General features: G+C 35.3%; 2 protein-coding genes across 2 annotated transcripts; both read left to right on the top strand.

Moving 5' to 3' along the window:
* Window positions 1-21,115: 21,115 nt before the first annotated feature.
* On the top strand, window positions 21,116-49,541 carry LOC139865053 (DNA-directed RNA polymerases II and IV subunit 5A-like). Its single transcript, XM_071853608.1, has 4 exons — window positions 21,116-21,316; window positions 22,132-22,311; window positions 31,400-31,513; window positions 49,416-49,541. The coding sequence occupies exons 1-4, from the start codon at window positions 21,116-21,118 to the stop codon at window positions 49,539-49,541; spliced, it is 621 nt and encodes a 206-aa protein (XP_071709709.1).
* A 1,608-nt stretch (window positions 49,542-51,149) lies between these two features.
* LOC139864959 (uncharacterized) lies at window positions 51,150-53,526 on the top strand. Its single transcript, XM_071853515.1, has 9 exons — window positions 51,150-51,209; window positions 51,340-51,396; window positions 51,917-52,014; window positions 52,131-52,200; window positions 52,295-52,343; window positions 52,473-52,561; window positions 52,651-52,698; window positions 53,205-53,264; window positions 53,346-53,526. Exons 1-9 carry the CDS (start codon window positions 51,150-51,152, stop codon window positions 53,454-53,456), a joined length of 642 nt encoding a protein of 213 aa, XP_071709616.1. The 3' UTR covers window positions 53,457-53,526.
* Window positions 53,527-72,089: the final 18,563 nt, after the last annotated feature.

Genomic DNA, 72,089 nt, shown 5'->3' with positions numbered 1-72,089 from the left:
CGAATACGGGTGCATACGAGTAGAATTGTTGATGAAACTGAACGAGGATGTAATTGTAAGCATTTTTGTTAAGTAGAAGTATTTTGATAAGTGTATTGAAGTCTTTCAAAAGTGTATAAATATATATTAAAACACTACATGTATATACATTCTAACTGAGTCGTTAAGTCATCGTTAGTCGTTACATGTAAGTGTTGTTTTGAAACCTTTAGGTTAACGATCTTGTTAAATGTTGTTAACCCAATGTTTATAATATCAAATGAGATTTTAAATTATTATATTATCATGATATTATCATGTATGAATATCTCTTAATATGATATATATACATTAAATGTCTTTACAACGATAATCGTTACATATATGTCTCGTTTAAAAATCATTAAGTTAGTAGTCTTGTTTTTACATATGCAGTTCATTGTTAATATACTTAATGATATGTTTACTTATCATAGTATCATGTTAACTATATATATATCCATATATATGTCATCATATAGTTTTTACAAGTTTTAACGTTCGTGAATTACCGGTCAACTTGGGTGGTCAATTGTCTATATGAAACATATTTCAATTAATCAAGTCTTAACAAGTTTGATTACTTAACATATTGGAAACATTTAATCATGTAAATATCAATCTCAATTAATATATATAAACATGGAAAAATTCGAGTCACTACATCCCACTTTTCAACAGTTTCTATCTTTGCCGGATCCACCTTAATACCTTCTTTGTTCACTATGTGACTGAGGAATTGAACTTCTTCCAACCAAAATGCACACTTTGAAAACTTAGCGTACAATTCTTCCTTCCTCAATACTTCTAACACCTTTCTCAAATGTTCTCCGTGTTCTTGGTCATTCTTTGAGTAAATAAGTATGTCATCAATGAAAACAATGACAAACTTGTCAAGGTATGGTCCACACACTCGGTTCATAAGGTCCATGAACACAGCTGGTGCATTAGTTAAACCAAATGGCATGACCATAAACTCGTAATAACCGTAACGTGTTCTGAAAGCAGTCTTTGGAATATCATCTTCTTTCACCCGCATTTGATGATACCCGGAATGTAAGTCAATCTTTGAATAAACAGACGAGCCTTGTAGTTGATCAAATAAGTCGTCGATTCTCGGTAGTGGGTAGCGGTTCTTGATGGTAAGTTTGTTCAACTCCCGGTAGTCGATACACAACCTGAATGTACCATCTTTCTTCTTGACAAACAAAACAGGAGCTCCCCACGGTGATGTGCTTGGTCGAATGAAACTACGCTCTAAAAGTTCTTGTAATTGGCTTTGCAGTTCTTTCATGTCGCTGGGTGCGAGTCTGTAAGGAGCACGAGCTATTGGTGCAGCTCCTGGTACAAGATCTATTTGAAATTCAACGGATCGATGTGGGGGTAATCTCGGTAATTCTTTCGGAAATACATCGGGAAATTCTTTTGCGACGGGAACTTTATTGATGCTCTTTTCTTCAGTTTGTACTTTCTCGACGTGTGCTAGAACAGCATAGCAACCTTTTCTTATTAGTTTTTGTGCCTTCAAATTACTAATAAGATGTAGCTTCGTGTTGCCCTTTTCTCCGTACACCATTAAGGGTTTTCCTTTTTCTCGTATAATACGAATTGCATTTTTGTAACAAACGATCTCTGCTTTCACTTCTTTCAACCAATCCATACCGATTATCACATCAAAACTCCCTAACTCTACTTGTATCAAGTCAATCTTAAATGTTTCGCTAACCAGTTTAATTTCTCGATTCCGACATATATTATCTGCTGAAATTAATTTACCATTTGCTAATTCGAGTAAAAATTTACTATCTAAAGGCGTCAATGGACAACTTAATTTAGCACAAAAATCTCTACTCATATAGCTTCCATCCGCACCCGAATCAAATAAAACGTAAGCAGATTTATTGTCAATTTAGCACAATGTGTTGTAACGTCATCAAAAGGATGAAGGTTACGTAATGACCAACAGTCTCGTAATAACCTAAAAACCTCATTTCTTACCCCAATTACCGACTTCGTCACTTGTGGGAACGTTTTGTTTAATAGTTGTAGCCCGATGTTCTTGTTCTCACTTTAGTGAGAAGCGAACATTACTAACCCGTAAGCATAACATGCTTCTTTATGTTGCATGTTAGCCGCTTTTTCTAAATCACGAAGTCCTATATTCGGATATATTGAGTCAAAATAATTTCTTAACCCGTTGCGTAAAATAGCATTTGGGATCCCCGAAATATATGCGTCAAAGTAAACACATCGTAACTTATGGATTTCCCAATGTGATATCCCCCATCTTTCGAACGAAAGCCTTTTATAAATCAAGGCATTCTTGGAACGTTCTTTGAATGTCTTACAAACTGATCTCGCCTTAAATAGTTGTGCCGAGGAATTCTGACCGACTCTAGACAAGATTTTATCAATCATGTCTCCGGGTAGTGTCATAACCCGTCCTTAACCATAAGAACGTGTTAGATAACGTATGATTTCATTGCGAGGTATTGACCTCTATATGCGACATTTTTAAAAGAGAAACTGCATATATTATACATTACAAACCATAACCATTATTTTTGTTACAAGCTTTAGACAATAAAAAGATGATTATCGTTTAGCGATAATCTTCGACTTACAAACTTTACATATAATGATAACAACACGATTTCGAGCATATTTTACAACACGAATCCTTGGGTATGCAGTTTTATTTTTGACACAAATATGCGTACGCAAGATCCTGCTCAAATTCAACATAATGCAGCGGAAGCTTTAGTAATCACCTGAGAATAGACATGTTTTAAAAGGTCAACATAAAGTTGGTGAGATATAGGTTTAATGCCGGCAGCAATATATATATATATAGACCACAAGATTTCGTATATAAACAGTTTAATAAAAATATTCTAAGTGGTTGAGCACTTGGTAACCATACTTAACATTTAATCACGTCGCATATTCCCTTTATTATGAAATCTTACTACACCGTACCAAGTGTAGTCACGAAACGAAGTACTGTGCAACCGTTGAATACTGGTCGTCCAGTCCGGTTGGGGTTGTCAGGCCCGATAGATCTATCAACAGGATTCGCGTTTACAATACCGCTGTAAATAACAGTTACCAAGTTACAGGGAAGTATGCCAGTGGTACAACTCAACGTAGAATATATTTTTCAGTTACTTGTGTCCATAACGTAAAACATAAAATACATGTATTCTCATCCCGAAATATTTAGAGTTTAAAAGTGGGACTATATACTCACTTTCGTCTTGAAGATATATATATAATTTGACTTGGTCTCCGGTTGATATCACGAACCTATCCATATATAATATATCAATACCTTTTCTTTTTAAACAAACGTCACATATATATACTTGTTATACTTTTAATACTTTGAATAATTCCTTAGTCCGTAGTTAGCAGTTCGTTGTTAGTAATTCAATTTTAATGGTTCATTTTTAGATGTTTAATATACCCGCAATGAAATAAATAAAACCCCCAACGAAATAAATAAAACCCCATCGTATATGTATTGGTCGAGATTAATCTTGACCCATGGTACCGGTGTTGTCAAATGACGTGTTGCGTACATAAAGTACCGGTGTTGTCAAATGACGTGTTGCGTACAATCATGGGATCTTATGATTAATCTTCTCGTGTTGTTTACGGGTGATCCTGAACCATATAAAATTGAATTATAAGTACATATATATAAAATATCATGTTAACTTAAAAAGATGTGATTTATTTAATTTTTTCCCAATTATTTTCGTGGCTAAACTAGTCTTGGATATCCGATTTTGTTTCGGTCATAGTTTCTTCGTTACAACTCCGTTTTCGTTGATTCAACTTGCCATCTCCTTGGATCGAGTCCCTCTTTAAGACTATGAACTGTAAATACCTTAGTTTGTATTCAAAATCACACGACATAGGTCAAACTTTAGTGAAACTTATGAAGTTAATCATTTTCCATCATGTAAACAACCTCAAATGATTATTTTTCTAAAAATACTTATACTTTGAGTTAAATCATGAAATTTTTATGTGTTATCATATTCATAGTAAAAATTATTTTTCCAGAAAATAAACCTCCAATTCAAAGTTTAAGATGGTTTTTAATTATCCAACCCAAAACAGCCCCCGGTTGCACTCCGACGTCGTAAATTCAGTTTTTAAGGTGTTCTTTGAAAAACCAAGTTATACCTTGTTAAGTTAGCATATAATTAAGATATGTTACAGGTCTTGAAGTATTTTAAAAGTTAAGTTAGAAGGATCTATTTAGTTTGCGAACAAGTTTGAAATCATTCAAACTATGTTCTAGTTTATAAACTCTTATATATATAGCTTTAAATATATGAATTGAAAAAGAGTTGAAGTAGAGTTTTTACCTCGAGTTTAAAATGTAAAGTTGCTGGAAAGAAGTAGTAAAATAAAAGTTGAGAGAGTTCTTGCAAGTGTGTGTGAAAATTGGAAGTAAAATTTGGAAAATGAATGTGTAAAAATGAGTTAGAAATGGTGCTTATTTATAGGCTTGAAAATTTGGTTTTTAGTGAAAATATCTAAGATAAGTTAAAATTTATTATGTCATGAATGACATATTATTCCAATAATTGAAGATTTCTATTGGTATATACCAATAGTAAATACTTCTAGAAGCTGTGTATAGTACCCTAGATATACGTATAGAATTATTGAGGAAACGGAACGAGAATTCAAATATAACTATCTTTTGTAAATATACTTATATTGTTTTATGTATAAAAGCCCTTTAAAAATGATTAAATACATTACTTATACGATATATGTATAAACATTATAAATCATCAGTATTTATGTCAAATAACGTTACGTAGGTTATTGTTTTGAAAACTTAAGTTAGTAGTTTCAAAATATACTTATGACTTTTTGTTATTAATACAAAATGAGATATTAAAACATCCTTAGATCATGTTAAATATGTATGTATAATTATCATATATTGTATAGTTCGTGATATCATCGGTCAAACTAGACGGTCAAACGTTGTGTAAAACTCTTTTCAAAAACATAAGTCTCAACAATTTGGATTGCTTATCATGTTGGTAAGGTTTAATTTATGTAAATATTAATCTCATAAGTATAGAACGATCGGAAAAGTGCGGGTCGTTACAGTACCTACCCGTTAAATAAATTTCGTCCCGAAATTTTAAAATTGTACCTATTTTGCGTCATCGAGAAACAAGTGTGGATGCTTTTGTTTCATCTGATCCTCTCGTTCCCAAGTAAACTCAGGACCTCTTCGAGCATTCCAATGAACCTTAACGATTGGTATGTTGCTCTGCTTGAGCTGTTTAACTTCACGATCCATGATTTCGATTGGTTCTTCGATGAATTGTAGTTTCTCGTCGACATGGATTTCTTCAAGAGGAATGGTGAGGTCTTCCTTTGCAAGACACTTCTTAAGGTTTGAGACGTGAAAGGTATTATGTACTCCGGCGAGTTGTTGCGGTAACTCGAGTCGATAAGCTACCGGTCCAATGCGTTCGATGATCTTGAACGGGCCTACATATCTTGGGTTCAGTTTACCCCTTTTTCCAAAACGTATCACACCTTTCCAAGGTGACACCTTTAGCATAACCATGTCACCGATCTGAAACTCTAATGGTTTCCTTCGGATATCGGCGTAGCTCTTTTGGCGACTACGGGCTGTTTTCAATCTCTCCTTGATTTGTACTATCTTCTCAGTCGTTTCGTGTATGATCTCGGGACCAGTTAATTGTCGATCTCCTACTTCATTCCAACAGATAGGAGATCTACACTTCCTTCCATACAATGCTTCGAATGGTGCAGCTTTAATGCTTGCATGATAACTATTATTATACGAAAATTCTGCTAACGGTAGATACTTATCCCATCCGTTTCCAAAATCGATCACACATGCCCTGAGCATGTCTTCAAGAGTCTGAATCGTTCTTTCACTCTGCCCGTCAGTTTGCGGATGATATGCGGTACTCATATCTAAACGAGTTCCTAGTGCCTCCTGCAGTGATTGCCAGAACTTTGAGGTAAATCTACTATCACGATCGGATATAATGGAAATAGGTATTCCATGCCTTGAAACAATTTCCTTTATATACAATCGTAATAGTTTCTCCATTCTATCCGTTTCCTTTATAGGCAAGAAATGGGCAGATTTGGTAAGACGATCAACAATCACCCAAATGGTGTCGTATCCCCAGGCAGTCTTTGGTAACTTCGTGATGAAATCCATGGTAATACCATCCCATTTCCATTCTGGGATTTCTGGTTGTTGAAGTAACCCTGATGGTTTCTGGTGTTCTGCCTTGACCTTGGAACAAGTTAAACACTCCCCAACATATGTTGCAACGTCTGTCTTTAAGTTAGGCCACCAATAATGTGTCTTAAGATCTTGATACATCTTTCCAACTCCAGGATGTATCGAGTATCTTGTCTTATGTGCCTCGTTCAATATCAACTTCCTTAATCCACCCAACTTCGGTACCCAAATACGGTTTGCAAAATATCGAATTCCATCTTCCCGTATAACGAGTTGCTTCTCATACTTCTTCATTATTTCATTTCCTATATTTTCTTTAGTAAGTGCTTCTCGTTGAACTTCTTTGATTTGTGAGTTGAGATTCATGCGAATTTTTATGTTCATCGCTCGTACTCGAATTGGTTCTCGTTCCTTTCTGCTTAGTGCGTCAGCCACCACATTCGCTTTCCCGGGATGATAACGAATTTCACAATCATAGTCGTTTATTAACTCGACCCACCTACGTTGCCTCATGTTCAGCTGTTTCTGATCAAAAATATGTTTAAGACTTTTATGATCAGTAAACACAGTGCATTTAACCCCATACAAGTAGTGTCTCCATATCTTCAATGCAAACACGACTGCTCCCAGTTCTAGATCATGCGTCGTATAATTCCGCTCGTGAATCTTCAATTGTCGGGATGCGTATGCAATAACTCTCTTCCGTTGCATAAGAACGCAACCAAAACCTTGTCGTGAAGCGTCACAATATATTTCAAAATCATCGTTCCCTTCAGGTAACGATAAAATAGGCGCCGTAGTTAACTTCTTCTTCAGTAATTGAAATGCGTTCTCCTGCTCCGAGGTCCATTCGTATTTCTTCCCTTTTTGCGTTAATGCTGTCAACGGCTTAGCTATTCGGGAAAAATCTTGAATAAACCTTCTATAATAACCGGCTAAACCCAAAAATTGGCGTATCTGCATTGGTGTTTTAGGAGTCTCCCATTTTTCAATGGCTTCAATTTTTGCTGGATCAACCTGAATTCCTTTGCTACTAACAACGTGGCCAAGAAATTGCACTTCTTTCAACCAGAAAGCACACTTAGAAAATTTAGCGTATAGCTGTTCTTTTCTCAACAACTCTAATATCAACCTTAAATGCTGCTCATGCTCTTGCTCACTCTTGGAATAGATAAGAATGTCATCAATGAAAACGATAACAAACTTATCTAAATACGGACTACAAACTCGATTCATGAGGTCCATGAATACAGCTGGCGCATTCGTCAATCCAAACGGCATGACCAAAAATTCGTAATGACCATAACGTGTCCGAAAAGTAGTTTTCGGAATGTCCTCTTCTTTGACACGTAGTTGATGATAGCCCGATCTTAGGTCAATTTTCGAATAAACACATGATCCCTGGAGTTGATCAAATAAGTCGTCAATTCTCGGTAGTGGATACCGATTCTTGATAGTTAACTTATTTAATTCACGATAATCTATACACATTCGAAAAGATCCGTCTTTCTTCTTGACGAATAAAATTGGAGCTCCCCACGGTGAAGTACTTGGTCGTATGAATCCACGATCCAGTAATTCTTTTAACTGACTCTGAAGTTCTTTTAACTCGGACGGTGCAAGTCTATATGGAGCACGGGCAACCGGTGCAGCTCCTGGTACAAGATCTATTTGAAATTCTACAGATCTAAATGGAGGTAATCCCGGCAACTCTTCCGGAAATACTTCAGGAAAATCTCTTGCCACAGGCACGTCATTGATGCACTTCTCTTTTTCTTTCTTTTCGACTTTATTAACATGTGCTAAGATAGCATAGTACCCTTTCTTCAAGCATTTTTGAGCTTTCAAATAACTAATGAGTTTTAGCTTTGAGTTACCCTTCTCTCCATAAATCATTACTGGCGTTTTATCCTTACGAGGAATGCGAATTGCCTTCTTGGCGCACACAACTTCAGCTCCTATTTTGGACATCCAGTCCATGCCGATTATTACATCAAAACTTCCTAATTCTACGGGTATCAAATCAATCTTAAATGTTTCTCCGGCTAAATTTATTTTACAATCACGGCAAATTTTATCGGCTTTAATTAGTTTACCATTAGCTAACTCAATCATGTACTTAGCATCTAGAGGTAATGATGAACAATTCAATTTAGCGTGAAAGTCTCTACACACGTAACTTCTATCAGCACCAGTATCAAATATAATAGATGCGGATAAGTTATTAATGGTAAACGTACCCGTAACAAGCTCCGGGTCTTCACATGCCTCTCTAGCATTAATAACAAATGCTCTCCCACGTGCAGGTCCGATATTCTTCTCTGGATTCGGGCATTGGCTCTTATAGTGACCTTGTTTTCCACACCCAAAACAAGTAATGGTAGCCAAAGCAGTTCTATTTGCATTGGTGGCAGGAGTCTTGGTACCATTTGTATTTGTAACGAGAGCCCTACAATCTTCAGCAAGATGACCCTGTCGATTACATTTGTTGCATACCACATTACAGTAGCCAGAGTGATGTTTGTGGCATCGGTTACATAAAGGATTTTGTCCTTTGTAACCAAAGCCTGAACCACTACCCGCACCTTGCGTGGTTTCTTGTTTCTTAAAAGATTGTTGTTGATTACCTCGATCATAACTTCCATTCCACTTTCTTTTGTTACCTGATACCTTCACATCAGTATTGGATACTTTCTTATCCATGATGACCTGATCCATTAGCTCGTTTGCCATGGTTAAAGCTTCATGAATTGTCTTAGGTTTCGATGCTGTAACATTTGCCTTGACCTTTTTGGGCAAACCATCTTTGTACATTTCAATCTTTCGTTCTTCGGTTGGAACCAATTCAGGACATAGCAAAACTAATTCCATGAATCGCTGATTGTAGTTGGTGATTTCAGTACCAATAACCTTCAGACTTCGTAACTCATCTTCCAACTTCCTAACCTCGTTCCTTGGACAATATTCGTTGATTAACATTGTTTTGAATTCTTCCCACGGAGTATCATAAGCTACATCTCCTCCTACAGCCTTCACATAATTTTTCCACCACGTGAGTGCACTATCTTGTAAAGTGCACGATGCATACTTGGTCATGTCCTTTTCAACACAACCACTGATTTTAAACACAGTCTCCATCTTTTCTATCCACCGGGTTAAACCGATTGGTCCTTCTGTTCCACTGAATGATGAGGGCTTGCAAGCTTGAAAAGTTTTGTAAGTGCACCCCACACGAGGATTTGGGTTAACTGCAGCACCTCTTGCAGCCTCGACCCATAACATTCTGTCGTTCACTCGTTGATTGATGAGTTCCTGGATTTCTTGTTCCGTCATTCGGTTCAATCGCGCCATATTCTTCTATAAGAATGAAAAGAAAATAATTATTCACATGGAATATTATAGATGTAGTGTATATTTACAGTACATTATAGCTTATTAATAATATGAACCAGGTATTATTATAAAAGCCTTTTCTTCTTATTAGCGTTTTATAATTATATCTAGGGTAGTACCTACCCGTTAATGTCCATACTTAATAGCTTAGTACAGAATCAATTACTACCATCTAAATAATACTTAACCATGGAAAATTATTGCATTTCACACTTCACTATTTTACATATGCTTATCTTATATCGAACATTAAGCAAACCACACTAATAATATTATACAAAACATTATATGATCCCATGGTTTAATACGGCAGCGCATCGTTTGGTCTATTTTCTAGGACGTTTAGGTTCAAGGAATGGCCTAACGCTTATCCTAGCTGTCTGCCTATATTTTGGCTGTGGGGCTGAAGAACTGGATGCCGGGACAGCACGAATAGGAATAGCGGGAATAGGGGTGGTAGTGTCTAGTGGAGTTGGTGCCACATCATCCTTACTAAACTCGGGATTTGAATTTTCTAATTCATTAGCCGTTCGTTTCTTTCCTAGTTCGAACTCGTCTTTTGTAATTTCCTGTATTTCTTCCTCGGGTTCACTTTCCTCCTCGGGTTCACTTTCCTCCTCGGGTTCACTTTCCTCCTCGGGTTCACTTTCCGGGTTCTCTATAGTCGGTTCATCCGGAATTTGTGAGTCTTCCCCAAAGATATTATTTTCGTCATCGGATAGGTTAATGACTGGAACACCATCTGAAGATTCTGGTTCGGAGTCGCTGAATGTGATAACAAGTTTTGAGCCCGACATCTATCATACAACAACTAACCCATTAGTACTACATAATATTTACATATAAATTTTAACCAACAATGATAAGCAATGGTTTTTAAATCAGACCCGGTCAAAGTCCAGACTTACTAATGTATCCTAACGACTTATCGGTTAGACACACTAATGCAAACCTGGTTCGCTAAGACCACCGCTCTGATACCACATGTCATAACCCGTCCTTAACCATAAGAACGTGTTAGATAACGTATGATTTCATTGCGAGGTATTGACCTCTATATGCGACATTTTTAAAAGAGAAACTGCATATATTATACATTACAAACCATAACCATTATTTTTGTTACAAGCTTTAGACAATAAAAAGATGATTATCGTTTAGCGATAATCTTCGACTTACAAACTTTACATATAATGATAACAACACGATTTCGAGCATATTTTACAACACGAATCCTTGGGTATGCAGTTTTATTTTTGACACAAATATGCGTACGCAAGATCCTGCTCAAATTCAACATAATGCAGCGGAAGCTTTAGTAATCACCTGAGAATAGACATGTTTTAAAAGGTCAACATAAAGTTGGTGAGATATAGGTTTAATGCCGGCAGCAATATATATATATATACCACAAGATTTCGTATATAAACAGTTTAATAAAAATATTCTAAGTGGTTGAGCACTTGGTAACCATACTTAACATTTAATCACGTCGCATATTCCCTTTATTATGAAATCTTACTACACCGTACCAAGTGTAGTCACGAAACGAAGTACTGTGCAACCGTTGAATACTGGTCGTCCAGTCCGGTTGGGGTTGTCAGGCCCGATAGATCTATCAACAGGATTCGCGTTTACAATACCGCTGTAAATAACAGTTACCAAGCTACAGGGAAGTATGCCAGTGGTACAACTCAACGTAGAATATATTTTTCAGTTACTTATGTCCATAACGTAAAACATAAAATACATGTATTCTCATCCCGAAATATTTAGAGTTTAAAAGTGGGACTATATACTCACTTTCGTCTTGAAGATATATATATAATTTGACTTGGTCTCCGGTTGATATCACGAACCTATCCATATATAATATATCAATACCTTTTCTTTTTAAACAAACGTCACATATATATACTTGTTATACTTTTAATACTTTGAATAATTCCTTAGTCCGTAGTTAGCAGTTCGTTGTTAGTAATTCAATTTTAATGGTTCATTTTTAGATGTTTAATATACCCGCAATGAAATAAATAAAACCCCCAACGAAATAAATAAAACCCCATCGTATATGTATTGGTCGAGATTAATCTTGACCCATGGTACCGGTGTTGTCAAATGACGTGTTGCGTACATAAAGTACCGGTGTTGTCAAATGACGTGTTGCGTACAATCATGGGATCTTATGATTAATCTTCTCGTGTTGTTTACGGGTGATCCTGAACCATATAAAATTGAATTATAAGTACATATATATAAAATATCATGTTAACTTAAAAAGATGTGATTTATTTAATTTTTTCCCAATTATTTTCGTGGCTAAACTAGTCTTGGATATCCGATTTTGTTTCGGTCATAGTTTCTTCGTTACAACTCCATTTTCGTTGATTCAACTTGCCATCTCCTTGGATCGAGTCCCTCTTTAAGACTATGAACTGTAAATACCTTAGTTTGTATTCAAAATCACACGGCATAGGTCAAACTTTAGTGAAACTTATGAAGTTAATCATTTTCCATCATGTAAACAACCTCAAATGATTATTTTTCTAAAAATACTTATACTTTGAGTTGAATCATGAAATTTTTATGTGTTATCATATTCATAGTAAAAATCATTTTTCCAGAAAATAAACCTCCAATTCAAAGTTTAAGATGGTTTTTAATTATCCAACCCAAAACAGCCCCCGGTTGCACTCCGACGTCGTAAATTCAGTTTTTAAGGTGTTCTTTGAAAAACCAAGTTATACCTTGTTAAGTTAGCATATAATTAAGATATGTTACAGGTCTTGAAGTATTTTAAAAGTTAAGTTAGAAGGATCTATTTAGTTTGCGAACAAGTTTGAAATCATTCAAACTATGTTCTAGTTTATAAACTCTTATATATATAGCTTTAAATATATGAATTGAAAAAGAGTTGAAGTAGAGTTTTTACCTCGAGTTTAAAATGTAAAGTTGCTGGAAAGAAGTAGTAAAATAAAAGTTGAGAGAGTTCTTGCAAGTGTGTGTGAAAATTGGAAGTAAAATTTGGAAAATGAATGTGTAAAAATGAGTTAGAAATGGTGCTTATTTATAGGCTTGAAAATTTGGTTTTTAGTGAAAATATCTAAGATAAGTTAAAATTTATTATGTCATGAATGACATATTATTCCAATAATTGAAGATTTCTATTGGTATATACCAATAGTAAATACTTCTAGAAGCTGTGTATAGTACCCTAGATATACGTATAGAATTATTGAGGAAACGGAACGAGAATTCAAATATAACTATCTTTTGTAAATATACTTATATTGTTTTATGTATAAAAGCCCTTTAAAAATGATTAAATACATTACTTATACGATATATGTATAAACATTATAAATCATCAGTATTTATGTCAAATAACGTTACGTAGGTTATTGTTTTGAAAACTTAAGTTAGTAGTTTCAAAATATACTTATGACTTTTTGTTATTAATACAAAATGAGATATTAAAACATCCTTAGATCATGTTAAATATGTATGTATAATTATCATATATTGTATAGTTCGTGATATCATCGGTCAAACTAGACGGTCAAACGTTGTGTAAAACTCTTTTCAAAAACATAAGTCTCAACAATTTGGATTGCTTATCATGTTGGTAAGGTTTAATTTATGTAAATATTAATCTCATAAGTATAGAACGATCGGAAAAGTGCGGGTCGTTACAGGTAGGTCTCTTAAAATATTGGGTTGTCTATCCATTTTGTGTTTTTATACTGTAAAATAGACAAGAGTTAGATTCATAAAAAAATACTTATTAATACAAGCAATTTTTACATATATCATAAAGCATAAGCACACTATATTACATATATTACACCACACGAATACAACTATCTTATTCCGACTCGCTCGTTTCTTCTTCTTCGGTTTTGGTTCATTTTGCCAAGTTTCTAGGGATATATGATGTTCCCCTAATACGAGCCGTCGTTTTCCACATTGGTTTAGAAAAACCTGGTGGTTTAGAGGTTCCCGGGTTATTGTCACAACTTAAGAAATACGGGTGTTGACGATACATATAAAGTTCATCGGGTTTGGAATCAAATTTCTCTATTTTTATGCCCTTTCCCTTATTGTTCTCTTTTGCCTTATTAAATTGTATTAGGGTAATTTCTATAACATCATCGGAATCCTTGTCGGGATCCAATTCATCGGAGAATTGGTAATCCTCCCAATACTTTGCTTCCTTGGTTGAGGATTTTCTTCTACTTAACCGTTCTATTATTTTCCCCACTGGTTCTATTTCTTCTTCCGGTTCCGATTCTTCTTCCGGTTCCGATTCTTCTTCCGGTTCCGACTCTTCTTCCAGTTCCTCTTCGGGAACTTGTGAATCAGTCCACGAATCGTTCCAATTTACATTTGACTCTTCATTATTATTAGGTGAGTCAATGGGACTTGTTCTAGAGGTAGGCATCTATCACATAATATCAAACGCGTTAAGAGATTAATATATCACATAATATTCACATGTTAAAAATATATAGTTTCCAACAAAATTTGTTAAGCAATCATTTTTCAAGTAAACACGGTCGAAGTCCAGACTCACTAATGCATCCTAACAAACTCGATAAGACACACTAATGCAAAATTCTGGTTCTCTAAGACCAACGCTCTGATACCAACTGAAATGTCCCGTTCTTATTGATTAAAAACGTTCCATATTAATTGATTTCGTTGCGAGATTTTGACCTCTAAATGAGACGTTTTTCAAAGACTGCATTCATTTTAAAACAAACCATAACCTTTATTTCATCAATAAAGGTTTAAAAAGCTTTACGAAGATTATCAAATAATGATAATCTAAAATATCCTGTTTACACACGACTATTACATAATGGTTTACAATACAAATATGTTACAACGAAATAAGTTTCTTGAATGCAGTTTTTACACAATATCATACAAGCATAGACTCCAAATCTTGTCCTTATTTAAGTATGCGACAGCGGAAGCTCTTAATAATCACCTGAGAATAAACATGCTTAAAACGTCAACAAAAATGTTGGTGAGTTATAGGTTTAACCTATATATATCAAATCGTAACAATAGACCACAAGATTTCATATTTCAATATACATCCCATACATAGAGATAAAAATCATTCATATGGTGAACACCTGGTAACCGACATTAACAAGATGCATATATTAGAATATCCCCATCATTCCGGGACACCCTTCGTATATGATATTAATTTCGAAGTACTAAAGCATCCGGTACTTTGGATGGAGTTTGTTAGGCCCAATAGATCTATCTTTAGGATTCGCGTCAATTAGGGTGTCTGTTCCCTAATTCTTAGATTACCAGACTTAATAAAAAGGGGCATATTCGATTTCGATAATTCAACCATAGAATGTAGTTTCACGTACTTGTGTCTATTTTGTAAATCATTTATAAAATCTGCATGTATTCTCATCCCAAAAATATTAGATTTTAAAAGTGGGACTATAACTCACTTTCACAGATTTTTACTTCGTCGGGAAGTAACACTTGGCCACTGGTCGATTCACGAACCTATAACAAATATGTACATATATATCAAAGTATGTTCAAAATATATTTACAACATTTTTAATACGTTTTAATGTTTTAAGTTTATTAAGTCAGATGTCCTCGTTAGTAACCTACAACTAGTTGTCCACAATTAGATGTACAGAAATAAATCGATATATATTATCTTGAATCAATCCACGACCCAGTGTATACACGTCTCAGGCAAGATCACAACTCAAACTATATATATATTTTTGGAATCAACCTCAACCCTGTATAGCTAACTCCGACATTACTGCATATAGAGTGTCTATGGTTGTTCCAAATAATATATATAGATGGGTCGATATGATATGTCAAAAAATTTGCATACGTGTCTATGGTATTCCAAGATTACATAATATATTAGAATACATGTATAATACAATATAAGTTAGCTAGGATATGATTTGTATAGAATTGTTAATATTTCCCGTAGCTACTAAAATAAAAAAATATCCAATCTTGTTTTACCCATAACTTCTTCATTTTAAATCCGTTTTGAGTGAATCAAATTGCTATGGTTTCATATTGAACTCTATTTTATGAATCTAAACAGAAAAAGTATAGGTTTATAGTCGGCAATATAAGTTACAAGTCATTTTTGTAAGAGGTAGTCATTTCAGTCGAAAGAACGACGTCTTGATGACCATTTTGAAAAACATACTTCCACTTTGAGTTGAACCATGATTTTTGGATATAGTTTCATGTTCATAAGAAAAATAATTTTCCCAGAAGAACAAATTTTAAATCAAAGTTTATCATAGTTTTTAATTATCAAACCCAAAACAGCCCGCGGTGTTACTACAACGGCGTATATCCGGTTTTACGGTGTTTTTCGTGTTTTTCGGTTTTAAATCATTAAGTTAGCATATCATATAGATATAGAACATGTGTTTAGTTGATTTTAAAAGTCAAGTTAGAAGGATTAACTTTTGTTTGCGAACAAGTTTAGAATTAACTAAACTATGTTCTAGTGATTTCAAGTTTAAACCTTCGAATAAGATAGCTTTATATGTATGAATCGAATGATGTTATAAACATCATTACTACCTCAAGTTTTCTGGATAAAACTACTGGAAATGAGAAAAATGGATCTAGCTTCAAAGGATCCTTGGATGGCTTGAAAGTTCTTGAAGCAGAATCATGACACGAAAACAAGTTCAAGTAAGATTTCCACTCGAAATAAGATTGTTATAGTTATAGAAATTGAATCAAAGTTTGAATATGAGTATTACCTTGTATTAGAAAGATATCTTACTGTAAATAAGAAAGATTTCTTGAGGTTGGATGATCACTCTACAAGATTAGAAGTAAGCTAGCAAACTTGGAAGTATTCTTGATTTTATGAAACTAGAACTTGTAGAATTTATGAAGAACACTTAGAACTTGAAGATAGAACTTGAGAGAGATCAATTAGATGAATAAAATTGAAGAATGAAAGTGTTTGTAGGTGTTTTTGGTCATTGGTGTATGGATTAGATATAAAGGATATGTAATTTTGTTTTCATGTAAATAAGTCATGAATGATTACTCATATTTTTGTAATTTTATGAGACATTTAATGCTAGTTGCCAAATTATGGTTCCCACATGTGTTAGGTGACTCACATGGGCTGCTAAGAGCTGATCATTGGAGTGTATATACCAATAGTACATATATCTAAAAGCTGTGTATTGTACGAGTACGAATACGGGTGCATACGAGTAGAATTGTTGATGAAACTGAACGAGGATGTAATTGTAAGCATTTTTGTTAAGTAGAAGTATTTTGATAAGTGTCTTGAATTCTTTCAAAAGTGTATGAATACATATTAAAACACTACATGTATATACATTTTAACTGAGTCGTTAAGTCATCGTTAGTCGTTACATGTAAGTGTTGTTTTGAAACCTTTAGGTTAACGATATTGTTAAATGTTGTTAACCCAATGTTTATAATATCAAATGAGATTTTAAATTATTATATTATCATGATATTTTGATGTACGAATATCTCTTAATATGATATATATACATTAAATGTCGTTACAACGATAATCGTTACATATATGTCTCGTTTCAAAATCATTAAGTTAGTAGTCTTGTTTTTACATATGTAGTTCATTGTTAATATACTTAATGATATATTTACTTATCATAATATCATGTTAAATATATATATAACCATATATATGTCATCATATAGTTTTTACAAGTTTTAACGTTCGTGAATCACCGGTCAACTTGGGTGGTCAATTGTCTATATGAAACCTATTTCAATTAATCAAGTCTTAACAAGTTTGATTGCTTAACATGTTGGAAACACTTAATCATAACAATTTCATTTAATATATATATAAACATGGAAAATTTCGGGTCACTACAGCCAATAACCCGGATTGCTTTGTGTAACAACTATATCTCTATTATGATGTATATTCCATTTTCGAACAGCATATATAAGTTCGGCTTTGTTCTGGAACACCATTCCTTTTGAAATAATACCGATCTCCTTATCATAAAAAATCCATGAAGCTTCTTAGTCATCATCGAATGGAAAACTATTACTACCCTCACCTTGATTAACAAACCCGAAACGTGAAACTGGGGCAGGCTCCAGTTGTGGTTCCACTTGCTTGTCTCTACCTTCGTCACCGGAAACATTCTCTTCAACGCTATATTCAGAAACTGTACCGTCGGTTGCAGTAGACATACCATCATCTGGGTCTACTACATTTTGTACTTCATATATTCGTTCTTGTTCATCTTCAACAACTGTTGAATGGTAGTTTGATGTTGATGGACCACCCTCCAAAGTTTGAATAAGATCCATATAACCCGAATCTTGGGTGGTTGAAAAAACTTCCTCAAACTGAATTTCAATTTGAGCCTCGTAATTTGGACCATTCTGAGAATAAAAATATATTGTTTCCAAAGTGTTATCATCAGTAAATTCACTTTTCCATTCATTTCCATTGAAAAGAACCCATAAGAACATTTTTAACGTGTGTGATCTTTGACTCACACCTACATAATTATACGCCATTTGGTTTAACTGCATACAGTTAACCTTGATGTTCAACATAAAACTCCTTCTAATCGTTGTGTTATCACCAGTAAGCCAACCATTTTGGAATGAAATTTGGCACCCCAAAGAAAATGAACCATGAATGGACGAATTATAGACATTTTTGTAATTGTTGATGTATGAAACTGATTAAGATTAGTTTGAATTGTGTTGTTGGTGTTTGAAACTGACTTTAAAATGCTTGAATTGTGTTCTTAGTGATGTTTGTGTTTGAGTCCATGATAATGGTGATATAAATAAATGAAAAAAGATGATAAATCAGATTTTGACATGATAGGTTAGCAGGTTTCAGTCTATAATTGTGACTAGGGATGCAGGTTTCAGTCCATAATTGAGACTGATGATGCATACTGCAAAATCGAAGTTTGAAACTTCGATTTTACTGTTTTTCTGCAAAACCGAAGTTCCAAACTTCGGATTAGGGTTTCTGCTGACAGACCACCCAAAACCGAAGTTTGAAACTTCGGAAGTGGCAAAACCGAAGTTCCAAACTTCGGTTTTACCATTTTTGCAACTAAATTTCCTTTTTTTTTCTATTTTGCAACATGGATAAAAAAAATTACTATTTAAAAAAAAATCATTCCGTTTCGACTATGCCGATGCAGTGATAATAACTCCGCCCCCATCGCTGTCCAGGAGGAAACCTTGAAACTGATCCAAAAACACGACAAAGTAAAACAACCCCTCCCCTTATATCACAACTTATATCAATGCTATGCTATTACATTAAATTACATTACATACATCAATAAAAAGAAAATTAATATAGGCTTATTTAACTTATATCGTTATTAAATATTATAGTTCATAAGAGTTTAATTTAACTTAATTTAGAGTGTGTAAGAAAATTTATCAGATTAACCACACTCATGTTAACCTACACATGTTTAACATGACCGAGACATGCATCATGCTTAACATGATTAAACTTTATAACCATTATTTTAAAAGTAATAAATAATTGTTATTGTTTTGTAATATGAATTAATGTATGTTAACAATATTTCAAAGGTTTCGTTGAAATTTTCTTTTATTTTTTCCCCTTTGTAGTGCAGATCATGATATTTTGAGTTTTCTAGTAATGCAATTCCTAACATTCTCTTTGTTTTTCCTCACCAGATTTTGTTTTTATTTGTCAAATTTGTCAAGACGGGTTTGATGAAACTCATATTGGGCTTTTAATAAATGGGCTGGATTGGTCCAAGCCCATGGATTCCATGGTTTCAAGTTTTACCTGTGGAAGCATCAAACATGATTCACTCTTCCTCAATAATTTGATCCTTGCTGCTAATCGTCGTCATCAATCTATCATCACGATCGTCACTTCATCCCGCGCCTTTTCACAGCCATCTTGGTAACGTTACATTTTCTGTATAATTATAATTATGAGTATTAAACATAAAAACAATTGCACTGTATATATCACATGTACGTACAAAATAATCTATAAAAATTGAATTAATCTACGCCAAATATATGAAATAATTGCACTAGAATTAACACTTTGTGCAGTTTAATTTCTTACAATCGTCTGATAATGTATATGTTTACTAAGATTGATAACTGTTGTAAACCTTAGCTAGTGTATGTTTAAAATTTTTATGTGATCGGTAAGCCGTTAAAATTGGTCTAAGGTAATAGCAATCCGTGCGATTTCATTTGTTATGATCATGTGAATGTGTTTGATCGATTTACCTCTGTTGTAAACCCTAGCTATAGTCAGTGGCGAATCTATGATCAAAATTCAATGGGGTCCCGAATTTTTTTTCCAATACAAATTATATTTCAAGGGTATTTTAGTGGTCATTTACCTTTAAAAATCTATAAATCCTGAATATATATGGGGTCCTATACTTAAATTTAGTGGTGTCCTATACAAATTGGAGAGTAGATTATTAAAAAAAAAAAAATTACACATGTGGGGTCATAGGACCCCATAGCTATACACTTGGGCTCGCCACTGGCTATAGTACACACGTAAAGGTGCTTTTGATAAAAATGAATGATTAAACGTTGAATGATTTATAATCCAATGATTCAAAGGTTCTGAATGAATTTGATCTGAATAAAAATAAACTATTTGAAATTGTTTTGAATAAACGATATGAATGAGAAAAATTTAACATTTTACATGAATAAAAATTTCAATATAGTTGCGTAACAAGTGTTCTGGATATGATTTAAGTAAGAGATAAAAAAAAATTTAGGTGCTTAAGAGATTGTTTCGATTATATATGAATGGCTCTGCGTTGAATGTTGAATCATTCAGCATCATATAAATTAACGCGTTGAATGTTGAATGATTTAACATTAACCATTTCATTAAGAGGTAAACAAACACACCCTAATTCTGATAATACAATGAATTTTCATAATTTACGATGCTTACACGATTTAAATCTTATGTAAACCCTAATCAACTTGAATAAACATATGTATGTATCTGTTTTTGTTTTGCTGGTAGTTTGTACACATAGAAGTACTCCTGTGTAAAGTATGTAATCTTTCTGGTATGAAATACTGTTAGTTGTTTGAATGATTTGTATAGCACGTATACATTTGTTATTTTTTTAACTGATGTTTTTTTATAAAAAAAAAAAAAAAAAAAAAAAAAAAAAAAAAAAATTTATTTGTGTAAAAGCATGATGCATGAGGGTGTGTAATTTTTGTGCCTTCACATAAATATAAGACTGTATTGCGTAAACCATATCTGGAATGGATGAAATTCATTTTGTATACGAGGATTTGGTGATTGTTTGTTTATTTAAACGATAATTTGGTAAATTTGATAACAGACAGTATACGAGGATGACGCTATCGGAGGAAGAAATCAGGCGATTATTTAGGATCCGAAGAACTGTTATGCAAATGTTGAGAGACAGAGGTTATTTGGTTGGAGAGTTTGAGATTAACATGGAAAGAGATGATTTCTTGAGGAAATACGGTGAGAATATGAAAAGAGAAGATCTCATCATCAGCAAGACTAAGGCTAATGATAACTCAGATCAGGTGTGAACTTTGTTCATTGTTGAATCAAATTTAATTTTTCACTATGCAGTTTTAATTTTTGTGGAACTATAAGTTTCACAGTTAAACCACTAGCACTTTAATTAGGATCAAATGCACCTTAATTGGAATTCAAAAGTTGTTATTGAGTAATTGTATTTGGTAAAATTATTTGTTTTAACACAACTTTGAAATTATAATATGTGTTTGAGCAAAGATTGGTTTGGCTAAACTAGGCGAGACTCTGTTAACAAGCATCATTGATTGTGTTGTACAGCCTGGATCTCTAATTTCTTTTTATGTTTTTTTTGCGAAAATAACGAATGCTCATATAGAACTGAGGTTGTTTTCCAGAGGAAAACGCTTTCAATGGGAAATACAAAAGGATAGGGGAAAACGGGGAAGCTTGCATCAAGAAAGCATCATCTAAACAAAAACCATCTATAAAAGAGCCTCCTAACGTCCCGAAAAACCATACAAACGAACTAATTCAAACTAAAACCGAAAAATACACGAAGAAACAAGGAACGATAGCAACCGAAGAAAGCAAGACGGAACACAAACATCAACCTCGAGGACCTGCCCTCTCATTTTTTGTTACTTTTGATTTTTGATCGTTAATAATGTCCGACAATGTATATGAAAGCCACAATTCTTTTGTACTTGGTAAGCTTAGGAAGCCAGAAGAAAAAGTCGTACGTAGTGTAGATATCAACAGTAAATTGACACTCTAAATGATGATACTGTAATTTACTTTCAGTCTGCTGAATGTATATATTTGACTTGTTTGACTCATTTTCTTTTATTCTGCCAACCAGATATATGTCTTCTTCCCTGAGGAACCAAAGGTTGGTGTCAAGACTTTAAAAACTTACACTGAACGCATGAAATCAGAAAATGTTTTCAGAGCCATACTCGTTGTCCGAGAAAATCTGACCCCCTTTGCTCGAACCTGCATGAGTGAGATAGCTACCAAATTTCAATTGGAAGTTTTCCAGGTGATTTACTGCTTTTATTATGTAACATCCCGCGTTTTTCCGTTAAATTTATTTTTAACACCGTCTTTTTCTTTTAAATAATACCTTTCGTTATTTAAATTCGTAGTTTCCGTTGACTAACGTTCATAATAATTCCGTCATTTAATTATAACATCTCTTGTTAACTTGCGTTTTAAAAATATTCGATCGGTTAAATCCCGCACCCGCTTTGAAACTCGAGGGACCGGAGTTGCCAAATGGGCAAACTAGTTGACTAGGTCAACTAGTCAACCCATTTCATCCATTTCCATCATCTCCCTCATCCCTTTTCTCTCCATCTCAAGAACACACACACAAACCCATTCCATTCATTCATCATCTAAATTCAATCTTGGAAGCTCACAACAAATCCGATTACATATTTGGAATCCTCTCTTCATCCTCTACAATTTGATACCAACTTCATCTCGTTTGGGTAACATTTCTAAAACTCTAGATTTCTCTAAATTCGTGTTTTTGATTTGAAATGGTGTTAGTTAGTGTCTATGGCTCGAGTCTAACATGAATATATGTTTGGTTTGCTCGATTTGTTGTTTTTGGAGTAACTAGCATGAACTTGAAATGGGTGTGCTTAATCCTTGATTTTGGATGAGTTAATGTTGTTAGATTGTTAAAGTGCATGTTTTAATTGTGTTACTAGTATCACTAGCTTCGTTTTGATGCGTAGGTTGATTAAGAAAACTTCAAAAACATGAATATTGATTTTGTGATGTTTGACTAGGGTTTGATAGTTCTTGACATGAATTTTTGGATGCTTGAATGCCATGGAATGTTAATTATTAGTGTTTAGTTGTAATGTATGTTTCATTACCTTCAAAACGGCATATTATATGTGTGAATTGGTTTCCCGAAACTCAAATTGCATTTGAAGAACTTGAAACCTTAAAAATGAACGTTTAATGATCACTTGATGAGTTTTCGGCTATTATAAATGATGTTTTTGTTTGGTGAAACATGTTTAGTTGTGTTCCTTGTCAAAAGAGCTTTCCAACGGTATAAGATACGTCTTCTAGTTGTTTACGGTTTGAGTTTTGCGTATGTTTGAAAATTGACCAAGTCTTGAACAAGTGAAACAGGCCTGGGACCAGGCCACGGCCATTGTCGCGGCGCGACAGGCCTGGCCGCGGCGCGGCATAAGCCGTGCCCAGCTTCTGTCCCACTTGTCCATTTTACCAAAAATGTTTGGGATGTTCTAGACCTCCAATTCACTTGCAACTTGTTTTAACATGCTTATATATGAATAACTAGCATAGAAAATTTGTTCGAGACTCGACCCGAACATGTTGACTTTTTCGTTGACTTTGACCCGACCAAGTTTGACTTTTTGTCAAACTTAACCAAATACTTATGCAACCTTTCTAACATGATTATTTACTAGTATCTTGCATGAAACTTGACAATTTGATTCACATGCTAATATAATCGAGTCGTAACGAGCCATAGGACTAATTGAACATCTTTGACCGTTTGTGTTTACCGTTATTGATATAGCCTATATGTTTAGGTCAAGACTAGCTTTGTCTTTGCACGCGTCTACTTGTTGAAGTACTTTATTAACTCTTGCACTCAAGGTGAGATCATAGTCCCACTTTTACTCTTTTTGAACTTATATTGGGATGAGAAAACATAAACGATTCTTTTGAACTAAGTGAACACAAGAACGGGAAAACAAACATTCTACATACGAGTTTAGAACAAAATCCTCAATTCGATTATCATTAGTTACACTTGCCGGGTGTAAGCGAGAACTTATGTTATATGGCCATATGGGTTGACAACCCTCATCTTTGACGGTTCGCTACCGTCTACGGATGAAATATATTTTCGAGAATCAGTGTTTGTTCTAGCACTAAGTGATGGGGTATACAATGGAAGGAATGTTAAGCTTTGATAATTGGGTGCTCGTGAAACAAACTTTTGGAATGTATTACTATTATTTCATTGATGCAAATCTTGTGGTTCACTTGTACTTACTTACTTAAACCTATGATTTCACCAACGTTTTCGTTGACAGATTTCTATGTTTTTCTCAGGTCTTGCACGATATGTGAAACATGCTTCCGCTTACTAATTGATACTTGCATCCGATGTCGAGTATACATGCATTTCATGGAGCGTCTTTTGACTTTACTTTAAACCGTGTCGCCTAGATTTCAATCGTATCTATAACGTTGTAACTTAACTTTTGGTTGAACAATTCTTGTAAACTTTGAAATAATCTTTATTTTGAAATGAAGGCGACATATTTTGGTCAAACGTTATCTTAAAGACTTATAATCAGGTAATGGGACCCACGTAGCCGACGCCGTCACTTGACGATTTGTCGGGGTCGCTACAGGTGGTATCAGAGCCTTGGTTGTAGGGATTTAGAGTTCATTTGTGTTCACCCCGAGTCATAGGGTACATAGGTGAATCTAGACTACAACCGGCATATAGATTGAAGTAGGAATTACTTGACTATTTGTGCATTTATACTCGAACTCTTCTATCATATCTAACTCGTATTCGATCTTGATCTTACGTTGATAAATTTTGTTGACGCGCCATCTTGACTTTATAAAGTAATGTTAAATGCACATGTAAATCAGGGTAATATAATTTCCGGGATTATATTACGGTGATTCACATGGACGTTCCGACATTATGACATAAAGAATTTAAGGCGAGTCAAGGAAAAATTTCCTCTTTATCTTGATTTCCACATCACGATTAGTATTATTGATAATACTAAACAACGGTATTCTTGTGTCATGAAGGAACAATGGCTCACCAAGGTCAACACAATACCCCTCCCGAAACTCTCGAACAAGCTCTTCAACGAATGATAGCCACCGCTGTGGGAGAGGCAGTGGCCGGTCACTTCTCCAACAACAACAACAATCATGGGGTCGGTAATTCAAACGGGGGGTGCTCCTACAAAAACTTCATGAAGTACAATCCTCCCACTTTCAATGGAACCGAAGGACCGGTTGCTCTCACCCGATGGTTCGAACAAACAGAAGCCGTTTTTAGTATAAGCGGTTGTCGGGACCAAGATAAGGTCAAGTTTTCCACCCTCACTCTCACCGGTATTGCTCTCTCATGGTGGAACACGTATGTACAATCGGTGGGTATCGATGAAGCCCTTACACTCTCTTGGACCGAATTAAGAGAAAGAATGACCACCGAATACTTCCCGCGCGAAGAGACTCGAAGGCTCGAACAGGGGCCAAGAAATTTAAAAATAGCCCGAGATGACCTCGAAGCTTATAATCAACGGTTTGCCGAACTAACCTCCATTTGTCCAAACCTCCGGGCTCCCGGGCCCCAAGGAGTTGAGTTTTACATGGATGGCCTCCCTAAGAGCATTCCACACGGGGTAATGCCATTAAGACCCGCCGACCTACAAGAGGCTGTGATGATAGCCCGCCGATTTATAAAAACGGTGGATGAAATTGAAGCGCTGGCACCAACGGCCGAGGCCCAACCAGTTAACAACAAAAGAAAACAGGAAGCCTCTCCATCAAGCAACCACAACCACAACGACTCCACCAAGAAGCCTTTCACCCCCGGCGGCAGGAAAAATTATGCTGGAACACGACCTTTTTGCAACACGTGCCACAAACATCATTATGGAAAATGTGGCGGACCATTTTGCATCAAGTGTCAAAGAAGTGGCCATGTGGCCCATAGTTGTAAGGGTGCCGCCCCCGTCGCTAAAAAGGTGCCCAGTGCACGCAGAAGGGGTGCTTGTTTTGAATGTGGACAACTGGGTCATTTTAAGAATGCATGTCCCAAGAAGAACGCCCACCCTAATGTACGCGAATGAGCTTTCAACCTTAACACATAGGATTCCCGGAACGACAATTAGTTACGGGTACGTTCCTTCTCAACGACTCTTATGTTTCATGTTTATCCGATTCGGATATCGATAAATGTTTTGTATCCAAGGCTTTGGAGCCTACTCTTTGCACTCCACCCCTCCCCCTAGATATTACTTACGCCATTCAAGTGACCAACGGGAAACCATTGCGTATCGATAAATTTTATCGGAGGGAGTACGTTAGACTTATTGGGTAGGTAATTTGAACTTTGATTTGACATCTATAGAACTAGGGAGCCCAAAACCTATACGTTAGGAAGGGAATGTTTTCCCCACATATATGTGATTCTAGTGAACTAAATGATTTCCGTTTAAGAACCGATATCCTCTTTCCCGTATCAACAACCTCTTGAACTGTTACACGGATCTCGCGTATATTCTAAAATCGACCTTCATTCTGGTTATCATCAATTGAGGGTTAAGGGAGAAGATGTCTCCTAAACCGCTTTCCGAACTCGCTACGATAGTTATAAATTTCTTTTAGTGCCGTTCAGTTTAACTAAGGCTCCGCCCGTATTCATAGACCTCCGGAACCGCGTATGCAAACTTATCTAGACAAATCCGTTACCGTACTTATAATTGATGTTTTAAGCTATTCAAGCGGAAAGGAAAAACGGACAACGTCTCCGTCTTACGCTCGAACTCTTGAGAAAAGAGCAACTCTATGCCGAATTCTCCAAGTGAGAATTTTGGTTAAACAAAGTCCAAATTCTAAACCATGTTATTAGTGGTCAAGGTAAAAAAAAAAAAAAAAAAAAAAAAAAAAAAAAAAAAAAATTAATTAATTAATTAATTAATTTTGGAGAAACCCTCACGACTCCGACTTGTATTCGTAAAATTTTGGATCTCGCGATTATTACCAAAGATTAATTTCCAATTTTTCCCGAATCGCTCGTCCTTTAACCTCGTTAACGTACTAAGGGAAAGAATTAAACATTTTTCGTGTCCGGACTTTGAACGTGATTTATTTTTTTTTTTTTCACACCAACCTTACTAGATAAATTCGTGTGGCACAAAATGGAACTCAAATATAGAAATACTTCTACGTGAACGCCTGAAAGGCAACCCCTCTCGACTCGAAATCAAGGAAGCTGAAATTCGTTATTTTACACGGAGAATTTGAATACTTATTTATGGATCCGATCAATCTTCTCGTTATCGCGTACCACGATACATAGCTCTGCTATTTCACCGTTACCGTCTGATATTACTGGAAATTAAGATAACACACAATCCAACGATACTTCACTCTTCTTTGACTTAACGCCCTTGTGTTTCTGATAATCGGTCAACTATTATTCAACCCCGAACTATACAACTACGTGTACTACCTCGTTTCTCTTTCATACTTCAACTTTTGACAACTAGAGGCACGTTATAGCAACCTCGAGATGTAAACTCATCCTATTCTAAGTCCTCATTTCACTACTATCTTTACCGTTCGCATTTCCGTTTAAAGAAACTCCTTGTAACATTTCTCCATGGATAGAGAAACTCCTCATATTACATAAGTATTCGCCACGAGGGTGAATAGTCCTAACGAACATTTCTCGAACCCTAACTAACTTGTTCAAACGTATCTTAAGAGATTCTATTCCAACACGGTGTATCTTTGTCAATTATTCTGTATCGAAATACTCGTTTCACTTCTAGTTTTACAAGAAACCTTGGGAACCCGCTTAGACATGAGTACCGCGTACCACCCACAAACTGACGAACCGAGCAAACGAACGATTTACGTCTTGGAAAGACATCTCACAAACTCGTATTGTCACCTTTAGTAGACCACTCTTACAACAGTAGTTACCACTCGTGTGTTCACGCGCACTTTTCGAAACCTTATATGACCGCTAATGTCATACCCCTGTTCATTTAACCAAAGCATCAACCACCGAAATCTGAACTCCATCAAGAAACAACAATTGAGATCGTTCAAGTCCGAGAAGGGCTCGAGACAACCCATTGTCGCCAGAAGAGTTAAACCAAACTTAGAGGAGAACCTCACAAATCCCAGTGTGTAACCGCGTAGTATTGAGAACCCGCACCTTGGAAGGGTGTAATCCGTTTCGGGAATCAGGGAAAGTTAAACCCGCGACATGTTAACCCTTTTGAAACCTTGGGGCGTATTAGAACCGCTCCCTACCGTTTAGAACTTCCGACTCAATTAAGTTTCCGTTTACCCTACATTTCGTGTAACAAACTTAGAAACGTGTCCTGCGGAACAGGAACGTGCAATCCTGCTGGATACATCAACTATCGATGACAAACTTCTCTTCATAGGAAAACCAGTTGAAACTGGGGATCGTAAAAACCGAACCTTAATGCAACGTAAAACCCTGACTATCCAAATTCATGAGAACCCTCAAGAACGTACTTTCACTTATTCATAGCATTGACAACGTAAAGTCTCGAGTAAGAGATATCGACTACTACTTCCAACTAAATTTCGGGACGAAATTTCTTTTGAGTTGTGGATAATGTAACATCCCGCGTTTTTCCGTTAAATTTATTTTTAACACCGTCTTTTTCTTTTAAATAATACCTTTCGTTATTTAAATTCGTAGTTTCCGTTGACTAACGTTCATAATAATTCCGTCATTTAATTATAACATCTCTTGTTAACTTGCGTTTTAAAAATATTCGATCGGTTAAATCCCGCACCCGCTTTGAAACTCGAGGGACCGGAGTTGCCAAATGGGCAAACTAGTTGACTAGGTCAACTAGTCAACCCATTTCATCCATTTCCATCATCTCCCTCATCCCTTTTCTCTCCATCTCAAGAACACACACACAAACCCATTCCATTCATTCATCATCTAAATTCAATCTTGGAAGCTCACAACAAATCCGATTACATATTTGGAATCCTCTCTTCATCCTCTACAATTTGATACCAACTTCATCTCGTTTGGGTAACATTTCTAAAACTCTAGATTTCTCTAAATTCGTGTTTTTGATTTGAAATGGTGTTAGTTAGTGTCTATGGCTCGAGTCTAACATGAATATATGTTTGGTTTGCTCGATTTGTTGTTTTTGGAGTAACTAGCATGAACTTGAAATGGGTGTGCTTAATCCTTGATTTTGGATGAGTTAATGTTGTTAGATTGTTAAAGTGCATGTTTTAATTGTGTTACTAGTATCACTAGCTTCGTTTTGATGCGTAGGTTGATTAAGAAAACTTCAAAAACATGAATATTGATTTTGTGATGTTTGACTAGGGTTTGATAGTTCTTGACATGAATTTTTGGATGCTTGAATGCCATGGAATGTTAATTATTAGTGTTTAGTTGTAATGTATGTTTCATTACCTTCAAAACGGCATATTATATGTGTGAATTGGTTTCCCGAAACTCAAATTGCATTTGAAGAACTTGAAACCTTAAAAATGAACGTTTAATGATCACTTGATGAGTTTTCGGCTATTATAAATGATGTTTTTGTTTGGTGAAACATGTTTAGTTGTGTTCCTTGTCAAAAGAGCTTTCCAACGGTATAAGATACGTCTTCTAGTTGTTTACGGTTTGAGTTTTGCGTTTGTTTGAAAATTGACCAAGTCTTGAACAAGTGAAACAGGCCTGGGACCAGGCCACGGCCATTGTCGCGGCGCGACAGGCCTGGCCGCGGCGCGGCATAAGCCGTGCCCAGCTTCTGTCCCACTTGTCCATTTTACCAAAAATGTTTGGGATGTTCTAGACCTCCAATTCACTTGCAACTTGTTTTAACATGCTTATATATGAATAACTAGCATAGAAAATTTGTTCGAGACTCGACCCGAACATGTTGACTTTTTCGTTGACTTTGACCCGACCAAGTTTGACTTTTTGTCAAACTTAACCAAATACTTATGCAACCTTTCTAACATGATTATTTACTAGTATCTTGCATGAAACTTGACAATTTGATTCACATGCTAATATAATCGAGTCGTAACGAGCCATAGGACTAATTGAACATCTTTGACCGTTTGTGTTTACCGTTATTGATATAGCCTATATGTTTAGGTCAAGACTAGCTTTGTCTTTGCACGCGTCTACTTGTTGAAGTACTTTATTAACTCTTGCACTCAAGGTGAGATCATAGTCCCACTTTTACTCTTTTTGAACTTATATTGGGATGAGAAAACATAAACGATTCTTTTGAACTAAGTGAACACAAGAACGGGAAAACAAACATTCTACATACGAGTTTAGAACAAAATCCTCAATTCGATTATCATTAGTTACACTTGCCGGGTGTAAGCGAGAACTTATGTTATATGGCCATATGGGTTGACAACCCTCATCTTTGACGGTTCGCTACCGTCTACGGATGAAATATATTTTCGAGAATCAGTGTTTGTTCTAGCACTAAGTGATGGGGTATACAATGGAAGGAATGTTAAGCTTTGATAATTGGGTGCTCGTGAAACAAACTTTTGGAATGTATTACTATTATTTCATTGATGCAAATCTTGTGGTTCACTTGTACTTACTTACTTAAACCTATGATTTCACCAACGTTTTCGTTGACAGATTTCTATGTTTTTCTCAGGTCTTGCACGATATGTGAAACATGCTTCCGCTTACTAATTGATACTTGCATCCGATGTCGAGTATACATGCATTTCATGGAGCGTCTTTTGACTTTACTTTAAACCGTGTCGCCTAGATTTCAATCGTATCTATAACGTTGTAACTTAACTTTTGGTTGAACAATTCTTGTAAACTTTGAAATAATCTTTATTTTGAAATGAAGGCGACATATTTTGGTCAAACGTTATCTTAAAGACTTATAATCAGGTAATGGGACCCACGTAGCCGACGCCGTCACTTGACGATTTGTCGGGGTCGCTACATATTACTAGTTTATCGATTTTTTTAACTGCTACTTAATATATTATAGAGTACAAATTGATCTTGATTTGCTGTTAAGTAGCACCAACAATTATTGAACCCATAACAATATAAGCCGATAAGTTGGTCATACTTTTTGCATCATATCAACTTTCTGAGTAGTATAATTCCTTTCTTCTTCTTCTGTATAATTGCTACTTCTTGCTGATTATATATACCCCTGAATCTGAAATAGGTTTATGACAGTACATAAAATGAACCCTTGTATTTTAAGTGTTATTTTAACTACTAAGTTAATGCGACTGGGTTAATAATCAAGGTATAAATATATATTTTCTGATATTATCATGTACAGGAGGCAGAGCTGTTGGTAAATGTTAAAGATCACGTTTTAGTTCCTGAGCACCAGGTGCTAACTAATGAAGAAAAGAAGACTTTACTGGCACGATATACTGTCAAAGAAACACAGGTCAGTTGCATCAGTTCCCACATACACTGTCAAATATGGTGGCTTGGTAGGTGGATTTGTGGTCAAATACTCACATGTATTATTTGATGGTATATGTGATACAATTAAGACTTTCATGCCATGCAAACTTCACCAACCTCAATCTCATTTACTATAAATAGAGGTATGAGATGGTTCATTTTATTCATCCCAAAATTACAAGATTGTCGAAAAGAAGATTGTAATTATAGCAATGTCTACGAAATTTGAAATTGAAAAGTTCAACGGGAGTAACTTCTCGTTATGGAAACTAAAGATGAAAGCTATCCTGAGAAAGGATAAGTGTTTGGCGGCCATCAGTGGACGTTCCGCTGAAATCACTGATGAAAAATGGGAAGAGATGGACGGTCAGGCTATCGCAAATCTTCATCTGGCACTAGCAGATGGCGTTTTGTCTAGCATTGAAGAAAAGAAGACGGCGAAAGAGATTTGGGATCACCTCGTAAAATTGTACGAGACCAAATCACTCCACAACAAGATATTCCTTAAGAGGAAACTTTATGCGCTACGCATGAATGAATCTACTTCAGTTAATGAGCACAATAATTCTTTGAATACTCTATTTTCTCAACTCGCTTCATTAAGCTGCAATATAGAGCCAAAAGAACGTGCTGAACTTTTACTTCAGAGTCTTCCGGATTCGTATGATCAACTCATTATTAACTTAACCAATAATGTTCTCTCGGAGTATCTAGTCTATGATGAAGTTGCGGCTGCTATTCTAGAAGAAGAAAATCGGCGCAATAACAAGGAGGACAAACTGGCCGGTTCACGACAAGTGGAGGCCTTATTGGTGTCAGGAGGGAGATCAACGGAACGTGGCCCAAGTGGGAGTCACAATCATGGTAAACTGAAGTCTAAAAAGAAGAGGACCTATACATGCTACAATTGTGGCAAGAAAGGTCACCTGAAGAAGGATTGTCGGAGTTTAAATAACTCAAATCCTCAAGGAAATATTGCAAGCACTTCAGATGATGGGACTGTTTTGGTTAGTGAGGCAGTGGTAGCAAATGAAGGCAGAAAGACATTTGTTGATGTCTGGTTATTTGACTCGGGAGCTACTTTTCACATGACCCCTAGAAGAGAATGGTTCAAACAATATGAACGTATCTCAGGAGGATCTGTATACAGTTGTAATGATCATAAACTAAAGATCATTGGAATTGAAGATATCATTTTGAAGATGCATGATGGTACAGTTCGTACTATTCAAGGTGTGCGACACGTGGAGGGTTTGAAGAAGAACTTATTGTCTTTAGGACAATTGGATGATCTTGGTTGTAAGATGGTGATACATGAGAAGATCATGATAATCAAGAAAGGCGCGGTTGTACTTATGAAAGGAGAAAATGTGGGTGCTAATTTATACATTCTGAAAGGCGAGACGGTACAGGAATTGGAAGCATCTGTTGCTTCGAATAGTTCAAGTGATAAAGTTGCTATGACATGGCATCAAAAGCTTGGACACATGTCTGAACAAGGTATGAAGATTCTTGTGGAAAGAAATCTTATTCCTGGTCTTACAAAGGTATCGCTACCTTTCTGTGAGCATTGTGTAATCAACAAGCAGCATCGCCTGAAGTTTAACACATCAAATTCTAGAAGTAAATTGATTCTAGAATTGGTTCACTCTGATGTGTGGCAAGCACCAGTTCAATCCCTAGGAGGAGCAAAGTATTTTGTATCATTTATTGATGATTACACTAGGAGATGTTGGGTGTACCCAATCAAGAGAAAGGCGGATGTGTTTGAAGTATTTGAAGTTTACAAAGCGCGGGTTGAACTTGAATCTGGTAAAAAGATCAAGTGTTTGAGGACAGATAATGGAGGAGAATACACTGGTGATGAATTTGATAAGTTTTGCAAACAAGAAGGTATCAAAAGGCAGTTCACAACAGCATACACTCCTCAACAAAACGGAGTGGCAGAGCGGATGAAGAGAACCTTGTTAGATAGAACAAGGGCGATGTTGGCAACTGCAAGCTTGGGAAAATCATTCTGGGCAGAAGCAGTAAGTACTGCCTGTTACGTGATAAATCGGTCACCATCAACTGCAATTGAGTTGCAATCGCCGATGGAAAAGTGGACTGGAAAACCAGTTAATTATTCTGACCTTCATGTATTTGGAAGCCCTGTGTACGCAATGTACAATTCTCAAGAAACGACAAAGTTGGATCCGAAGTCCAGAAAGTGTTTGTTCTTGGGGTATGCTGATGGAGTTAACGGGTATCGCTTGTGGGACCCCACTGCCCACAAAGTAGTCATCAGCAGAGATGTTGTCTTTACAGAAGACAAATATCTTGAAGATGTTAGCACTTCAAAAGAAACTATACCGATACAGGTGGGTAATGAATTTCATAAAGATTCTTCTGAAGCAGTACCAGAGCACGATGAAAATCAAGTAGTCGTTGATGAAGCTCCAGCGACTCGTATTTCTAATCGGGAAAGGAAACGTCCAGGGTGGCACTCAGATTATATTATGGAAAGCAATGTTGCATATTGTCTTCTAACAGAGGAAGGAGAGCCAACAACTCTTCGCGAGGCATTAAATCATTCAGATGTATCTCAGTGGATGACGGCTATGCAGGAAGAAATTGAAGCTCTTCATAAAAATAAAACATGGGAACTTGTGCCATTGCCGAAAGGTAGAAAACCTATTGGAAATAAATGGGTGTATAAGATCAAGCGAAATGGCGATGATCAAGTGGAGCGGTTGTAGTGACCCGAACTTTTCCATGTTTATATATATTAATTGAGATTTATATTTACATGATTAAATGTTTCTAACATGTTAAGCAATCAAACTTGTTAAGACTTGATTAATTGAAATAGGTTTCATATAGACAATTGACCACCCAAGTTGACCGGTGATTCACGAACGTTAAAACTTGTAAAAACAATATGATGACATATATATGGTTATATATATAGTTAACATGATATTATGATAAGTAAACATATCATTAAGTATATTAACAATGAACTACATATGTAAAAACAAGACTACTAACTTAATGATTTTGAAACGAGACATATATGTAACGATTATCGTTGTAACGACATTTAATGTATATATATCATATTAAGAGATATTCGTACATCATAATATCATGATAATATAATAATTTAAAATCTCTTTTGATATTATAAACATTGGGTTAACAATATTTAACAAGATCGTTAACCTAAAGGTTTCAAAACAACATTTACATGTAACGACTAACGATGACTTAACGACTCAGTTAAAATGTATATACATGTAGTATTTTAATATGTATTCATACACTTTTAAAAGACTTCAAGACACTTATCAAAATACTTCTACTTAACAAAAATGCTTACAATTACATCCTCGTTCAGTTTCATCAACAATTCTACTCGTATGCACCCGTATTCGTACTCGTACAATACACAGCTTTTAGATGTATGTACTATTGGTATATACACTCCAATGATCAGCTCTTAGCAGCCCATGTGAGTCACCTAACACATGTGGGAACCATCATTTGGCAACTAGCATGAAATATCTCATAAAATTAGAAAAATATGAGTAATCATTCATGACTTATTTACATGAAAACAAAATTACATATCCTTTATATCTAATCCATACACCAACGACCAAAAACACCTACAAACACTTTCATTCTTCAATTTTATTCATCTAATTGATCTCTCTAAAGTTCTATCTTCAAGTTCTAAGTGTTCTTCATAAATTCCAAAAGTTCTAGTTTCATAAAATCAAGAATACTTTCAAGTTTGCTAGCTCACTTCCAATCTTGTAAGGTGATCATCCAACCTCAAGAAATCTTTGTTTCTTACAGTAGGTTATCATTCTAATACAAGGTAATAATCATATTCAAACTTTGGTTCAATTTCTATAACTATAACAATCTTATTTCAAGTGATGATCTTACTTGAACTTGTTTTCGTGTCATGATTCTGCTTCAAGAACTTCGAGCCATCCAAGGATCCATTGAAGCTAGATCCATTTTTCTCTTTTCCAGTAGGTTTATCCAAGGAACTTAAGGTAGTAATGATGTTCATAACATCATTCGATTCATACATATAAAGCTATCTTATTCGAAGGTTTAAACTTGTAATCACTAGAACATAGTTTAGTTAATTCTAAACTTGTTCGCAAACAAAAGTTAATCCTTCTAACTTGACTTTTAAAATCAACTAAACACATGTTCTATATCTATATGATATGCTAACTTAATGATTTAAAACCTGGAAACACGAAAAACACCGTAAAACCGGATTTACGCCGTCGTAGTAACACCGCGGGCTGTTTTGGGTTAGTTAATTAAAAACTATGATAAACTTTGATTTAAAAGTTGTTATTATGAGAAAATGATTTTTATTATAAACATGAAACTATATCCAAAAATTATGGTTAAACTCAAAGTGGAAGTATGTTTTCTAAAATGGTCATCTAGACGTCGTTCTTTCGACTGAAATGACTACCTTTACAAAAACGACTTGTAACTTATTTTTCCGACTATAAACCTATACTTTTTCTGTTTAGATTCATAAAATAGAGTTCAATATGAAAACATAGCAATTTGATTCACTCAAAACGGATTTAAAATGAAGAAGTTATGGGTAAAACAAGATTGGATAATTTTTCTCATTTTAGCTACGTGAAAATTGGTAACAAATCTATTCCAACCATAACTTAATCAACTTGTATTGTATATTATGTAATCTTGAGATACCATAGACACGTATACAATGTTTCGACCTATCATGTCGACACATCTATATATATTTCGGAACAACCATAGACACTCTATATGTGAATGTTGGAGTTAGCTATACAGGGTTGAGGTTGATTCCAAAATATATATAGTTTGAGTTGTGATCAATACTGAGATACGTATACACTGGGTCGTGGATTGATTCAAGATAATATTTATCGATTTATTTCTGTACATCTAACTGTGGACAACTAGTTGTAGGTTACTAACGAGGACAGCTGACTTAATAAACTTAAAACATCAAAATATATTAAAAGTGTTGAAAATATATTTTGAACATACTTTGATATATATGTATATATTGTTATAGGTTCGTGAATCAACCAGTGGCCAAGTCTTACTTCCCGACGAAGTAAAAATCTGTGAAAGTGAGTTATAGTCCCACTTTTAAAATCTAATATTTTTGGGATGAGAATACATGCAGGTTTTATAAATGATTTACAAAATAGACACAAGTACGTGAAACTACATTCTATGGTTGAATTATCGAAATCGAATATGCCCCTTTTTATTAATTCTGGTAATCTAAGAATTAGGGAACAGACACCCTAATTGACGCGAATCCTAAAGATAGATCTATCGGGCCCAACAAGCCCCATCCAAAGTACCGGATGCTTTAGTACTTCGAAATTTATATCATATCCGAAGGGTGTCCCGGAATGATGGGGATATTCTTATATATGCATCTTGTTAATGTCGGTTACCAGGTGTTCACCATATGAATGATTTTTATCTCTATGTATGGGATGTGTATTGAAATATGAAATCTTGTGGTCTATTATTATGATTTGATATATATAGGTTAAACCTATAACTCACCAACATTTTTGTTGACGTTTTAAGCATGTTTATTCTCAGGTGATTATTAAGAGCTTCCGCTGTCGCATAGTTAAATAAAGACGAGATTTGGAGTCCATGCTTGTATGATATTGTGTAAAAACTGCATTCAAGAAACTTATTTTGTTGTAACATATTTGTATTGTAAACCATTATGTAATGGTCGTGTGTAAACAGGATATTTTAGATTATCATTATTTGATAATCTACGTAAAGCTTTTTAAAACCTTTATCTATGAAATAAAGGTTATGGGTTGTTTTAAAAATGAATGCAGTCTTTGAAAAACGTCTCATATAGAGGTCAAAACCTCGCAACGAAATCAATTAATATGGAACGTTTTTAATCAATAAGAACGGGACATTTCAGTTGGTATCAGAGCGTTGGTCTTAGAGAACCAGAATTTTGCATTAGTGTGTCTTATCGAGTTTGTTAGGATGCATTAGTGAGTCTGGACTTCGACCGTGTTTACTTGAAAAATGATTGCTTAACAAATTTTGTTGGAAACTATATATTTTTAACATGTGAATATTATGTGATATATTAATCTCTTAACGCATTTGATATTATGTGATAGATGTCTACCTCTAGAACAAGTCCCATTGACTCACCTAATAATAATGAAGAGTCAAATGTAAATTGAAATGATTCGTGGACTGATTCACAAGTTCCCGAAGAGGAACCGGAAGAAGAGTCGGAACCGGAAGAAGAATCGGAACCGGAAGAAGAATCGGAACCGGATGAAGAAATAGAACCGGTGGGGGAAATAATAAAACGGTTAAGTAAAAGAAAATCCTCAACCAACCGACCAAGGTTAATTATGGTCAATGGTGTTTCCGCCAAGGAAGCAAAATATTGGGAGGATTACCAATTCTCCGATGAATCGGATTCTGACGAGAATTCCGATGATGTTATAGAAATTACCCCAACTGAATTTAAAAAGGAAAAAGAAAATAATAAGGGAAAGGGCATAAAAATAGAGAAATCTAATTCCAACCCCGATGAACTTTATATGTATCGTCAACCCCCGAAGTCCTTAAGTTGTAACAATGACCCGGGAACCTCTAAACCACCAGGTTTTTCTAAACCAATGTGGATAACGACGGCTCGTATTAGGGGAACATCATATATCCCTAGAAACTTGGCAAAACGAACCAAAACCGAAGAAGAAGAAACAAGCGAGTCGGAATAAGATAGTTGTATTCGTGTGGTGTAATATAAGTAATATAGTGTGCTTATGCTTTATGATATATGTAAAAATTGCTTGTATTAATAAGTATTTTTTTTATGAATCTAACTCTTGTCTATTTTACAGTATAAAAACACAAAATGGATAGACAACCCAATATTTTAAGAGACCTACCCGGAGACATGATTGATGAAATCTTGTCTAGAGTCGGTCAGAATTCTTCGGCACAACTATTTAAGGCGAGATCAGTTTGTAAGACATTCGAAGAACGTTCCAAGAATGCCTTGGTTTATAAAAGGCTTTCGTTCAAAAGATGGGGGATATCACATTGGGAAATCCATAAGTTACGATGTGTTTACTTTGACGCATATATTGCGGGGAACCCAAATGCTATTTTACGCAATGGGTTAAGAAATTATTTTGACTCAATATATCCGAATATTGGACTTCGTGATTTAGAAAAAGCGGCTAACATGCAACATAAAGAAGCATGTTATGCTTACGGATTAGTAATGTTCGCTTCTCACCAAAGTGAGAACAAGAACATTAGGCTACAACTATTAAACAAAACGTTCCCACAAGTGACGGAGTCGGTAATTGGGGTAAGAAATGAGGTTTTTAGATTGTTACGGGATTGTTGGACATTACGTAACCCTCGTCCCTTTGACGACGTTACAACACGCTGTCTTATCAACGGCCATAACGATTATGTTCCACAAGACCAAGGATGGGAAGTAATCCTAGTAAAACCAGAATGCATGACTTGTTTCTGGACGTATGAATTACGTGTCTTTATTGCCTTTGCTGAACGACTTGTGTACTAGCTAGAATTATCTTCACAACCATCTTGTATCAAATTTATTGTGTGCTATATTTCATGCTATATGTAAAATAAGCGGTATTGTAAGTTTGTAAAATATTGTGTAAAAGTTTGAACGCGAAATATTATTATAATCAGTTTTTCATATAGAATTGTAGTAGTTGAATTGTATATTAGCTAGTAAGTATGAACTTAACGGGTAGGTACTACCCGAATTTAAACTTATAAAACGCTAATATGAAGAAAAAGCTTTTATAAATGAGTTCATATTATGCTACGAAATACTATTAACTACTCTTAATATTCTGTATGATTAACTTGTTCCATTTGACTATTTTGAAGGAAATGGCACCGACTACTCGACACACCGTGAATATGAATGAAGAGGAATTCCGTACTTTTCTAGCTTCAAACATAGCCGCAGTACAGGCTGCGCTACATACCAACAATAACCTTGGATCTAGCAGTACAGGAAATCGCGTAGGATGCACCTACAAAGAATTCACTGCCTGCAAACCTTTGGAATTTGATGGAACCGAAGGACCGATCGGATTGAAACGGTGGACCGAGAAGGTCGAATCGGTGTTTGCCATAAGTAAGTGTACTGAAGAGGACAAAGTGAAGTACGCTACGCATACCTTCACAGGTTCTGCGTTAACATGGTGGAATACCTATCTAGAGCAAGTGGGACAAGACGATGCATACGCACTACCGTGGTCAGCATTCAAGCACTTGATGAACGAGAAGTACCGTCCCAGAACCGAGGTCAATAAGCTCAAGACAGAACTTAGAGGGTTACGAACCCAAGGATTTGATATTACCACGTACAAAAGACGATTCACAGAATTGTGCCTATTGTGTCCAGGAGCGTTCGAAGATGAGGAAGAGAAGATCGACGTGTTTGTGAAAGGATTACCGGAAAGAATCCAAGAAGATATAAGTTCACACGAGCCCGCCTCCATACAACAGGCATGTAGAATGGCTCACAAACTAGTGAACCAGATTAAAGAAAGAATTAAAGAACAGACTGCTGAAGAGGCCAATGTGAAGCAAGTCAAAAGAAAGTGGGAGGAAAACGGTGATAAGAATCACCAATACAACAACAACAGCAATTACAACAATAATCGCAACAATTATCCCAACAATCGCAACATCAATCACAACTACAACAAACGGCCCAACAACAACAACAACAACAACAACAACAGCAACTACAACAATCATCCCAACAACAATAATAACCGCAACAACAACAACAATCAGAAGCAGCTATGCCAAAGGTGTGAAAAGTATCACTCGGGGTTCTGCACCAAATTTTGCAACAAGTGTAAAAGAAATGGTCATAGCGCGGCGAAGTGTGAGGTTTACGGACCAGGGTTTAACAGAACGAAAGGAACAAATGGTGTCGGAACGAGTAATGGCGGAGCAAGTAGTGTCGGAGCAAGTTATGCCAATGTAGTTTGTTATAAATGTGGAAAACCGGGCCACATTATTAGAAATTGCCCGAACCAGGAGAACACGAATGGACAAGTCCGCGGAAGAGTTTTCAATATTAATGCGACAGAGGCACAGGAAGACCCGGAGCTTGTTACGGGTACGTTTCTTATTGACAATAAATCTGCTTACGTTTTATTTGATTCGGGTGCGGATAGAAGCTATATGAGTAGAGATTTTTGTGCTAAATTAAGTTGTCCATTGACGCCTTTGGATAGTAAATTTTTACTCGAATTAGCAAATGGTAAATTAATTTCAGCAGATAATATATGTCGGAATCGAGAAATTAAACTGGTTAGCGAAACATTTAAGATTGATTTGATACCAGTAGAGTTAGGGAGTTTTGATGTGATAATCGGTATGGACTGGTTGAAAGAAGTGAAAGCAGAGATCGTTTGTTACAAAAATGCAATTCGCATTATACGAGAAAAAGGAAAACCCTTAATGGTGTACGGAGAAAAGGGCAACACGAAGCTACATCTTATTAGTAATTTGAAGGCACAAAAACTAATAAGAAAAGGTTGCTATGCTGTTCTAGCACACGTCGAGAAAGTACAAACTGAAGAAAAGAGCATCAATGATGTTCCCATTGCAAAAGAATTTCCCGATGTATTTCCGAAAGAATTACCGGGATTACCCCCACATCGATCCGTTGAATTTCAAATAGATCTTGTACCAGGAGCTGCACCAATAGCTCGTGCTCCTTACAGACTCGCACCCAGCGAGATGAAAGAACTGCAAAGCCAATTACAAGAACTTTTAGAGCATGGTTTTATTCGACCAAGCACATCACCGTGGGGAGCTCCTGTTTTGTTTGTCAAGAAGAAAGATGGTACATTCAGGTTATGTATCGACTACCGAGAGTTGAACAAACTTACCATCAAGAACCGCTACCCACTACCGAGAATCGACGACTTATTTGATCAACTACAAGGCTCGTCTGTTTATTCAAAGATTGACTTACGTTCCGGGTATCATCAAATGCGGGTGAAAAAAAGATGATATTCCAAAGACTGCTTTCCGAACACGTTACGGTCATTACGAGTTTATGGTCATGCCGTTTGGTTTAACTAATGCACCAGCTGTGTTCATGGACCTTATGAACCGAGTGTGTGGACCATACCTTGACAAGTTTGTCATTGTTTTCATTGATGACATACTTATTTACTCAAAGAATGACCAAGAACATGGTGAACATTTGAGAAAGGTGTTAGAAGTATTGAGGAAGGAAGAATTGTACGCTAAGTTTTCAAAGTGTGCATTTTAGTTGGAAGAAGTTCAATTCCTCGGTCACATAGTGAACAAAGAAGGTATTAAGGTGGATCCGGCAAATATAAAAACTGTTGAAAAGTGGGAAACCCCGAAAACTCCGAAACACATACGCCAGTTTTTAGGACTAGCTGGTTACTACAGAAGGTTCATCCAAGACTTTTCCAGAATAGCAAAACCCTTGACTGCATTAACGTATAAAGGGAAGAAATTTGAATGGAATGATGAACAAGAGAAAGCGTTTCAGTTATTGAAGAAAAAGCTAACTACGGCACCTATATTATCATTGCCTGAAGGGAATGATGATTTTGTGATTTATTGTGACGCATCAAAGCAAGGACTCGGTTGTGTATTAATGCAACGAACGAAGGTGATTGCTTATGCGTCTAGACAATTGAAGATTCACGAACAAAATTATACGACGCATGATTTGGAATTAGGCGCGGTTGTTTTTGCATTAAAGACTTGGAGGCACTACTTATATGGGGTTAAAAGTATTATATATACCGACCACAAAAGTCTTCAACACATATTTAATCAGAAACAACTGAATATGAGGCAGCGTAGGTGGATTGAATTATTGAATGATTACGACTTTGAGATTCGTTACCACCCGGGGAAGGCAAATGTGGTAGCCGATGCCTTGAGCAGGAAGGACAGAGAACCCATTCGAGTAAAATCTATGAATATAATGATTCATAATAACCTTACTACTCAAATAAAGGAGGCGCAACAAGGAGTTTTAAAAGAGGGAAATTTAAAGGATGAAATACCCAAAGGATCGGAGAAGCATCTTAATATTCGGGAAGACGGAACCCGGTATAGGGCTGAAAGGATTTGGGTACCAAAATTTGGAGATATGAGAGAAATGGTACTTAGAGAAGCTCATAAAACCAGATACTCAATACATCCTGGAACGGGGAAGATGTACAAGGATCTCAAGAAACATTTTTGGTGGCCGGGTATGAAAGCCGATGTTGCTAAATACGTAGGAGAATGTTTGACGTGTTCTAAGGTCAAAGCTGAGCATCAGAAACCATCAGGTCTACTTCAACAACCCGAAATTCCGGAATGGAAATGGGAAAACATTACCATGGATTTCATCACTAAATTGCCAAGGACTGCAAGTGGTTTTGATACTATTTGGGTAATAGTTGATCGTCTCACCAAATCAGCACACTTCCTGCCAATAAGAGAAGATGACAAGATGGAGAAGTTAGCACGACTGTATTTGAAGGAGGTCATCTCCAGACATGGAATACCAATCTCTATTATCTCTGATAGGGATGGCAGATTTATTTCAAGATTCTGGCAGACATTACAGCAAGCATTAGGAACTCGTCTAGACATGAGTACTGCCTATCATCCACAAACTGATGGGCAGAGCGAAAGGACGATACAAACGCTTGAAGACATGCTACGAGCATGTGTTATTGATTTCGGAAACAGTTGGGATCGACATCTACCGTTAGCAGAATTTTCCTACAACAACAGCTACCATTCAAGCATTGAGATGGCGCCGTTTGAAGCACTTTATGGTAGAAAGTGCAGGTCTCCGATTTGTTGGAGTGAAGTGGGGGATAGACAGATTACGGGTCCAGAGATTATACAAGAAACTACCGAGAAGATCATCCAAATTCAACAACGGTTGAAAACCGCCCAAAGTCGACAAAAGAGCTACGCTGACATTAAAAGAAAAGATATAGAATTTGAAATTGGAGAGATGGTCATGCTTAAAGTTGCACCTTGGAAAGGCGTTGTTCGATTTGGTAAACGAGGGAAATTAAATCCAAGGTATATTGGACCATTCAAGATTATTGATCGTGTCGGACCAGTAGCTTACCGACTTGAGTTACCTCAACAACTCGCGACTGTACATAACACTTTCCACGTCTCGAATTTGAAGAAATGTTTTGCTAAAGAAGATCTCACTATTCCGTTAGATGAAATCCAAATCAACAAAAAACTTCAATTCATCGAAGAACCCGTCGAAATAATGGATCGTGAGGTTAAACGACTTAAGCAAAACAAGATACCAATTGTCAAGGTTCGATGGAATGCTCGTAGAGGACCCGAGTTCACCTGGGAGCGTGAAGATCAGATGAAGACGAAATACCCGCATCTATTTCCAGAAGATTCGTCAACACCTTCAACAGCTTAAAATTTCGGGACGAAATTTATTTAACGGGTAGGTACTGTAGTGACCCGAAATTTTCCATGTTTATATATATTAATTGAGATTGATATTTACATGATTAAATGTTTCCAACATGTTAAGCAATCAAACTTGTTAAGACTTGATTAATTGAAATAGGTTTCATATAGACAATTGACCACCCAAGTTGACCGGTGATTCACGAACGTTAAAACTTGTAAAAACTATATGATGACATATATATGGTTATATATATAGTTAACATGATATTATGATAAGTAAATATATCATTAAGTATATTAACAATGAACTACATATGTAAAAACAAGACTACTAACTTAATGATTTTGAAACGAGACATATATGTAACGATTATCGTTGTAACGACATTTAATGTATATATATATCATATTAAGAGATATTCGTACATCATAATATCATGATAATATAATAATTTAAAATCTCTTTTGATATTATAAACATTGGGTTAACAATATTTAACAAGATCGTTAACCTAAAGGTTTCAAAACAACATTTACATGTAACGACTAACGATGACTTAACGACTCAGTTAAAATGTATATACATGTAGTATTTTAATATGTATTCATACACTTTTAAAAGACTTCAAGACACTTATCAAAATAATTCTACTTAACAAAAATGCTTACAATTACATCCTCGTTCAGTTTCATCAACAATTCTACTCGTATGCACCCGTATTCGTACTCGTACAATACACAGCTTTTAGATGTATGTACTATTGGTATATACACTCCAATGATCAGCTCTTAGTAGCCCATGTGAGTCACCTAACACATGTGGGAACCATCATTTGGAAACTAGCATGAAATATCTCATAAAATTACAAAAATATGAGTAATCATTCATGACTTATTTACATGAAAACAAAATTACATATCCTTTATATCTAATCCATACACCAACGACCAAAAACACCTACAAACACTTTCATTCTTCAATTTTATTCATCTAATTGATCTCTCTCAAGTTCTATCTTCAAGTTCTAAGTGTTCTTCATAAATTCCAAAAGTTCTAGTTTCATAAAATCAAGAATACTTTCAAGTTTGCTAGCTCACTTCCAATCTTGTAAGGTGATCATCCAACCTCAAGAAATCTTTGTTTCTTACAGTAGGTTATCATTCTAATACAAGGTAATAATCATATTCAAACTTTGGTTCAATTTCTATAACTATAACAATCTTATTTCAAGTGATGATCTTACTTGAACTTGTTTTCGTGTCATGATTCTGCTTCAAGAACTTCGAGCCATCCAAGGATCCATTGAAGCTAGATCCATTTTTCTCTTTTCCAGTAGGTTTATCCAAGGAACTTAAGGTAGTAATGATGTTCATAACATCATTCGATTCATACATATAAAGCTATCTTATTCGAAGGTTTAAACTTGTAATCACTAGAACATAGTTTAGTTAATTCTAAACTTGTTCGCAAACAAAAGTTAATCCTTCTAACTTGACTTTTAAAATCAACTAAACACATGTTCTATATCTATATGATATGCTAACTTAATGATTTAAAACCTGGAAACACGAAAAACACCGTAAAACCGGATTTACGCCGTCGTAGTAACACCGCGGGCTGTTTTGGGTTAGTTAATTAAAAACTATGATAAACTTTGATTTAAAAGTTGTTATTATGAGAAAATGATTTTTATTATGAACATGAAACTATATCCAAAAATTATGGTTAAACTCAAAGTGGAAGTATGTTTTCTAAAATGGTCATCTAGACGTCGTTCTTTCGACTGAAATGACTACCTTTACAAAAACGACCTGTAACTTATTTTTCCAACTATAAACCTATACTTTTTCTGTTTAGATTCATAAAATAGAGTTCAATATGAAAACATAGCAATTTGATTCACTCAAAACGGATTTAAAATGAAGAAGTTATGGGTAAAACAAGATTGGATAATTTTTCTCATTTTAGCTACGTGAAAATTGGTAACAAATCTATTCCAACCATAACTTAATCAACTTGTATTGTATATTATGTAATCTTGAGATACCATAGACACGTATACAATGTTTCGACCTATCATGTTGACACATCTATATATATTTCGGAACAACCATAGACACTCTATATGTGAATGTTGGAGTTAGCTATACAGGGTTGAGGTTGATTCCAAAATATATATAGTTTGAGTTGTGATCAATACTGAGATACGTATACACTGGGTCGTGGATTGATTCAAGATAATATTTATCGATTTATTTCTGTACATCTAACTGTGGACAACTAGTTGTAGGTTACTAACGAGGACAGCTGACTTAATAAACTTAAAACATCAAAATATATTAAAAGTGTTGTAAATATATTTTGAACATACTTTGATATATATGTATATATTGTTATAGGTTCGTGAATCAACCAGTGGCCAAGTCTTACTTCCCGACGAAGTAAAAATCTGTGAAAGTGAGTTATAGTCCCACTTTTAAAATCTAATATTTTTGGGATGAGAATACATGCAGGTTTTATAAATGATTTACAAAATAGACACAAGTACGTGAAACTACATTCTATGGTTGAATTATCGAAATCGAATATGCCCCTTTTTGTTAAGTCTGGTAATCTAAGAATTAGGGAACAGACACCCTAATTGACGCGAATCCTAAAGATAGATCTATCGGGCCCAGCAAGCCCCATCCAAAGTACCGGATGCTTTAGTACTTCGAAATTTATATCATATCCGAAGGGTGTCCCGGAATGATGGGGATATTCTTATATATGCATCTTGTTAATGTCGGTTACCAGGTGTTCACCATATGAATGATTTTTATCTCTATGTATGGGATGTGTATTGAAATATGAAATCTTGTGGTCTATTATTATGATTTGATATATATAGGTTAAACCTATAACTCACTAACATTTTTGTTGACGTTTTAAGCATGTTTATTCTCAGGTGATTATTAAGAGCTTCCGCTGTCGCATAGTTAAATAAGGACGAGATTTGGAGTCCATGCTTGTATGATATTGTGTAAAAACTGCATTCAAGAAACTTATTTTGTTGTAACATATTTGTATTGTAAACCATTATGTAATGGTCGTGTGTAAACAGGATATTTTAGATTATCATTATTTGATAATCTACGTAAAGCTTTTTAAAACCTTTATCTATGAAATAAAGGTTATGGGTTGTTTTAAAAATGAATGCAGTCTTTGAAAAACGTCTCATATAGAGGTCAAAACCTCGCAACGAAATCAATTAATATGGAACGTTTTAATCAATAAGAACGGGACATTTCAGGGGTATCGTGCAAGACTGGTGGTTAAAGGATATGCTCAGAAAGAAGGTACGGACTTTAATGAAATATTTTCTCCTGTGGTTCGACTTACAACAATTCGAGTAGTTCTAGCGATGTGTGCTACATTTGATTTGCATCTAGAGCAGCTAGATGTGAAAACTGCATTTCTTCATGGAAATCTTGAAGAAGAAATTTATATGCTTCAACCAGAAGGTTTTGAACTACAAGGAAAAAAGAACTTGGTTTGCAGGTTAAAGAAATCTCTGTATGGTCTCAAACAGGCGCCGAGATGTTGGTACAAGAGATTTGATTCTTTCATAATGAGCCTTGAATATAACAGACTTTATGCAGACCCTTGTGCATATTTCAAGAGGTTTGGGGACAATGATTTTGTCATTTTGCTGTTATATGTAGATGACATGTTGGTTGCAGGCCCCAACAAAGATCGTATTAATAAGCTGAAGGCTCAATTGGCTAGGGAGTTTGAAATAAAAGACTTGGGTGCTGCAAACAAGATTCTAGGGATGCAAATTCACCGAGACAGAGATAATAGGAAGATTTGGCTTTCTCAAAAGAATTATTTGAAGAAAGTCTTGCAGCGCTTCAATATGCAAGATAGTAAGCCAAACTCAACCCCATTTCCTACTAATCTCAAGTTATCCTCCGTTATGTGTCCTAGCAGTGAATACGAGAGGAAGGAGATGTCTCGAGTACCGTATGCATCAGCAGTGGGAAGTTTAATGTTCGCAATGATATGTACAAGACCAGACATTGCACATGCAGTGGGAGTAGTTAGTCGGTACATGGCAAATCCTGGTAAAGAGCATTGAGATGCGGTAAAGAGGATCCTAAAATACATTAAGGGTACTTTAGATGTTGCATTATGTTATGGGGAACCGGAATTTATTGTCAAAGGGTATGTTGATTCAGATTATGCAGGTGATATGGATAAAAGTAAATCTACCACTGCATATGTTTTTACACTTTGTGGTGGAACAGTAAGCTGGGTTTCAAAACTGCAGTCAGTTGTGGCGACATCAACAACAGAAGCAGAATATGTAGCAGCTACTCACGCTACTAAAGAGACAGTATGGTTGAAGATGTTGTTGGAGGAACTCGGGCACAAACAAGAGAATATCACTCTATTTTGTGACAACCAGAGTGCCTTGCATCTTGCAAGGAATCCAGCATTTCATTCGAAAACAAAGCATATACGAGTTCAGTATCACTTCGTTCGTGAGAAAGTGGAAGAAGGAACCGTGGATGTGCAGAAAATTCATACTGACGACAATGTGGCCGATTTTCTAACAAAGTCAATCAACCGTGACAAGTTTATTTGGTGCCGCTCCTCATGCGGCCTAGCAGAGACGTAAGCAACATCATTGGCAAGGAAGAATTATCGTGTGAAGATTGATTGAGCTTCAATCGAATTTTCAAGTGGGAGATTGTCAAATATGGTGGCTTGGTAGGTGGATTTGTGGTCAAATACTCACATGTATTTGATGGTATATGTGATACAATTAAGACTTTCATGCCATGCAAACTTCACCAACCTCAATCTCATTTACTATAAATAGAGGTATGAGATGGTTCATTTTATTCATCCCAAAATTACAAGATTACTTATATACTAAAAGAAATAATTAGAGAGTTTGTGAGTAATCTCCTAATTACAAGAGATATAAAGATTAGTATTTATCCTTGTAATTAGAGAGAAAGTGTAATTCCTATTTTTCTTATTAGTGAAACGTTTCTTTCCTTGCCCGTGGTTTTTACCCTATTGGGGTTTTTCACGTTAAATCTTGGTGTTCCTTTATTGTCATTATTTCGAGTATTACTAGCGGTTTGCTATAATTCGGTGTCGCTTTTCTCAACATACACTGCCATGTTTGATTGTATACGTAGTTGAATAAAACTGTTCGACTACTACAATAAAACACAGTGCATTTTTTTACATGAGCAAGGAAATTGTTGCTAGGGAAAATGAATCTTGCAGTTCGAAAATTTATATACTCGTGGGTTTTTTTTTTTTTTGTCGGATGCAGTTACCTCGAATTCAGGTGTCTGATCCAATTGCACGTTACTATGGGCTAAAGCGTGGTCAAGTTATGAAAATTATACGACCAAGTGAGACAGCAGGACGTTATGTTACGTACCGATATGTTGTTTGAAGTTTTCTGGAAGCTTGGTTTTTTGCTATAATATAGTTGCTGCAGCTACATGAAGACTATGATATAATCATCTTTTTCACCTATGGTACTAAACAAAGTACCCTACTACCAACTTTTGTTGCATTTGGTGAAAGATAACTACTACGAAGTATCTTTTATCAGATTCAATAATGTTATAACTGGGGCTATTTTTCTTGTCTGCACTTAGCTGAAAAGTTTGTTCGCATTGATTGTTGATTGTGTTAGTTTTGATATGTTGCAGAATTGGTCTGTTTAAAAATGTTTTAAAATATTTGTGACCAATGGAAGTACAACATTTTTTTGTTACTTGATTATAAAGAATCATTTCAATATCTCATTATCTTCATCAGATTCGTTTGTCTGCTAAAATCTTTTGTTCCTGAGAACTTTTGTGTGTACGTTGTCACTAACCTATAAGTTTAGCGCCTTAGCGGTATTATTGTAGATTAACTTTCTACTATCATATTTTTGTATCATGACTACACAAATTACTGTAGATTAACCTACAGTCTGTCTACAACTGAAATCGAGTACCTTAATAGTCATAAGTTGAAACTAATACGATTACATTCACATACCTCATAAGAGTTCCAACGTATATAAGTTACAAAAATTTAACACCTAATACTTTAACAACCGATTCGAGTACCTTAATAGTCATAGTTGAATCCAGAAAAATTGCATTCACATGCATCTGTAGAGTTCCGAGTTCCAACATATATAAATTAATTACAAACTATCGACTCATACGGATAAAAGGTTTTCACTAATAGCAGTGTACACCCGTTAGCCTAATCACTTAGGAGTTAGCAATTCCTCGAGAAGAAAAAAAAGAAATACATCAATTCCTTTCTTTCAATAGCAAACATATTAGCCACCTTAATTGATACTACACTCGAAAAATTAACTTTCGTGATTTCAGCAACCATGTCTCAGTCTTTCCATCGTGAAATTGGAGGATATTAGACCATATATATCAGTGCGTTAATTTTATCCGTGAGATGAGCTGGAGTTGGGTTGACAGAAAGTGACGAAATTAAGCGTGCGTCAGTAGGAATCGTAGTCATAAATGTGACGAAAATTGAAGGAAGGGTCGAGACAAAACAACCAATCATAATTTTAATATTATTATATATATATTTTATATTATTTTTTTCACCTAATTTCCAATCAAATGTTACCACGTCACCTTACGAATATTTGACAAAAAAAACTGACACAATGATTAAAAATGTCATCATGACATATTACACGCAGATTCCACTTTATTACCAAAAATACACCATCTGTGATAGTACATACAAGGTTACGGAGTGTGCTATTGCTATATCACTTTCCGTAACTGAATAACTAGAATAAAAACATCCAATGACATAAGATACTCGGGATTTCTGACAACAACAATACGAAAAAGTTATAGGGCTTAAAAACCCATTTAAATTTTGAAGGCCCAGCCCAATAAGAAAAAATATTTTATTTTATTATTTTATTATTGTTAGGTAGTAATACGGAGTAGTTAACTAGGGCTTTATTTGTTTTCAAACAGAACAGAATCATTTGATACCGGTGAAAAAAAAATAAAAAGAAATGAAGCTGAAGCAATTAGAAAGTTTACTTGGTAATCTTCAACAGTTTAATAATCCAAAGGTAGATAGATTTACACTTTATGTATCTAATTGTTTGTTATTAGCTTTTGTATTGCAAAAAATGAAGTTTAATGTAGGATATTACAGTACATGAATATATAATATATTTATTCAAAATTGAAAATTGGCAGCTTGAGTTAGAGCAATATCCAACTGGAGCTCACATTGCTTCCCGTATGCTATACACGGTAATTTGCTCTATTTCATGTAGATAAATACATACGTAGTGTTGATAGTGAATTCTAGGTTTTGATTTGGGATTGAAGTTCATTTTGTTCTATTTTGACTCCTATGTTTGTATGAATTGATTGCAAAATTATTGATAGCTAACATACATCATATTTTGATTCTTGACTTGTAGTTTGATTGAATTTTGTAGCCCTAATTGCCCCTTTTTTCTGTATAATTGGTTAATTGTTTTAATGATAATGTACATGTTTAGCTCCTGGAGTCCTAAAATAATATTTAAACAGTTATCCCCTCTTTGACTCTTTTTAGTTTAACAGCATGAAGTTACGTAACTTACCTGTTGTTAATGTTAGCTGCACATAGCATACACCCTTCTTCTTGTTAGTATTTAGTACAATTATAAAGTTCAATTATTGTTCTATTATTTTTTGCCCATATAATTATTTAAAAACTGTTGCTTTCTACTTTTCTAGCTTGAAAAGAAAACATTTTATTTATGTTTACTTCTCACTGGAATAGGCAGAGAATTCGTTTGGTGATGTGAGTGACAAAGTAGTAGCTGATTTTGGATGTGGGTGTGGTACATTAGGTCTTGCTGCTACACTCCTCGGTGCAGAGTGAGAATATTTTTATTCATTCTTAGTTACTAAATTTGGCCTTTTAAATTTGAATTTACAGATTATTCAATCTCTTTCATGGATACTTTGTTTGACTATAGTTTGATGTTTAATAGACATGTCATTGGCGTAGATGTTGATGAAGAGTCCCTTGAAATTGCGACAATTAATGCCGAAGATCTTGAGGTAATTCCGACATCAACGAACAACTTTGTGTTGCAGCGTAAAAGATTCTTAGGAGCTATTTTAACTGACAAGTTCTTGTATTGTGATTTATCAGGTTGAAATGGATTTAATGCAATGTAGAGTTAATAACTTAAATTTGCGAGGTCACTCTCCTTTATCACCCTTGTGATTCCAGTTTATATTATCTGTCTTGTATGTATAAAAGATTTGATTAAGGAATCTTTACTAACATCTACAGAAGCTTATTACTGATATTTCTGTTATCTTTGAAGGTCAAATAGTTGATACTGTTGTGATGAATCCTCCATTTGGAACTCGAACGAAGGGAGCTGACATGGAGTTTTTGTCTGTTGCATTGAAGGTAAAAAATTTAAAAGTTGATGGCATTGGTTGCAATTTACCTTTTCAAGTGCGTTTTGTGCATCCATACATAATGCATACATTTATTAGGTTGCTTCAGGAGCTGTTTATTCGCTGCACAAGACAACAACAAGAGAAGTCCGTCCTTTTTTATCATTCTTGTTACGCATTCTAGCAAAATTATTAGCACAATTGCATGAATATTACAACACTTTACTGAGCACTTAATCCAAGTGAAGTTCTGACCATTAATCAGATAAATTTAAGCTATATTCATTAATGGCTTAATACTTTAATAGACTAAAGGTAACAATTTTGACTTGTTTATGTGTTACTATCTAAAAAGTCTCAAATGGCAAAGTAAAATGAGGTTAGCCACTTAGCCAAAGACTGATTAATGCTTACAACCTGCCCAATCACTATTTTGCAAAAGTTATATCAACTCACTGATTGTTTATAAAAATTATAATAGTCTTAAGATAAAAAAAAAAAAATTTAAGGTCAATCTGATTTGACCTGGCTATTTTTTTACTCGTTACTAGACCTGCCCGTTTTGCTACCTCTAAAGTAGATAAACATATCTGCAGTTGTAGCAAACACCTGTTTTGTAAAACTTGAACCTCAAACTTTTGTGGTGATTGCAGCATATCAAAAGAGCAGCGTTGCGAGATTATAACGCTAGCAGTGCAGAGGTCTTATGTGAGGTAAACAAAGTTAATCTTCTTGTTTTAACTTTTAACATTTTTGTTATACATATTTCTTAGCACAGTTTTTAATTTTCCCAGCTTCGATATGATCTTCCACGGCTATACAAGCATCACAAGAAAAAGGAAGTTGACATTTTTGTGGATTTATGGCGGTTCGTTCCTAAAACAAAACAAGAATCTTCTTCATAATGTCCCGACCAACATACTGCAAAAACCTTAAAATCGTAACAGTCATCATCTGTCATCATTAAAGATTTTGGCTGTGATAAGATGATTTCTTTATATTGCTTTGGTACTGTTCGCTGTTGTTTTCTACACTATTACAGAAATGTAAGGTTTTTTTTTTTTTTTTTTTTTTTTTTTTTTTTTTTTTTTGCAAAGAAACCGAAAACTTCATTATGATTCTGTCTCGGAAAGAGAAAAGAAAACAAAGATATTACAAAAGACACGTACGTCGCTTGGAAGCAGTAAACTTGACCCACCAACGAATTTGATCTAATGCTAACTAAACTCGAGTCTTGCAATGAACTAACGAAAGAAATATAAGTTCTTGACATGATGATGTAGTTTACACTTTATGTTGGAAATTTAGTGTAATTGAGGGATTTAATCTACACTTGTAAATGGGTTAGGAGGTACGGAGTGTACACCCATTAAGTGATAGATTACCCGGACCCGAAAGTGGTTTTCCATTATCACAAATTTGAGTGATTACGGAAGTATTATTCCTGCACTAGGTGAAACATCTCCATCGTGGAAATAAAACAAACAACTTTATGAAAAGAATTTAATCGATTTCCTTGATTTGGTTGTTGGAAATAAAACAAACAACTTTATGAAAAGGATTTAATCTATTTCCTTGATTTGGTTGTTGGAAATAAAACAAACAACTTTATGAAAATGACTTGTTTTAGATTTGAAAAGGAAATTAGTTAGTGAAACATCTCCATCGTGGAATAATACTTGTTTTTGGGTGCCTATAAATAAGGACTATCATTCATAAGAAAAAATAGATACAAAAACACCTTAATACTCTTATGCAAAAGAGTTCTTGTTTACTGCCAATAACAAGAACTAATCTCTGTCTTATCCCAAAGTGATATTCGTGTAACCCAGGCAATAAGGGTCGAATAATTACTTTCGGAAAGTGATACCACGATTCAGTGATTTATCCGGCTATCGATTATTTTACCCTTCACGAAATTTCAATAAAACCTCCAACAATCGAAAGTAATTATTTGTTATAATCGATGGTGGCTACGATGAAACACATGACGGCGAATTTCTCTAAACTTGATAAGTTTGAGGGAATTGATTTTAGGAGATGGCAAAAGAAGATGTACTTCTTTCTGAGCAGCATGAGTGTGGTGTACGTACTCAGCACACCAATTCCTGAAGATCATGGTGATGATGCCACTGTAGAACAAATTCAGAAAAGGTTCAAGTGGGAGAACGACGACTACATCGCTAGAGGTTTAATCCTCAATGGAATGGCTGATTCCCTTTTTGATATTTACCTAAATGTTGAATCTGCTAAAGAACTATGAGACTGTTTAGAAACCAAGTATATGTCTGATGATGCTTCTAGTAAAAAGTTCCTTGTGAGTAATTTTAATAATTACAAGATGGTCGATTCTAGACCGGTCTTGGAACAATACAATGAGCTCATTCGTATACTTGGTCAATTCACACAACATAAGATGAACATGGATGAGTCTATTCAAGTCTCAAGCATAATTGATAAACTACCTCCATCTTGGAAAGAATTTAAACATTCTTTGAAACATAAGAAGGAGGAGTTAACTCTTGTTGAGTTGGGTAGTCATCTGCGTATTGAGGAATCCCTCAGGTTGCAGGATAATGACAAGCCAAAGAGCAACGAAGTTGCTGGTACGTCTGTTGTCAATATGGTGGAACATAAAAAGTTCACTAGTAATAATGACAAAAAGGGAAAACGTAAACATCAAGGTAATAACAAAGTTGATCCTAATAAGAAGTCTAAATTGACTTGTTGGAAGTGTGGTAAATCTGGACACTTAAAGAGGGATTGCAAGGTTATTTTTGGCACTAACAATGCTAAGGGATCTAGCACAAATGGTTCGGGCAATGGTTAGAACAAACAAGCCCCGAAAGGTCAGAATATATTTAATAATTCAATTGAGAATTATTATGTTTCGCATATATCTGAAATTTGTTTTGTGCAGGATGATGATGTTGCGTGATGGGTTGACTCTGGAGCTACTATTCATGTATGTAAGGATAGATGTTGGTTCAAGACTTACGAGTCGGTGACTGATGGATCAATTCTTCATATGGGAAATGAGTCAACAGCCTCTATTCATGGACGTGGTCGTGTGGATTTAAGTTTTAGTTCTGGAAAGATTGTTTCTTTGTTTAATGTTTTGCATGTACCACAAATTAGGAAAAATTTGGTTTCAAGTAGTATGTTGAATAATTGTGGTTACAAGCAAGTTATTGAATTTGACAAGTTTGTTCTATCTAAAAATGGTTTATTTGTTGGATTTGGTTATTTGAGTAATAAAATGTTTAAACTAAACATTGAACATGTAAGTGTTGATATTGTTTGTATGTCTACTACTAGCATAAATAATTCTATTCTTTGGCATGCTAGACTAGGACATGTACACTTTAAAAGAATGCAAGATATGTCTAAAGATGGATTAATACCGGCCTTTGATATGAACAATGAAAAGTGTAAAACGTGTATGTTAACAAAGATCACTAAGAAACCTTTTCAAAATATACATCATGATACTGAGATTTTGAAATTAATACATAGTGATTTATGTGATTTGCATGCAACTCCTACTTTAGGGAACAAGAAATATTTTGTGACTTTTATTGATGATGCTTCTAGGTTTTGCTATGTTTATTTGTTACATACTAAGAATGAAGCATTAGATAAATTTAAAATATTTAAAACTGAAGTAGAATTACAACAAAAGGCATTGATTAAAAGACTTAGAACGGATAGGGGAGGTGAATACATTGTCCAATTGTATTTCCAATCCGTTGGTATTATCCATGAGACCACAGCTCCTTATACTCCACAACAAAATGGTATATCTGAGAGGAAGAATAGGGTCCTCAAAGAGATGGTTAATTCCATGTTATCCTATTCGGGTTTAAGTAAGGGATTTTGGAGAGAAGCTATATTAACAGCTTGTTATTTGCTTAATAGAGTTCCTAACAAAAGGAACAAGATTACACCTTATGAACTTTGGAATAAAAGAAAACCTAACTTGAACTATCTTCGGGTATGGGGTTATAGGGCTGTTGTAAGACTGCCTGATCCCAAGAAGAAAAGTTTGGGTGAAAGAGGTATAGATTGCATATTTATTGGATATGTTGAACATTCCAAGGCGTATAGGTTCTATGTTATAGAGCCTAATGAGTTTGTCTCAATTAATTCTGTGATTGAATCAAGGGATGCAATCTTTGATGAAAATCGATTTTCATCTATACCTAGACCAAAGGATATGATTCCAAGTAACAATGGAATCAATAAGGATTGTAATGATGAAGTCTCTGAAAAGGCTGTTGATCAGTCACTTGAGATTCGAAAAAGCAAAAGAAAAAGGAAACCTAAATCATTTGGACCTGATTTTCAGTTATACTTAATTGAAGGTTCTAGGGATGATGTTTCTACCCAATATTCGTATTATTTCAATGTTGATGATGATCCTAAAACATATGATGAAGCAATGAGGTCTCAGGATGTTGCATTCTGGAAAGAGGCAATTAATGATGAGATGGATTCTATCATGGGCAATAACACTTGGGTGTTAGCTGATCTACCTCCTGGTTGCAAACCTTTGGGTTGCAAATGGATCTTCAAAAAGAAGATGAAGGTAGATGGAACTATTGAAAAGTTCAAGGCAAGGTTAGTCATTCAAGGCTTTAGACAAAAGTCTGGAATTGACTATTTTGATACTTATGCTCCCGTGGCACGTATCACTACCATTAGACTGTTGATTGCTTTGGCTACAATTCACAATCTGGTTATTCACCAGATGGATGTGAAGACAGCATTCTTGAATGGTGAATTGGATGAGGAGGTTTATATGAACCAACCTCATGGCTTTGTCATGCCAGGTAATGAAGGCAAGGTGTGCAAACTTGTGAAGTCCTTATATGGTTTGAAACAAGCACCTAAGCAATGGCATCAGAAATTTGATGAAGTGGTTTTATCTAGTGGTTTTAAATTAAACCAAGCAGATAAATGTATATAGCAAATTTGATGATTCTGGTAAAGGAGTTATAATTTATCTATATGTTGATGACATGTTAATCTTTGGGACTAACCAAAGTCAGGTTGATTTAACAAAAGAATTTTTGTCATCAAAATTCTCCATGAAAGATATGGGGGAGGCTGACGTTATCCTTGGCATTAGGATCAAACGTGAAAGCAAAGGAATTTCGATTTGTCAATCTCATTATGTTGAGAAGGTGTTGAAAAAGTTCAATTGCTTTGAATGTACTCCTGTGAGTACCCCTGTTGATCCAAGTGAGAAGCTTATGCCTAATCAAGGTGAAGCTGTATCACAACTTGAGTATTCTCAGGTGATTGGCTGTTTGATGTACGTTGTGATGACCCGAAAAATTTCGACTTATTTAAACCAATTCTCTATATAATTTTTTATTTTGACACGTTAAACAAAGTCTGTTAGATTGAGTCTCAAAATTTTAAAACTGTTTCATATATACAATTACCTTTGACTACTCTCGACGATTCATGAACAATTATATGTGTATATATATATATATATATATATATATATATATATATATATATATATATATATATATATATATATATATGTACAAGTAAAAACGACTTTCCTACAGTAAAACACTATTTGCTACAGTGCTACAATGAAAATGACTTCGCTACAGTAAAACACTATTTGCTACAGTACAGTAACACACTATTTGCTACAATAAACACTATTTTGCTACAGTAAACACTATTTGATGTCGACGAACTAGCAAACAAAAACGGATAAGGCGGCCATGCGATCGCATGGCAAAAACACTGAAAACTCATGCGATCGCATGAGCTACAGTAAATGGAAAAGTATTATAAATACACCAGTTTGCTCGACGAATATATTCATAATCATTCTTCTCTGTAATCGATCAATTATATTTATAAATTATAATTTATAATTTAAGTTTAATAATAATAAGGTATATACGCGGGTGTTTTTAATTCGGGTTTCAAACCGCTTTAAGCTAAGAATATTGGGTATTGTTCGGGGTATTGTTCTTGAATCCAAGGCCAACCATACAGTCGTCTACCATCATTACGTCTACGCAATTTGCCTACAATATTGAGTCTCAATATTGAACAGTGAGTTATAGATCCCTTTTTAAATACTTTAAATATTTTTGGGCTGAGAATACATGCAATTTATTTTAAACGCAATAAGACATAAGTACATACTAAATTCTACACTGAGTTAAACTGAAAATCCCTTAGCTTTGGTAACTAGTAGCTGCCAGTACATAGGATATGGACTGGTGGGTGCGAATAATTGTATATGGATCCATAGGGCTTGACATCCCCGTCCGAGCTAGAGCGCTAGCCTTTTAACGGGCGTATGTTATTTGAGTTTAAGACACGTTGGTTTACGTGTATTAAAACGAATGGGGTAATTATCACTATAGCGTTAAGTTTAGTTACCAGGATGCTCTGTTACGTAGAATCTATTGATAAACTTTTGATGAAATCTTGTGGTCTATTTTTATATATATTTATGACTCGAGCAATTAAACCTATAACTCACCAACATTCGTGTTGACCTTTTTAGCATGTTTTATTCTCAGGTCCTTAGACTGCTTCCGCTGTGATGTGCTTGTTGCCTGCATGGAGTCTCTCATGCTTTGTATAAAGTTTATTGCATTCTAAATAAAACCGCGTTGTGTAATAAATAATTGGACTGTGATGTCAACCTGTAAATTAAAGACTTATGTATTTTGGGGTTTTGCTTATACCTAAGCACTCGCCCACATGTTTATAACTTTCTATGTTTAGAAAGTCACTTATTTTAATGAATGCAATATTTTATCAAAACGTATCATATAGAGGTTAAAACCTCACTGTGGAATCAATGATTAACGTGCCGCGTCAATAGCGATTTTGACGGGTCGTTACAGTTGGTATCCGAGCTTGAGGTTATAGGGAACCAGAATTTGCATTAATGTGTTTAACTAATTATTGTTAGGATGCATTAGTGAGTCTGGACTATGACCATATCTGTTTTTACCGATTTTTGCTTATCATTTTATCAAAAACATTATATGTGATATATTTATATGCTAACGTAATTGTTGTTTCAATTATGTGATAGATGACTTCTTCTAATCCTATCATTTTGTACGACTCGGAATCGGACACTGAATCTATTCTATCTACAACTGAAAAGGGCGTTCCAATACCTATTAAAGAAGAAATTGTGTTAGCCGGGGAATCTTAATTCCCGGTAAACCCAGAGGAGGTTCCAGCTCCACCCAGCTCTAGTTTTCCGGAGCCACAGTATCGTTGGCATGGACCCATGATCCCTGGAGTAAATGAGGATCGTCCATTTCTAAACGAACATGGACATTGGGCCAGATACACCGCCGACGGGCGGGTTGTGAATATTACGCCTGGCAGATTTCGGTTCATGACCACCGGTACATATTCTCGTACACATGATGCAGACAGTTCGTCATCATATTCTCCTACACATGACTCAGATAGTTCGTCATCAGACGAGATCAGTGAGGAGGAGGATTTCGCTAATGAAATAAAAGAAGTCACTAAGGAGAAATTCCAACTTGCTATAGATAATAAAAACAACCACAATAATAAAAAGTCCTTAATTATTAAAAAGGAACAGGACCATTCGGTTCGTCACCACCCTTACCATAGTAAACCCACTGAGGCACCGGGCACCTCAAAACCCCAACCAAAAATTAAATACACTGCTAGAATGTCTGTCGGACCATGTGCACACAAACAATTGGAAGAGAGAACCAAATGGGAAGAAGTTTCTGATAGTTCTGAATAAACGACCTCGCAACCATAAATCTTCCATGCGCTATTCTATTGCTTATGTGTGCTACTCTATCTTGTTATGTAGAATAAGCATATGTAAAATATCGGTATTGTGTGGTATTGTATTATTTTGGTTTATTATTAATAAATGCATGGAATGATTATTTGTATTATTACTACTTCTTATTATTATTATTACATAATAACGTAGTAACTCGCTATAATTTTTCATAGTGGAATATTATTAGGATTTTAGTAGTTAATTCCTTGTACTAGCTATTATGTATGAACTTAACGGGTAGGTAATACCCTAGAAATAATTATAAAATGCTAATAAGAAGAAAAGGCTTTTATAATAATTGGTTCATATTATTAATATGCTACGATTAACTATTGACAACCCAATTGTTAAGGTTCGATGGAATGCTCGTAGAGGACCCGAGTTCACCTGGGAGCGTGAAGATCGGATGAAGAAGAAATACCCGCATCTATTTCCAGAAGATTCGTCAACACCTTCAACAGCTTAAAATTTCGGGACGAAATTTATTTAACGGGTAGGTACTGTAGTGACCCGAACTTTTCCATGTTTATATATATTAATTGAGATTGATATTTACATGATTAAATATTTCCAACATGTTAAGAAATCAAACTTGTTAAGACTTGATTAATTGAAATATGTTTCATATAGACAATTGACCACCCAAGTTGACCGGCGATTCACGAACGTTAAAACTTGTAAAAACGACATGACGATATATATATGGATATACATATGGTTAACATGAGATTATGATAAGTAAGTATCTCCATAAGTATATTAACAATGAGTTATATACATATAAACAAGACTACTAACTTAAGGATTTCGAAACGAGACATATATGTAACGATTATCGTTGTAACGACATTTAAATGTATATATATCATATTAAGATATATTAATATATCATAATATCATGATAATATAATAATTTAACATCTCATTAGATATAATAAACAATGGGTTAACAACATTAATTGAGATCGTTAACTTAAAGGTTTCAAAACAACACTTACATGTAACGACTAACGATGACTTAACGACTCAGTTAAAATGTATATACATGTAGTGTATTTAGATGTATTAAAATACTTTTGGAAGACTTCAAGACATATATCAAAACACTCATACTTAACAAAAATGGTTACAGTTACTTTTCCATTCTTTTCTTTCATCAAGAATTCTAGTCGTATTCTTACCCGTATTATACACAGCTTCAAAACGTACTTACTATGAGTATATACCAATAGGAACTAGCATGGGATTCCACTCTTGATTATGTCATGTATGACTAATCAATTTTAACTTCTACCATGAGCTAGTCAACTAACTAGAACTCCTTTTAACCCCACTCACCACTCACCAATTACCACTCATCATTCACTCCATTTCACTTCCAATTCTCTTTCTAATTCTCTCTCAACACACACACACACTATTATGAACGTATTTTTCCAGTATTTAATCATCATCTTCATCAAAAATCACTTCAAGAATCAAGCTATAATCATCATAGGAAGAACACTTCAAGAACACTTCAAAAATCCCTTCAAGTTTACTAATTTACTTCCAAGCTTTCTAATCCATTCCAAGTAATCATCTAAGATCAAGAAACCTTTGTTATATACAGTATTTTATCTTTCTTATTCAAGGTAATATTCATATTCAAACTTTGATTCAATTTCTATAACTATAAACTATCTTAATTCGAGTAAAAATCTTACTTGAACTTGTTTTTGTGTCATGATCCTACTTCAAGAACTTTCAAGCCATCCAAGATCCTTTGAAGCTAGATCATTTCTTGTCACTTCCAGTAGGTTTACCTACTAAACTTGAGGTAGTAATGATGTTCATAAAATCATTCAATTCATATATATAAAACTATCTTATTCGAAGGTTTAAACTCGTAATCACTAGAACATAGTTTAGTTAATTCTAAACTTGTTCGCAAACAAAAGTTAATCCTTCTAACTTGACTTTTAAAATTAACTACACACATGTTCTATATCTATATGATATGCTAACTTAATGATTTAAAACCTGAAAACACGAAAAATACCGTAAAACCGGATTTACGCCGTCGTAGTAACACCGCGGGCTGTTTTGGGTTAGTTAATTAAAAACTATGATAAACTTTGATTTAAAATTTGTTATTCTGAGAAAATGATTTTTATTATGAACATGAAACTATATCCAAAAATTATGGTTAAACTCAAAGTGGAAGTATGTTTTCTAAAATGGTCATCTAGACGTCGTTCTTTCGACTGAAATGACTACCTTTACAAAAATGACTTGTAACTTATTTTTACGACTATAAACCTATACTTTTCTGTTTAGATTCATAAAATATAGTTCAATATGAAACCATAGCAATTTGATTCACTCAAAACGGATTTAAAATGAAGAAGTTATGGGTAAAACAAGATTGGATAATTTTTCTCATTTTAGCTACGTGAAAATTGGTAACAAATCTATTCCAACCATAACTTAATCAACTTGTATTGTATATTATGTAATCTTGAGATACCATAGACACGTATACAATGTTTTGACCTATCATGTCGACACATCTATATATATTTCAGAACAACCATAGACACTCTATATGTGAATGTTGGAGTTAGCTATACAGGGTTGAGGTTGATTCCAAAATATATATAGTTTGAGTTGTGATCAATACTGAGATACGTATACACTGGGTCGTGGATTGATTCAAGATAATATTTATCGATTTATTTCTGTACATCTAACTGTGGACAACTAGTTGTAGGTTACTAACGAGGACAGCTGACTTAATAAACTTAAAACATCAAAATATATTAAAAGTGTTGTAAATATATTTTAAACATACTTTGATATATATGTATATATTGTTATAGGTTCGTGAATCAACCAGTGGCCAAGTCTTACTACCCGACGAAGTAAAAATCTGTGAAAGTGAGTTATAGTCCCACTTTTAAAATCTAATATTTTTGGGATGAGAATACATGCAGGTTTTATAAATGATTTACAAAATAGACACAAGTACGTGAAACTACATTCTATGGTTGAATTATCGAAATCGAATATGCCCCTTTTTATTAAGTCTGGTAATCTAAGAATTAGGGAACAGACACCCTAATTGACGCGAATCCTAAAGATAGATCTATTGGGCCTAACAAACCCCATCCAAAGTACCGGATGCTTTAGTACTTCGAAATTTATATCATATCCGAAGGGTGTCCCGGAATGATGGGGATATTCTTATATATATGCATCTTGTTAATGTCGGTTACCAGGTGTTCACCATATGAATGATTTTTATCTCTATGTATGGGATGTGTATTGAAATATGAAATCTTGTGGTCTATTGTTACGATTTGATATATATAGGTTAAACCTATAACTCACCAACATTTTTGTTGACGTTTAAAGCATGTTTATTCTCAGGTGAATACTAAGAGCTTCCGTTGTTGCATACTAAAATAAGGACAAGATTTGGAGTCCATGTTTGTATGATATTGTGTAAAAACTGCATTCAAGAAACTGATTTCGATGTAACATATTTGTATTGTAAACCATTATGTAATGGTCGTGTGTAAACAGGATATTTTAGATTATCATTATTTGATAATCTACGTAAAGTTTTTTTTAACCTTTATTTATGAAATAAAGGTTATGGTTTGTTTTAAAAATGAATGCAGTCTTTGAAAAACGTCTCATATAGAGGTCAAAACCTCGCAACGAAATCAATTAATATGGAACGTTTTTAATCAATAAGAACGGGACATTTCAGTTGGTATCCGAGCGTTGGTCTTAGAGAACCAGAAAATTTGCATTAGTGTGTCTTATCGAGTTTGTTAGGATGCATTAGTCAGTCTGGACTTCGACCGTGTTTTCTTTAAAAATGATTGCTTAACATTTTTGTTGGAAACTATATATTTTTAACATATGAATATTATGTGATATATTAATCTCTTAATGTGTTTGATATTATGTGATAGATGTCTACCTCTAGAACAAGTCCCATTGACTCACCTAATAATAATGAAGAGTCAAATATAAATTGGAATAATTCGTGGACTGATTCACAAGTTCCCGAAGAGGAACCGGAAGAAGAGTCGGAACCGGAAGAAGAATCGGAACCGGAAGAAGAATCGGAACCGGAAGAAGAAATAGAACCGGTGGGGGAAATAATAAAACGGTTAAGTAAAAGAGAATCCTCAATCAACCGACCAAGGTTAATTATGGTCAATGGTGTTTCCGCCAAGGAAGCAAAGTATTGGGAGGATTACCAATTCTCCGATGAATCGGATTCCGACGAGAATTCCGATGATGTTATAGAAATTACCCCAACTGAATTTAAAAAGGCAAAAGAAAATAATAAGGGAAAGGGCATAAAAATATAGAAATCTAATTCCAACCCCGATGAACTTTATATGTATCGTCAACCCCCGAAGTCCTTAAGTTGTAACAATGACCCGGGAACCTCTAAACCACCAGGTTTTTCTAAACCAATGTGGACAATGACGGCTCGTATTAGGGGAACATCATATATCCCTAGAAACTTGGCAAAACGAACCAAAACCGAACAAGAAGAAACGAGCGAGTCGGAATAAGATAGTTGTATTCGTGTGGTGTAATATATGTAATATAGTGTGCTTATGCTTTATGATATATGTAAAAATTGCTTGTATTAATAAGTATTTTTTTTATGAATCTAACTCTTGTCTATTTTACAGTATAAAAACACAAAATGGATAGACAACCCAATATTTTAAGAGACCTACCCGGAGACATGATTGATGAAATCTTGTCTAGAGTCGGTCAGAATTCCTCGGCACAACTATTTAAGGCGAGATCAGTTTGTAAGACATTCGAAGAACGTTCCAAGAATGCCTTGGTTTATAAAAGGCTTTCGTTCGAAAGATGGGGGATATCACATTGGGAAATCCATAAGTTACGATGTGTTTACTTTGACGCATATATTGCGGGGAACCCAAATGCTATTTTACGCAACGGGTTAAGAAATTATTTTGACTCAGTATATCCGAATATAGGACTTCGTGATTTAGAAAAAGCGGCTAACATGCAACATAAAGAAGCATGTTATGCTTACGGGTTAGTAATGTTCGCTTCTCACCAAAGTGAGAACAAGAACATCGGGCTACAACTATTAAACAAAACGTTCCCACAAGTGACGGAGTCGGTAATTGGGGTAAGAAATGAGGTTTTTAGGTTATTACGAGACTGTTGGTCATTACGTAACCCTCGTCCCTTTGACGACGTTACAACACGCTGTCTTATCAACGGCCATAACGGTTATGTTCCACAAGACCAAGGATGGGAAGTAGTCTTAGTAAAACCAGAATGCATGACTTGTTTCTGGACGTATGAATTACGTGTCTTTATTGCCTTTGCTGAACGACTTGTGTACTAGCTAGAATTATCTTCACAACTATCTTGTATCAAAGTTATTGTGTGCTATATTTCATGCTTTATGTAAAATAAGCGGTTTGTAAGTTTGTAAAATATTGTATAAAAGTTTGAACGCGAAATATTATTACAATCAGTTTTTCATATAGAATTGTAGTAGTTGAATTGTATATTAGCTACTAAGTATGAACTTAAGGGGTAGGTACTACCCGAATTTAAACTTATAAAACGCTAATATGAAGAAAAAGCTTTTATAAATGAGTTCATATTATGCTACGAAATACTATTAACTACTCTTAATATTCTGTATAATTAACTTGTTCCATTTGACTATTTTGAAGGAAATGGCACCGACTACTCGACACACCGTGAATATGAATGAAGAGGAATTCCGTACTTTTCTAGCTTCAAACATAGCCGCAGTACAGGCTGCGCTACATACCAACAATAACCTTGGATCTGGCAGTACAGGAAATCGTGTAGGATGCACCTACAAAGAATTCACTGCCTGCAAACCTTTGGAATTTGATGGAACCGAAGGACCGATCGGATTGAAACGGTGGACCGAGAAGGTCGAATCGGTGTTTGCCATAAGTAAGTGTACTGAAGAGGACAAAGTGAAGTACGCTACGCATACCTTCACAGGTTCTGCGTTAACATGGTGGAATACCTATCTAGAGCAAGTGGGACAAGATGATGCGTACGCACTACCGTGGTCAGCATTCAAGCACTTGATGAACGAGAAGTACCGTCCCAGAACCGAGGTCAATAAGCTCAAGACAGAACTTAGAGGGTTACGAACCCAAGGATTTAATATTACCACGTACGAAAGACGATTCACAGAATTGTGCCTATTGTGTCCGGGAGCATTCGAAGATGAGGAAGAGAAGATCGACGCGTTTGTGAAAGGATTACCGGAAAGAATCCAAGAAGATATAAGTTCACACGAGCCCGCCTCCATACAACAGGCATGTAGAATGGCTCACAAACTAGTGAACCAGATTGAAGAAAGAATTAAAGAACAGACTGCTGAAGAGGCCAATGTGAAGCAAGTCAAAAGAAAGTGGGAGGAAAATGGTGATAAGAATCTCCAATACAACAACAACAGAAATTACAACAATAATCGCAACAATTATCCCAACAATCGCAACATCAATCGCAACTACAACAAACGGCCCAACAACAACAACAACAAAAACAACAACAACAGCAACTACAACAATCATCCCAACAACAATAATAACCGCAACAACAACAACAATCAGAAGCAGCTATGCCAAAGGTGTGAAAAGTATCACTCGGGGTTCTGCACCAAATTTTGCAACAAGTGTAAAAGAAATGGTCATAGCGCGGCGAAGTGTGAGGTCTACGGACCAGGGGTTAATAGAACGAAAGGAACAAATGGTGTCGGAACGAGTAATGGCGGAGCAAGTAGTGTCGGAGCAAGTTATGCCAATGTAGTTTGTTATAAATGTGGAAAACCGGGCCACATTATTAGAAATTGCTCGAACCAGGAGAACACGAATGGACAAGGCCACGGAAGAGTTTTCAATATTAATGCGGCAGAGGCACAGGAAGACCCGGAGCTTGTTACGGGTATGTTTCTTATTGAGAATAAATCTGCTTACGTTTTATTTGATTCGGGTGCGGATAGAAGCTATATGAGTAGAGATTTTTGTGCTAAATTAAGTTGTCCATTGACGCCTTTGGATAGTAAATTTTTATTCGAATTAGAAAATGGTAAATTAATTTCAGCAGATAATATATGTCGGAATCGAGAAATTAAACTGGTTAGCGAAACATTTAAGATTGATTTGATACCAGTAGAGTTAGGGAGTTTTGATGTGATAATCGGTATGGACTGGTTGAAAGAAGTGAAAGCAGAGATCGTTTGTTACAAAAATGCAATTCGCATTATACGAGAAAAAGGAAAACCCTTAATGGTGTACGGAGAAAAGGGCAACACGAAGCTACATATTATGAGTAATTTGAAGGCACAAAAACTAATAAGAAAAGGTTGCTATGCTGTTCTAGCACACGTCGAAAAAGTACAAACTGAAGAAAAGAGCATCAATGATGTTCCCATTGCAAAAGAATTTCCCGATGTATTTCCGAAAGAATTACCGGGATTACCCCCACAGCGATCCGTTGAATTTCAAATAGATCTTGTACCAGGAGCTGCACCAATAGCTCATGCTCCTTACAGACTCGCACCCAGCGAGATGAAAGAACTTCAAAGCCAATTACAAGAACTTTTAGAGCGTGGTTTCATTCGACCAAGTACATCACCGTGGGGAGCTCCTGTTTTGTTTGTCAAGAAGAAAGATGGTACATTCAGGTTGTGTATTGACTATCGAGAGTTGAACAAACTTACCATCAAGAACCGCTACCCACTATCGAGAATCGACGACTTATTTGATCAACTACAAGGCTCGTCTGTTTATTCAAAGATTGACTTACGTTCCGGGTATCATCAAATACGGGTGAAAGAAGATGATATTCCAAAGACTGCTTTCAGAACACGTTACGGTCATTACGAGTTTATGGTCATGCCGTTTGGTTTAACTAATGCACCAGCTGTGTTCATGGACCTTATGAACCGAGTGTGTGGACCATACCTTGACAAGTTTGTCATTGTTTTCATTGATGACATACTTATTTACTCAAAGAATGACCAAGAACACGGTGAACATTTGAGAAAGGTGTTAGAAGTATTGAGGAAGGAAGAATTGTACGCTAAGTTTTCAAAGTGTGCATTTTGGTTGGAAGAAGTTCAATTCCTCGGTCACATAGTGAACAAAGAAGGTATTAAGGTGGATCCAGCAAAGATAGAAACTGTTGAAAAGTGGGAAACCCCGAAAACTCCGAAACACATACGCCAGTTTTTAGGACTAGCTGGTTACTACAGAAGGTTCATCCAAGACTTTTCCAGAATAGCAAAACCCTTGACTGCATTAACGCATAAAGGGAAGAAATTTGAATGGAATGATGAACAAGAGAAAGCGTTTCAGTTATTGAAGAAAAAGCTAACTACGGCACCTATATTGTCATTGCCTGAAGGGAATGATGATTTTGTGATTTATTGTGACGCATCAAAGCAAGGTCTCGGTTGTGTATTAATGCAATGAACGAAGGTGATTGCTTATGCGTCTAGACAATTGAAGATTCACGAACAAAATTATACGACGCATGATTTGGAATTAGGCGCGGTTGTTTTTGCATTAAAGACTTGGAGGCACTACTTATATGGGGTCAAAAGTATTATATATACCGACCACAAAAGTCTTCAACACATATTTAATCAGAAACAACTGAATATGAGGCAGCGTAGGTGGATTGAATTATTGAATGATTACGACTTTGAGATTCGTTACCACCCGGGGAAGGCAAATGTGGTAGCCGATGCCTTGAGCAGGAAGGACAGAGAACCCATTCGAGTAAAATCTATGAATATAATGATTCATAATAACCTTACTACTTAAATAAAGGAGGCGCAACAAGGAGTTTTAAAAGAGGGAAATTTAAAGGATGAAATACCCAAAGGATCAGAGAAACATCTTAATATTCGGGAAGACGGAACCCGGTATATGTAGCGACCCGACCAAAACCGTTATTGACGGCGCCGTTAACTTAGGTCCCGTTGCGTGGTCGTAGTCCCTATATGAGACTCGTTTGACCAAAATTATGTCGCATTCATTTGAAAGGTACAAGACTTGCAAGTTTAGTTTACAAAACCGTTCGACAACAAGTCTAAGTTTACAAAAGTCATAAAGTATAAATGAAATAACTTGCGACATAATTAGTTTAAAAACACAATTGCTATAAATAGCGTAAGTATGTAAACAAAAGTTTGAATCCAAAGGTGCTATCACTAGCGTATGTATGTATGTATCTTGACTCCAAGCAAATAATCAGAGTGTATGCATGTATGCTTGACCCCAAGCAAGTATGAGTGTACGCGGAAGCATGTATCAAATAGCCAAGTATGAACCTGAGAAACATATAGAAAACTGTCAACGAAAAACGTTGGTGAAATCATAGGTGTTTGTAATAAACGTTATATTTTGAACCACAAGATTTAGTATTTCCATAAATTGATCATCCAAAAGTTGCATTCCAAAAGTTGGTTCGCGAGCACCCAATTATCAAGACTTAACGTTTCCTTCCATAGAACCCCATCACAATAGTGTTAGAACATACACTGTTTCCCGAAAATATATTTCATCCGTAGACGGTAGCGAACCGTCCGTAATGAGGGTTTGTCAAACCCGTATGGCCACACAATATAAGTTCTCGCTTACACCCTGCAAGTGTAACTAATGATAATCGAATTGAGGATTTTTGTTCTAACTCGCTGTGGAATGTTTGTTTTCCTTGTACTTGTGTTCAAAGTATAAAAGTAAGTAGTACAAAATGTAACCAAGTATATGTTTCTCAGCCCACAATTTAAAGTATAAAAAGTTGTTGAAAAGGTGGGACTATGATCTCACCTCGAGTGCACGAGTATAAAAGTACTTCACAAAGTAACGTATGCATGAAAGTTGCTTAGCCTTGACCTAAACAAGTAAGTTGTATCAATTTACCGGTTACGACACAAGGTCGGGTGAAATGTGTTCAATTAGTCCTATGGCTCGTTACGACTCGATTAAGTATAGCATGTGAATCACGTTGTCAAGTTTCATACAAGAAACAAGTATAAAAGCATGTTAGAATGATTGTATAAAAGTTTGGTTAAGTTTGACTAAAAGTCAAACTTGGTCAAAGTCAACGAAAAAGTCAACGCGTTCGGGTCGGGTCCCGAACTATTTTTCTATGCTAAATATTCATATACAAGTATATTAAAACAAGTTTCATGTGAATCGGAGGTCGGTAGCTAGTCAAACATTTCGCGTGAAATGTGACAAAGTGAGCAGAATCTGGCCAGGCGATTCTGCGCGCCGCGCGGGTATGTGGCGCGCCGCGCCACTACCTGGGCAGAGAATTCTGGTCAGTTTTTCCAAGTGTGCACGAACCAAAACCTTTTCCAACCCAATTCTTGACCCGAAAACACTTATAATGCCTATCATATATCGTCGAAAAGGTATTTTGACGAGGAATACAACTAACCACATATCATCAATCAAAAACATCATTTACAATAACCGAAAACTCGTCAATTGATCAAGAAAAGTTTATTTTCAAAGTTTCAAGTTCGTAAAACGTATTTTATGATTCGGGAATCCAATTTACACATACGATATGCCGTTTTGAAGGTAATGAAGCATACATTACAACTAATCACTAACAATTAACATTCCATGGCATTCAAGCATCAAAAGTTCATGTCAAGAACTATCAAACCCTAGTCAAACATCACAAAATCATTAATCGGGTTTTTGAAGTTTTCTTAATCAACCTACATATCAAAATGTGGCTAATGATACTAGTAACACAATTAAAACATGCACTTTAACAATCTAACAACATTAACTCATCCAAAATCAAGGATTAAGCAAACCCATTTCAAATGTTCAAACTAGTTATTCAAAACAACAAATCGAGCAAGTAAATCATATATTCATGCTAGACACGAGCCATAGACACTAACTAACACCATTTCAAATCAAAAACACGAATTTAGAGAAATCTAGAGTTTTAGAAATGTTACCCAAACGAGATGAAGTTGGTATCAAATTGTAGAGGATGAAGAGAGGATTCCAAATATGTAATTTGTTTTGTTGTAAGCCTCCTAGATCGAATTTAGATGATGAATGATTGAATTGGGTGTTTGTGTGTGTGTTCTTGAGATGGAGAGAAAAGGGATGAGGGAGATGATGGAATGGATGAAATGGGTTGACTAGTTGACCTAGTCAACTAGTTTGCCCATTTGGCAACTCCGGTCCCTCGAGTTTCAAAGCGGGTGCGGGATTTAACCGATCGAATATTTTTAAAACGCAAGTTAACGAGAGATGTTATAATTAAATGACGGAATTATTATGAGCGTTAGTCAACGGAAACTACGAATTTAAATAACGAAAGGTATTATTTAAAAGAAAAAGACGGTGTTAAAAATAAATTTAATGGAAAAAGGCGGGATGTTACATTACCTACACCTTAAAAGAAATTTCGTCCCGAAATTTAGTTGGAAGTAGTAGTTGTTGAATCTTCCTCGAGATCTTGCGTTGCCAATTCCACGAGTGAGGGAGAAGTACGTCCTAGGGTATTTCAACGAATTTTGACGGTCGGGATCATATGTTGTTTTAAGGTTTGGCTTCACGATTTATGGTTTCAACCGGTCCTCCTAGGAAGTGAGGGTTATCGT

This window comes from Rutidosis leptorrhynchoides, chromosome 8 (assembly GCF_046630445.1).
Source record: "Rutidosis leptorrhynchoides isolate AG116_Rl617_1_P2 chromosome 8, CSIRO_AGI_Rlap_v1, whole genome shotgun sequence".
Taxonomy (NCBI): domain Eukaryota; kingdom Viridiplantae; phylum Streptophyta; class Magnoliopsida; order Asterales; family Asteraceae; genus Rutidosis; species Rutidosis leptorrhynchoides.
This window is presented reverse-complemented; position numbering and strand designations above follow the sequence as displayed.

Excerpts from the sequence above, each read along its gene's own strand:
- LOC139865053 (XM_071853608.1), top strand. The coding sequence starts at position 21,116 with ATGACGCTATCGGAGGAAGAAATCAGGCGATTATTTAGGATCCGAAGA. Across the intron at positions 21,317-22,131 it reads CTAATGATAACTCAGATCAG|ATATATGTCTTCTTCCCTGA; the intron begins GTGTGAACTTTG and ends TCTGCCAACCAG. Across the intron at positions 22,312-31,399 it reads TTCAATTGGAAGTTTTCCAG|GAGGCAGAGCTGTTGGTAAA; the intron begins GTGATTTACTGC and ends TATCATGTACAG.
- LOC139864959 (XM_071853515.1), top strand. The coding sequence starts at position 51,150 with ATGAAGCTGAAGCAATTAGAAAGTTTACTTGGTAATCTTCAACAGTTT. Across the intron at positions 51,397-51,916 it reads CTTCCCGTATGCTATACACG|GCAGAGAATTCGTTTGGTGA; the intron begins GTAATTTGCTCT and ends TCACTGGAATAG. Across the intron at positions 52,201-52,294 it reads TTAATGCCGAAGATCTTGAG|GTTGAAATGGATTTAATGCA; the intron begins GTAATTCCGACA and ends GTGATTTATCAG.